This window comes from Hemitrygon akajei, chromosome 7, assembly GCF_048418815.1.
Source record: "Hemitrygon akajei chromosome 7, sHemAka1.3, whole genome shotgun sequence".
Taxonomy (NCBI): Eukaryota; Metazoa; Chordata; class Chondrichthyes; order Myliobatiformes; family Dasyatidae; genus Hemitrygon; species Hemitrygon akajei.
The window spans coordinates 84,352,167-84,424,255 of record NC_133130.1 but is presented as its reverse complement, the minus strand read 5'-3'; the positions used below and the strand labels follow the sequence as shown (position 1 = coordinate 84,424,255).

The 72,089-nt window shown below is 40.4% G+C and overlaps 1 long non-coding RNA gene across 1 annotated transcript; it reads left to right on the top strand.

Annotated features, from left to right (window-relative positions):
- Nucleotides 1–36,357: 36,357 nt before the first annotated feature.
- Nucleotides 36,358–42,087, top strand: LOC140730014 (uncharacterized). The gene is made up of 3 exons (XR_012099479.1): nt 36,358–36,524; nt 36,668–36,806; nt 41,972–42,087. It is a non-coding gene; the product is annotated as an uncharacterized lncRNA (long non-coding RNA).
- The last annotated feature ends 30,002 nt before the right edge of the window (nt 42,088–72,089 follow it).

Here is a 72,089-nt window from a genome sequence, read left to right as displayed (position 1 = left end):
ATCAAAAAGCAACGATTTAAATGACATTTGGACAGGTACATGAATAGAAGGATTCAGAGGGAAAGATATGGTTAATTGCAGCATTGTATGAAACTGTAGAGAGTAGTGGACTCAACCCAGTATGTCACTGGTACAGTATATCCCTCCCCTTCATTGATAGTTTCAATATGAACCATTGCCTCAAGAAGGCATTATCCATCAACAAAGATCTCCAGACTGGGCATTCTTCTCACAACTGCCAGTGGGAAGGAAGTACAGAATGGTAGAGTCCAACACCACCAGGTTCAAGAACAGCTACTTACCTTCAACCATTCATTTCTTGAACCAACCTGTACAACCCTATCACTTCAATGAATTGGACCTGACACATTAACCAGAGTCATGTAGTCCTAGAATCATTCAGTGATAAAGTCATACAGCGTGAAAACAGTCACTTCAACCCAACTTATCCATGCCATCCAAAATGTCCACCCAACCCCTACCATTTCAAAAGCAAGACATAGTCTAGTTTATCGTCACTTGCACAAGAAGGTATGTGCACAGATGCATGAAGAACTAACTTACAGCAGCAGCACAGGTACATAAGATAGATAGATAGATACTTTATTCATCCCCATGGGGAAATTCAACTTTTTTCCAATGTCCCATACACTTGTTGTAGCAAAACTAATTACATACAATACTTAACTCAGTAAAAAAATATGATATGCATCTAAATCACTATCTCAAAAAGCATTAATAATAGCTTTTAAAAAGTTCTTAAGTCCTGGCGGTAGAATTGTAAAGCCTAATGGCATTGGGGAGTATTGACCTCTTCATCCTGTCTGAGGAGTATTGCATCGATAGTAATCTGTCGCTGAAACTGCTTCTCTGTCTCTGGATGGTGCTATGTAGAGGATGTTCAGAGTTATCCATAATTGACCGTAGCCTACTCAGCGCCCTTCGCTCAGCTACCGATGTTAAACTCTCCAGTACTTTGCCCACGACAGAGCCCGCCTTCCTTACCAGCTTATTAAGACGTGAGGCGTCCCTCTTCTTAATGCTTCCTCCCCAACACGCCACCACAAAGAAGAGAGCGCTCTCCACAACTGACCTATAGAACATCTTCAGCATCTCACTACAGACATTGAATGATGCCAACCTTCTAAGGAAGTACAGTCGACTCTGTGCCTTCCTGCACAAGGCATCTGTGTTGGCAGTCCAGTCTAACTTCTCGTCTAACTGTACTCCCAGATACTTGTAGGTCTTAACCTGCTCCACACATTCTCCATTAATGATCACTGGCTCCATATGAGGCCTATATAAGCATGTGGAATAAAACATTTACAAGAAAAACTAACTCAAGTCATACAAGAAAGAACACAGTTCAAAAAAAAGAAACAAGTCCATTGGTATGCAAAGTGATTATAGCGTTACTACCTGAGGAAGTGATTAGGGTTGTGCAAGTTGGTTAAAGAATCAATGGTTGAAGGAAAACTGCTGTTATTGAAGCTGGTGGTGTGTGACTTCAGGGTTCTGAACCCCCTGCCTAATGGTCGCTGTGAGAAGATGATGTGGTGGGGATTTTCAATGACAGATGTTGCCTTGTTGAAGCAGTACCTCGTGGATCATTTTTAATGGTGGGACGGGATATGCCCATGTTGCCTTGGGCTGAGTCCACTACTATGCAGCTTGCTTTCCTCTATTTGACTTGCCTTCTTCTAAAATGTTCCTATTTGTGCATTTATCTGTCTAAATGCCTTTTAAATGACTGTAAAATTGATATTAGGATACCTCCGCAGTACTCCGTAAATATGCTGGACATGTAACAGTTTAGATAGCTGGTGAGTATTGGGGCTGGGGCTGAGTCACATCAGCTTTTGAATCCATTTAGGAGTCGAGCCGGCCACCTGCAGTCAGTAGGATCCCATGCTGCACTGACCTCTGTTGGGCTTACCACCAGCTAGGAGATTGGGCTAAGGGTAAGTTAGGATGGACACCATCCATGCAAACTATGAGCACCTTAACAATCAATAGGACATCTTTCCCGTTACTTCTGTCAAGACTTTTTGGTTCAAATCTCATTCCATAGACTTCAGCCTGATTTTCCAAGGTGCCCCCTGAGGGTGTGCCATCTTTCAGATGAGGTATTAAAGCAAGGTCCTTTCTGTTCACTCATGTTAACTTTAATAGGGGTAGTATTTTAAGAAAATTGCGGTGAAGTTATACTCATCTCCCAGAAAATATTATATCTCACTTCACAAAATCACTACAGAGCCTCTCATAATTTTAAAAGCCGCTATCAAGTCTCCCCTCAGTGTTCAATGCTCTAGGGAAAACAACCTGTTTATTCAAACTTTCTTTGTAGCTCATAACCTTCAATCCAGGTTACAACCTAGTAAACCTCTTCTGCACCCTCTCCACATACTTCCTGTAATGGGGCAGCCAGAGCTGCACACAATGATTCAAGTGTGGTCAGGCCTCTCCATTTCTTTTACCCCTCCTATCACATATAAGAAAATCAAACCCAGCAGTGCTAAGTCTTGGTCCGAAACGTCGACAGTGCTTCTCCCTATAGACGCTGCCTGGCCTGCTGCGTTCCACCAGCATTTTGTGTGGGAGTGCTAAGTCTTGTCACTCAAACATCCAGGTCTCTGTAATGGCAACAACATTGTACTGGTCCCACCTGCTCTGGAAAAGGGCCCAATGATCCAGAAATCTGAAGTCATTCTCCCTGCACTAGATTCTTAACTGTGGATTGATTTGCACTTTGTATCCATTTCTCAGCTCACTAGCACATGCCATGGGTAGTAATCCTGAGATTGCAATCCTGAAAGTCCCGATTTTTATCTTGCTATGTTGCTGTCTAAAAATCGCTTTGCAGGACCTTATCCCACTTCCTGCCTAGGGAGGCAACACATCATCCTGGAGTCACAATCTGCACCCCCTTACTATCAAATTCCCTATCAACATCCCTCTGCCTAATTTCACCCTTCACCTCTTTGCCTCAGAGCAAGGTACAGTGCCAACTATTGGTGCTGGCCTGTCAAAAGTCATCCCCACCCCCCTCAATAGTATCCAAAAGAATATACTGGTTACCGAGGGTATTGCTCACCTTTTGTAACTGGGAAATGGTGCACACTCAAGAAAATTAGAGAGGATCCAATTGCAATAATCCTTGAGAAAGAAGACAAGTTTATTTGCATGAACTACAGAGCTGTCTCCCTGTTGCTTGCCTCTGGGGAAACCCATTGCTGGAGTCCTCCTCAACCATAGGTGTCTCAAAGTTTACCTGCAAGTTGATATGGGGGTTAAGAACACATATGTTGTGTTTTAACCTTCATTAGTCTGGGGATGGAGTTCAAGAACTACAAGATAATGTTGCAGCACCATAAAACTTTGGTCAGAACACATATGGAGTATCGAGTTCAGTTCTGGTCACCTCATTACAGGAAGGATGTGGGAGCTTTAGAGAAGGTGCAAAGGAGATTTACCAGGATGCTGCCTAGACTAGGAAAACGTGTTTTATGTAGAAAAGTTGAGCAAGCTAGGACTTTTCAAATTTCAAAATACATTTATTATCAAAGTATGTATGATGTACATTATACAGCCTTAAGATTCACCTCCTTACAGGCAGACACAAAACAAGAAACCCAAAACAACCCATTAAAAATTCCAACAAACACCCGAAGAGCAAAGAGAGAGAAAACAAAACAACAAATGCAAGCAAATGACATTCAGAATGAAAATGAGTCCAGGCTTCATGTCTATGGACTCACTTTCATTCTGAATGCTTTTGAGTCCATAGACTTGATGCTTGGATTCACTTTCATTCTGAATGCTACTTGCTTCCTTTTATTGTTTGCACAACTTATTTTTTTTCCCTCTCTGCACATTGTGTGTTCATTGGATTGATTTTTGGGTTTGTTTTGAATGCTGGTCACCTCATTATAGGAAAGATGTGGAAGCTCTAGAGAACGCACAGAGGAAATTTCCCCTCCTTCCCTTTCTCCCATTGTCCATTCTCTTCTTCTATCAGATTGTTTCTTCTCCGGCCCTTGACCTTTCCCACCCACTTGGCTTCACCCATCACCTTCCAGCCAGCCTCTTTATAACTTCCCCCTTCCTTCTCAGCTTGAAGAAGGGTCACGGCCCAAAACATCGACTGCTTACTCTTTTCCATAGATGCTGCCTGACCTGCAGAGTTCCTACAGCATTTTGTGTGTACTTTGGATTTCCAGCATCTGCACACTTTCCTCGTGTTTGAGATTTACCAGGATGCTGCCTAAATCAGGAAAATGTGTTTTATGTGGAAACATTGAGGAAGCTAGGACTTCTCTTCCTTGTTCACCCTCTCATACTAACCATACAGCTGTTGCATGGATTTGTCTATCCAGATCATAAAAATAATGTGATTATTACTACATCAACTGCAAGATAAAAGCATGGAGCAGCAATATTACTACAGGTGGTCTTTATGGACCTCACAAAAGCTTATGGCTCGATTATTTAAGATGACAATGGAGAATCCTTCTCGAATTTGGCTTCAAATTCATCTCCAGCCATTGCCCTCTGCACTATGAAATACAAACTGTGATCCAGATGTTCTGATGAGGGATCTTGGACATGAAACTTTAACTCTTTCTCTTTTCACAGATGCTGACTGACCTGCTGGGTACTTCCAGCATTTCCTGATTTTAAAATCAGGTGCACAACATACCCAATATCAATGTATATTCACATCAACCAAGCCTGCATCATGTTCCAAACAGTTTGTGTAAGTAGCATTATCTATGCTGAAACAGCTTGGTTAAAGACATGATTAGACCTAGTGTATAGCTCTGCAGTAATACAGGTGGGTTGTTCTCTGGGTCCTTAATCTTTGTTGTATCCAATGGTCACAACCATTTGAATTGAATTGAATTGGCTTGATTTCTTACATCATTCACATACGTGAGGAGTAAAAATCTTTACGTTATGTTGCTGACTGAATGTACAATTTGTAATACATAGTATGTACAGTAAGATATACAACAGAGCAGTCAATATAGTTTAGAAATACAATTGTCTCAGTGTGAATTAATCAGTCTGATGGCCGGATGGAAGAAGTTGTCCTGGAGCCTGTTGGTCCTGACTTTAATGCTATGGTACTGTTTCCTAGATGGTAGCAGCTGGAACAGTTTGTGGTTGGAGTGACTCGGGTCCCCAATGATCCTTCGGGCCCTTTTTACACACTTGTTGCTGTAAATGTCCTGAATAGTGGGAAGTTCACAATTACAGATGTGCTGGGCTGTCCGCACCACTCTCTGCAGAGTCCTATGATTGAGGAAGTACAGTTCCCATACCAGGCAGTGATGTAGCCAGTCAGGATGCTCTCAATCGTGTCCCTGTAGAAAGTCCTTAGGATTTGGAGACTCATACCGAAATTCTTCAACCATCTGAGGTAAAAGAGGTGCTGTTGTGCTTTTTTCACCACACAGTCAGTATGTACAAACCAAATGAGATCCTTGATGATGTGTATACTGGGGTTCACCCTGTCAACCCCAGATCCATTAATGTTAATAGGGGCTAGCCTGTCTCTGTTCCTCCTGTAGTCCACAACCAGGTCCTTTGTTTTTATAACATTGAGGGAGAGGTTGTTTTCTTGACGCCACTGTGTCAGGGTGATGACTTCATCTCTGTAGGGGGCCTCATTATTATTTGAGATTAGGCCAATCAGTGGAGTGTCATCAGCAAATTTAATTAGCAGATTGGAGCTATGGGTGGTGACGCAGTCACGGGTATACAGAGAGTAAAGGAGGGGGCTTAGGACAGAGCCCAGCGGGGGGTTTCTCATTTTCATATTGTAATAAACCAAATTAGCTGAAATAAGGTTTCTGAAATAATGGGAATCTCAGAAGTAGTGATGGATCATCTCCTCAACATTTCCAGCTGGGTATAGTTAGAAATTTTCAACACATTTGTTTTAAGTTTTGAATATGCTTGTGTGCTGCTCCTGGCACACTCTTCTACCTTGAAGACAGAACCAGGTTTGATCCTTTGGCTTGATTGTAAAAGTAGAGTGAGGTTATAAATTGTGATGCTTTCCCTTTCAGCTGCCACTGCTCACGGTACACGTTGTCTCATTAATATGAAGCCTGGAGCTGTCACGTCCATTTTCAGTCTATTCTGTTTAACATAATACTTTGATTAATGCCTTAGTGTGAAGATGGGCTTGTCTCCACAAGGATTGTGTGGTTATCATTCCTGCCTACGCCATCACGTATAGATGCATTGTAATGGGTAACTTGCCGAGATGAGGTCAAGCCAGCTTATTCCTCATGCTGGTCCACTCACAACCAGCTATGCAGTCATGTCCTTCAGGATATGACAGTTCAGTCACTGAAGAGCCATTCTTGGTGAAGGAGTTCATTATCCCCCAGAGTAAATTATGTATCCCTGCTACCTTCAAGTGAAATCACCAAATGAGGGCAGATAGGAGGACGAAATCAAAAAGAGGTTTGCATGCCAGCATTTGACCTGATGAGGAGGAACTTCATTGGACTCCGAGTTAATGTTGAGGGCCTTCCCACTTTGAAACCACAGTGTGGTCACCTCTCATGGAGAAGTTCAGCTGGTCAAATAGATGAGCACATTTCCTTGTCTGAAGAACACTGATGAACCAGGAACATGAGCTTCTGCAGATACTGGCAATCCAGAGTAACCCACAAACACAAAATGCTGGAGGAACTCAGCAGGCCAGGCAGCACCTATGGGGAGGATTAAACAGATGCTCTTTTGTACTGATCTGTCCTGATGAAGGGTCTCAGCCCAATATTTCAACTGTTTATTTCTCTCCATAGTTGCTGCCTGACCTGCTGAGTTCCTCCAGCATTTTATTGACAAACCAGTGCTATTTATAGGTCACATTAATAGTTTAATTGTACTGGGACTAGTTGTTTTAAAAGCTAGGTTATTTAAAGATCTAAACCTTAATTTTCCAGGTGCAGCTGTGAGCACATTTTTGGCTTGCTTCTCCTGATTGCTTCATTGCCCTGCTGCTAATATAGCAACTGCACCATCACCCTTTCCTGTGAGATAAAGAGAACCATTCTATTCACCTCCTTGCATTTTTCTATTATAGTTACTTCTTGCATATTTTGTATGGGGCTTCCAAAATTGCTTTGGCGTTCATTTTTCCTTGAGGAAAACAGATTTTCTTTCTGGATCTCACACTTCCTCATGTAGCATTCCATACCTGTCTGAAGTGCTTCTATTCAAAAGTTTTCTGGCTTTGTAGCACAGTACACAATTTCAAAATATGGTACCCTGGGTTTAACCTCTGATGTTTCTGACCAAACTTTTGTGCATTTTAACAGCTATTTAAAAGGCCTTCCTGGATGTACATACACACAATTAAACAGTAATTGGTGGTCTAGCTCGACAGCAATCAAATTCTTGTATTACAGACAGTATTTTTCAAAATGGTTCTCTTCGTCCAAATGAAATTCTTCATGGAGCTACCAAAAACAGTGGTGGCTTTTCACTTGCATGTTCTATCTATCTAAGGGAATGTTGTAACAACGATGTAGGATTACAACATGTTTTGCCAAAGATCCATAATTTTGCAGGCTTGAAGATCAGCGCAAATGAGTCCCAAGTGTTGATCCCTGGCATTCACTTCCTGTTGGCAGGAATTTCCTAAAATAAGCAGTCACTCAAGTCAGTTGGTTTCATTTAGTACAATACAGATTTGTAAAGAAACTCCACTTTGAAAATACTTGGCTACTTCTAAAGAAGATTGCATTGAAAAGGTAGGGTGGTGGTCCCCTCCAGTCATAATCTGTTTTTATTTTTGAGCTGTGCTTAGACTTCCTGATGGAAGTCTGGGCACAGCTTCGATTTAAATCTAAATTTAAATCCTGATTTAAATCGCAGCAAGAGGCGGAGAGGGAAGAGGTAAAAGGAGCTCGGAGAGAAGCTGTTTTTTTTAAACTGATCGCAGCACAGAGGCGAGACTGTGCAGGTGCGTGACGTAACGTGCCAAAGGTTTAAAAAGAAAGACCGCCATATACAGCGGCCATCATCGGGATGGACTGAGGCAGATTGGGGCGGCTTTGGCTCAATCAGGCTTCGGCGAGAACAGGCAGAGGCGAGGTTTGAACGGGGCACAACTGCGCAAGCGCGTGAAAGTCGGCCTCTGAGATCAGCGGGGCAATTTAAAAAGTGAGCAGAGGCTGAGGACGAGCTTCACTCCGGGTGAGGCAAGGCCGGGTAAGCTCCTTTAATTAATCTAATTAGATTAGGAGTAGGTAATGGAGGCAGCAGTTAGGGCAGTTGAGTGCTCCGTTTGCAGTACGTGGGAAGTCAGGGCGAGCACTCTGTTCCTGATGACTACACCTGCAAAAGGTGCATCCAGCTGCAGCTCCTGACAAACCGTGTTAGGGAACTGGAGCTGGAGCTGGATGAACTTTGGATCATTCGGGACGCAGAAGCAGAACTAGACGGGAGTTTCAGGGAGATAGTTACCCCTCTAGGAGTCAGGAAGCTGGGTGACTGTCAGGAGAGGGAAGGGGAATAAACAGGAAGAGCAGAGCACCCCTGTGGCCATTCCCATCAACAATAAGTATACCGTTTTGGATACTGTTGGTGGGGACGACCTACCAGGGACAAGTTACACTGGTTGCGTCTCTGGCACCGAGACTGGACCCTCAGCACAGAAGGGAAGGAGGGAAAAGAGGAGAGCAGTAGTGATAGGGAATTCGATAGGGGGACAGATAAGAGGTTCTGTGGAAGAGATCGAGAATCCCGGATGGTCTGTTGCCTCCCTGGTGCCAGGGTCCACGAGATCTCGGATCGAGTTCTCAGTATTCTCAGAGGGAGGGTGAGCAGCTGGATGTCGTGGTCCATGTAGGGATCAATGACGTGCGTAGGAAGAGTGAGGAAGTCCTGAAAGGTGAGTTTAGGGAGCTAGGTGCCAAGTTAAAGGACGGGACAGGACCTCCAGGATAGCAATCTCAGGATTGCTACCAGTGCCACGTGCAGGTGGGTTTAGAAATAGTAAGATAGTGCAGATCAACACGTGGCTGAAGACATGGTGCAGGAGGGAGGGCTTCAAATTTATAGATAATTGGGCAGTTTTCCAGGGAAGGTGGGACCTGTTCCAGTGGGATGGTTTACATCTGAACTGGAGGGAGACAAATATTCTTGCAGGTAGGTTTGCTAGAGAGGCTCCAGTGGATTTAAACTAGATATGAGGGGGGAGGGGAACCAGAGTGTAGGAACAGATGTATGGGAGAAGGAAGAAAAAGACAGTAAAGTTCTTTGTACTGTTAGAGATAATCAGAGAGGAAGAGGTGGAGAATATCCTAAATGCATTTATTTTAATGCTAGGAGCATTGTAAGAAAGGTGGATGAGCTTAGAGCATGGATTGATACCTGGAAATATGATGTTCTAGCTATTAGTGAAACATGGTTGCAGGAGGGATGTGATTGGCAACTAAATATTCCTGGATTTTGTTGCTTCAGGTGTGATAGAATTGGAGGGACAAGAAGGGGAGGTGTTGCATTGCTTGTCAGAGAAAATATTACAGCGGTGCTCTGGCAGGATAGATTAGAGGGCTCGTCTAGGGAGACTATTTGGGTGGAATTGAGGAATGGAAAAGGTGTTGTAACACTTATAGGGGTGTATTATAGACCACCTCATGGGGAGCGAGAATTGGAGGAGCAGATTTGCAAGGAGATAGCAGATATTTGTAGTAAGCATAGGGCTGTGATTGTGGGAGATTTTAATTTTCCACACATAGACTGGGAAGCCCATATTGTAAAAGGGATGGATGGTTTGGAGTTTGTAAAATGTGTGCAGGATAGTTTTTTTGCAGCAATACATAGAGGAACCAACTAGAGAAGGGGCAGTGTTGGATCTTCTGTTAGGGAATGAAATAGGACAGGTGACGGAGGTATGTGTTGGGGAGCACTTCAGGTCCAGTGATCACTATGCCATTAGTTTCAATATAATTATGGAGAAGGATAGGACTGGACCCAGGGTTGAGATTTTTGATTGGAGAAAGGCCAACTTTGAGGAGATGTGAAAGGATTTAAAAGGAGTGGATTAGGACAATTTGTTTTATGGGAAGGATGTAATAGAGAAATGGCAGTCATTTAAAAGGTGAAATTTTGAGGGTACAGAATCTTTGTGTTCCTGTTAGGTTGAAAGGAAAGGTTAAAAGTTTGAGAGAGCCATGGTTTTCAAGGGATATTGGAAACTTGGTTAGGAAAAAAAAAGAGATATCTACAATAAATATAGGCAACATGGAGTAAATGAGGTGCTTGAGGAATATAAAGAATGTAAGAAGAATCTTAAGAAAGAAATTAGAAAAGCTAAAAGATGATGAGGTTGCTTTGGCAAGTAAGGTGAAAATAAATCCAAAGGGTTTCTACAGTTATATTAATAGCAAAAGGATAGTGAGGGATAAAATTGGTCCCTTAGAGAATCAGAGTGGACAGCTATGTGTGGAACCAAAAGAGATAGGGGAGATTTTGAACAATTTCTTTTCTTCGGTATTCACTAAGGAGAAGGATATTGAATTGTGTAAGGTAAGGGAAATAAGTAGGGAAGTTATGGAAACTATGATGATTAAAGAGGAGGAAGTACTAGCGCTTTTAAGGAATATAAAAGTGGATAAATATCCGGGTCCTGACAGGATATTCCCTAGGACCTTGAGGGAGGTTAGTGTAGAAATAGCAGGGGCTCTGACAGAAATATTTCAAATGTCATTAGAAACGGGGATGGTGCCTGAGGATTGGCGCATTGCTCATGTGGTTCCATTGTTTAAAAAGGGTTCTAAGAGTAAACCTAGCAATTATAGGCCTGTCAGTTTGACGTCAGTGGTGGGTAAATTAATGGAAAGTATTCTTAGAGATCGTATATATAATTACCTGGATATACAGGGTCCGATTAGAAACAGTCAACATGGATTTGTGCATGGAAGGTCATGTTTGACAAATCTTATTGAATTTTTTGAAGAGGTTACTAGGAAAGTTGATGAGGGTAAAGCAGTGGATGTTGTCTATATGGACTTCAGTAAAGCCTTTGACAAGGTTCCACACAGAAGGTTAGTTAGGAAGGTTCAATCGTTAGGTATTAATATTGAAGTAGTAAAATGGATTCAACAGTGGCTGGATGGGAGATGCCAGAGAGTATTGGTGGATAACTGTTTGTCAGGTTGGAGGCCAGTGACTCGTGGTGTGCCTCGGGGATCCGTACTGGGTTCAATGTTGTTTGTCATATACATTAATGATCTGGATGATGGGATGGTTAATTGGATTAGTAAGTATGCAGATGATACTAAGGTAGGTGATGTTGTGGATAATGAAGTAGGTTTTCAAAGCTTGCAGAGAGATTTAGGCCAGTTAGAAGAGTGGGCTGAATGATGGCAGATGGAGTTTAATGCTGATAAGTGTGAGGTGCTACATTTTGGTAGGAATAATCCAAATAGGACATACATGGTAAATGGTAGGGCATTGAAGAATGCAGTAGAACAGAGTGATCTAGGAATAAAGGTGCATAGTTCCCTGAAGGTGGAATCTCATGTGGATAGGGTGGTGAAGAAAGCTTTTGATATGTTGGCCTTTATAAATCAGAGCATTGAGTATAGGAGTTAGGATGTAATGTTAAAATTGTACAAGGCATTAGTAAGGCCGAATTTGGAGTATTGTGTACAGTTCTGGTCACCGAATTATAGGAAAGATGTCAACAAAATAGGGAAAGTACAGAGAAGATTTATTAGAATGTTACCTGGGTTTCAGCACCTAAGTTACAGGGAAAAATTGAACAAGTTAGGTCTTTATTCTTTGGAGCATAGAAGGTTGAGGGGGAACTTGATAGAGGTATTTAAAATTATGAGGGAGATAGATAGAGTTGATGTGGATAGGCTTTTTCCATTGAGAGTAGGGGAGATTCAAACAAGAGGACATGAGTTGAGAGTTAGGGGGCAAAAGTTTAAGGGTAACACGAGGGGGAATTTCTTTATTCAGTGAGTGGTAGCTGTGTGGAACGAGCTTCCAGTAGAAGTGGTAGAGGCAGGTTCGGTATTGTCATTTAAAATAAAATTGGATAGGTATATGGACAGGAAAGGAATGGAGGGTTATGGGCTGAGTGCAGGTCAGTGGGACTAGGTGAGAGTAAGCATTCGGCATGGACTAGAAGGGCTGAGATGGCCTGTTTCCATGCTGTAATTGTTATATGGTTATACAGTTATATGGAACACTTGGAAGGAATTGCTGGAGATCAGCATCCAGGGTAGGAATCACATCATGAAGATAAATTGTCTTGATCTGTTCTTACATAGCATTCCATGGACCAGTGCTATATATTTTTGGAAATTTTTCCACATTTTTGTATGTGGTTTACTATCTTTTTAAAACAAGTTTTGAGGTAATTTTAGTATCTGTGTTTCAATCAGCTACACACATTAGTGTATATTCTTTCATCTTTCACACATTGCCATAACCAGGTGGAACCTTTCTTATAGGACTGGCACGTATTATATTATGCCTTAGGGCTAAATGTTCTTTTCCCAATACTCTAAAGTTTTTGAGATGTAGTGAGTGGCCTTAGAGCACTGGTGGGGTGTGAAGTTAATTTTGGGGAAGGTTTCCCTGTTTAACAATTAAAAATGAACTATTTGTCACAAGTACATCAAAATATACAGTGAGATGTATTGTTTGCATCAAAACAAATTAGTGAGGATCATGTTGGGCAGCCCGCAAATGTCCCCATGCTTCTAGCGGCAACATAGCATGTCCACAACACAGTAACCTGCTCCGTACATCTTCGGAATGTGGGAGAAAGCAGGAGCCCCCAGAGGAAACCCAAGCAGACATGGTAAGATCATACAAACTGTATACAGACAGCAGTGGGTATCAAACCCCGATCCTACAGCTAACACTGTAAAGCTGTATGCTAAACTCTACACTAATGTGCTTGGCTTTTTAATATTATTCCTCAACCTTTAACAGGTCCTATTTCCTAGAATACCAGAATGCTTAGCATTGAAACTTGTTTTCTCAGAATGCTTTCCTGGGTTGGGCAATAGAACAAGGATGATGTGGCATAGTACCTCTCATGTCTCTCAAATAATATTGATGCACTCCCAATCTTTCAAAAGCATCATTTCACAACCTATTTGTGGCTCATTAAATTCAAAGCATAAAATAGTCTCAGTACTTATATATAAAAAAGATAAGTCACACCACTCTTAGGACACAACCTGTTCAAAGACACTTGACTGCCCATTAAAAAAAAAACCAAAGGAATGTTATTAGGAGAAGGCATGGTTGAAGAGATGGGCTGGCAGGATGGGTGATGGAGTTTTATATAGTAAGAGAGGAAATAATGAAGCAGTTACATAAGATCATTCTAAAATGTTTTAAAGAACAATGGTTTCTTTTACTTGAACAAATCAGCAAGAAAAATATAAAGCCCACTGGGACAGAGAAACATCCAAACATTTATTGTTGACTTCCCCCACTAGAATGTCAATGATTTGATGCATGCACTCCTAATTACTATGCCATAGAAAGGCTAACTCAACAGAGGGTGATGTAATCACTTAAACCTGTACACTACAAATGCAATATTGCTCATGCCGATTGTAAACATGAAAAAAAGTGACCTGAATTGTTTCCATTCAGATAAATTTCCCAAGTAAATGAAGATGGCCAAATCTGGATATAATTTGTTTGTTATGTGCTATGTCACATGACATGGGCAATCGTGGTCTTTCCATGGTCATGCTTGTTCTTGTCAAATTTTTCTACAGAAGTGACTTGCTATCGCCTTCTTTGGGGCAGTGTCTTTACGAGATGGGTGACCCTAGTCATTATCAGTATTCTTCAGAGATCATCTCCCTGGCATCAGAGGTCATATAACCAGGGATTGTGATATGCACCAGCTACTTCAGTATTCATTCAACACCTGATCAGAGGGCTAAGCAGATGCTACATCTTGCCCAAGGGTGACCTGCAGCTAGCAGAGGGAAAGAGTGCCTCATACCTCCTTTATTAGAGACACATCTCCACCCGGAATACATTATTCTTTTTAAAATAAAATCATATTCTTGGCCACATACCCAGTGTCCTTCTATTCTGCAGTTACTAAGAGGAATTTTTCTTGGAGATTCACGTTGTCTACTTCCACTACTTCCACTATTCTGATATTAGCCAATCAAGGTCTCTAACAACAAGCGATACTTCAAAAAAAAGTAAATGGATGGTTAAAAAAAAATCCTGTCTAAATATGTAGAATCTGATCTTTTTTGGAATGAAAACATTCCTACTTCGTGTGTTCTGTGGAACTCACCATTGAATGTATTTGGTTTGATGAGCCCAAGGTTTCTGGGTAAGTTTGCATTCTGAGGAGAGCCTGTAAAGGTTTGAGATGAATGAGATCTTTGACTTCCTCATATGGTTTACTCTTTACTGTGTTATTTTCATTCAGCCATCAGCATTAATCTTTCAGATAGTTTTTAATCCCAGTCACCAAATGTTCTGACAAGAGATACACAATGATCCACTCAATAGGTAAAACCATGGTTTGGAGTTGGTGAGCTGGTTGTCCACAGAAAGAATAACAATGAACACTTCAATAGAAGCCTTTTTAGAAACTAAGAAACACAGTGGTCTTTCCCTTATTGGTATGGTATTGGGTATGCTGTTAAGTAATATAGAATTATATTTTATAATAGGAATAAATCCAAATTTGACTGTTGTTATTTACTTGGGAAAAAAATCTAAATAGCAAAAATTCAGGTCACTCAATAAGAGCAATATTACATTTATAGAGTATAATTTTCTGTGATTACACAATTCTATGCTTGGGTAGTCTTTCTATAATACAAGTATGAAGAGTAGGCATGTCACATCATTGACATTCTGCTTGGGAAGCCATCAAAGGTTTATTTGTGTTTTTTAAAATACCAATGGGATTAAAACTTCTTTCTGCTGATCCAGACCAGAACAAAAAGAGCCATTGTTCCCTAAGCAACATACACACACACACACACACACACACACACGTTTCTCAAGACATTTCATTATTCTTTAAGACACTTCAGAATAGTCTTCATCTCTCTTCCTCACATGTTAATTGTCAATCCTTTCTGAATTTGAATTCTAATTTATACAGAATTTTGCACACATGTTGTTCGTTTTATATATTGAGGAACAGCAATTAGTAACCATTTGAGCATGCTGGTAATAGATCCACTTTTCGATAAGGACTGATAATGCTTCAATTGCTTTTAGTTAGTTGTGCATCCTTTAACCTCCTGGTGATCAGACAAAATCTTAATATCAAGCTTGATCAGGGCTGAAGGAGAGTTCTAGACTGCTGTGACCATTCTCTGCACAAAGCAGGGCTATGTATGCAAATGTGATACCAAATTCAATACTTTACTGTTGTGTTACTATCTTTGGACTTCTTGGCATTAAGCACAACATGTCCATTCTTAGAGATCAGCATTTACCAACTGTGAGTAAAACTCTTCCAGCCACTGGGGAGTATTTCTACTGAATGAATAGGTGCTACATTGCTGGCATGGAGGGTGGGGGAGCCAAGTGTTCCTTCAGGAAGCGGGGTTGCAAAGGGATGTGGACAGGCTGGAGTGAAACAGTACGTGTCGGAGACATGTTCTTTATGCACGGAGATCCTCCGAACTATAGCCAGGCATCCTTGGTATGTGATTGGCAGTGAGGTGTCTGTACAGATATGAGTGCACTATAGTGAAGGCTGTAATGCTGGAGAAAGCCCGTGGCCATTCTGCCAGCTGCTGTGGGCTGGAGGAAAAGTCAATCAAGTCTCCTGCCACTGAGTAGGGAGTGTGAGTGACCTCTAAAGTAGCAGGCATCAACAAACCGTGGGATGCAGCAGATACCAGAAACAGCAGTCTGAAATGGTTCTGAGGCTGTGAACCTGAACTTCATGGACCAAGCAGTCAAGACACAACTTTGAGGTTGCACTTGAGTTTGCAGAAGGTCGGAGATCTTAGAAAGGACAATAAATATAATTTCAGCATTGGCCTTTCAAATAGCCAAGTTTCCAAGGGTACAGTGAATGAAACATGGTTTTTCAGTGAGTATGCAAGATTTATTAAGTCCATAACCTTACTGCAAATGAATGTTGCATTATCGCTAATGTCACTTTATAGCAGAAAATGAGAACTTGGGAAAACAAAATTCCTGCCCAAATATGAGGAGATAAATTTACTGGAATGTGCTAAGATGCTTGAATTTGCAAAAAGGTTGCTGTTCCTGGGTTTAAACTGATTTTCAACAATTCAATACCATTAATTTCATATTAAAGAAGAGTTTCTAGCAAACTCTTTTTCTCCTCTTCCAAAGTGGCTGCTTGACCTGTTGAATATTTTCAAAAATTTCTATTTTTATCTTGGATTTCCAGCTTCCACAATATTTTATTTTGTTTTAAAATATCTTCTTCTAAAAAGTGAGGGATCTTTAATTTAACAAAGCAAAACTAATAAGAATGAATGCTTGGCAAAAGACAAACTGCTATATACCAGCAGCAGTACAGATTTAGATATTGAGATCACGTGAATTCAGACAAATTTCTCCCTTAATCTTAAAACTGAGCAAAATTTAGTGTAACCATTACTACAGAGTTACAGATAAGTAGCTATTAGTTTACAGCTAGAAATGGAACTTAAGGACTAAGAGTATTTCCTGTCCCATATCCCACAATGTAAATTCTATGTAATTGCAGTGTTATAATTTTATGATAGCTCTCCAAATATATTCATTGCTTTTGAGTGTCTTTTCAGAGATTTTGGCGTGCTTTCCAAGATGAGATGTTAACCAAACAGTTCAATTGAATGGGAAGAACTTACTGAGAAACATATTTACTGCAATAGGAAAGTCATTGCAGTAGGAAACATCTCTTTTATGATCATAGCCATTTACTTAAAAATAGGGAATCAATCAGACACTGTTAATAAGTGCCATGGGAGTGAAATACTCTCTGGTTATTGAACAGCCTGACTAGAGTACAAGAGGGAGCTTTTGATCCTTCCTAATTTTATGCAGGTTTGCAAACCTTTTTTTTTGTCCACACACAGTGTCATTTATGACTTGCACAGGGATTATCAGATATTCACCATTTCTCAATAGCTAACTCACTTCAGTCAATTGAATTATTAGGAAATGATTGGGAACATTTTTGAGTGTATGCAAGACGGGATGAAAATGAGATCTCCCAATAGCTAAACATTTTTAGTTGCTTCCTGGTGTCATGTTAACCTCACTTTCAAGGCCTCTACAAGTCATGTTTTTCAATAGTTATTGCTTATTATTTTGTATTTTTCTCTGTTTGCATTTGCACAGCTCGTTGTCTTCTGTACGTTGGGTTGTCCGTCTTTTGTTGTGTGATTTTTCATTGATTCTATTGTGTTGCTTTGTATTTACTTTGAATGACCACAAGAAAATGAACCTCAGGGGAGTATATGGTGACATCCATGTACCTTGATTATAAATTTACTTTGAACTTCACAGAGAAGATACTAGATCTCATTAAGAGATGCCAAAAGTTGTGACTGCTGCAAGAAATCTATATCAACACCGTTTCGTACATTTGGTTACTTTCCAGTGGCTCACCCTCAACTGTGCAAGTTTATGTTACAGTGAAAACAAGATTAGGCACAGGTTTACACAGGAATAAATTACTCCCACACACTGCATAAGCTGTTGGTTGAAGAAACAATGCGTGGGTGCAGAACTAAGAAGCTTTAGAACAGTTCAAGGTTTTGAGAGAGGACCAAAGAAGTTAAGAAGAAAGTGAATTATAGGAAAACCCATGCTTTCCCAATGTCTTGGTATGTAACCAATTGAGGAGATTGAGTGAATGCCATTCATTAAGTGCTAAATTTGAAACACACATCTTGCATTAGGTCAAAGCATTGCAATGGATTTTAGAGATGTGATAGGGCAATTACTGGGGATCCCACTACTGATTGAAAGCCATTCTGTTGATCCTGACGTTAAACCGAGTCCACCAGCAGTACTATTTAATGGAAAAATCACTGTTGTTTTCAGCATGAAAGGAAGAACTTATGGCCAAGTGGTCCCTGAAATAATGGATTGGCAAAGGGAGGTTGAGCTGCTTAGAAATCCAAAAAAGCAAGTTTCCTGAGTTCACTACAGGACCGGATTTTGTTTTTTTTTTGTTGAAAATGAGTTCTTATACAGTAGGATAATGACCCAAGACTGTAGAGGCACCATAGATGGTTGTAGATGCACCACAGAAAGCATCTTATCTGGTTGTATCATAGCCTAGTACAGCAACTGCTCTGCCCAAGATCATAATGAACTGCAGCAGCTTTTCGTGATGTGCTAAACGCAGCTCAGCACAACATGAAAGCTAACCTCTGGTCCATGGCCTCTTGTCTGCTTCACTGAGGCAGCAACGGACTCAAAGACTTCTCCCAACCTGGATATTCCCTCTTCTCACCTTCCCAAGGAGCACAAGATACAAAAGTCTGAAAGCATATACACCACACTCAAGGAAATCTTTTAACCCACTGTTATGAGACTATTTGTACTTTAACCCAGGCAACCTGTTCATATTCTATACCTTCACAGTATGGTCTGGCCCAAGAATCCCCTCATGACAAGTGTCCATACCAAAATTTGAACTACAGACCTATTTAGAATGTATAAATGGCCTATCTGACATTAATAAATGGGTGATTAATTCTTAATTAATGTTTCAGAGATCTAAAATCTATTTCAATAGATACGGGTCAAATTTGACCCAGAACAGCCTCAATGTACAAAAATTTGTAGCACCTGTACAAAAGTATAAAATTTTAAAAATATTTTCATGTTTGCACATTTTGGTCACTTTAGGTAAAGTCGTCAAATTTCAGCTAAATAAATGGCATTTAGGGTGTTTTTTTACTGCTGTCAAATGTCAAAATGGGTCAAATTTGACCCAAACTGTATGTAAGGATAATGGATGCTTTACATCACAACCTACCTCATCTAGCCTTGTACTTACTGTCTGCCTACATTGCACTTTCTCTGTGACTGTAGCATTACATTCCTTTTCCCTTGTACTACCACAACGCACTGTAAAATGACCTGTATGGATAGAATGTAAAAGAAGTTTTTTTACTCTGTACATTAGTATGTGACAATAAAATACTACTTTTCCAATCTACACATTTCATTCATTCATTCTCCTGGCCTGCAGTTGTTGGGAGCAAATGAAAAGTTAAATTTTGGAAGACAATCTCCTTTAGAATCATCTTCATGATTAATAGCCCTCAATTGAAAGTGTTTTTTTTGTTATCTGTTCTGTAAACTTTTAAATCCCATCCCCCCCCACCCTCTATGTTAACTTCCACCCTGGAGATTGAAGCTGTACCAGCTTTAGTTGGGGAATTCAAAGACTAATCCGACAGTCATGTTTTCTTCTGGAGCAGATCATTAACTTGTCATGTTAAAATCTGTCTCTTTGTTGATCCAGTATTTGCACCATTCATGTTCAGTTCCTGTCAGACAAACCAAGTAAGATCAGCTCTTAATTCTAGATGCTACATTCCTAACAAATATAGTTCTCATCCAGCAAAGCTGTAACTAAACTACATTGTCTGTTTGTTTGAAATTTTACTGCTACTATGCACTTGGATTAGCCACAATAATTTATCACCAGTAAAAAAAAACCAAGAACTTGTTAAGAAAGACATTTCTTTAAAAAAGCATACAAGAATTTCTGCGGATTTTCCATACTAACATCTGCAATGTTAACTTTTATCTCAAGGGGAATAGAATATAAAAGCAAGGAGATAATGCTGAGCCTTTCTAAGGCTGTGGTGAAATACATATACCTGTCTGGACACGCCCCCCCCCCCCCCCCCCCCGCTGACTGCTCCTGTGGCCCCTCCCACTGACCGTGGCTCCTCCCACAGACCCCGGTATAAAGGCGATTGAGGCCTGAGCCCTGCCTTCAGTCTCCAGGATGTAGTATGGTGGTCAACTACTGCTTGTTCTTTCTTCCAGTCAATAATAAAAGCCGATATCTCGCCTCACGTCTCAGAGAGTTATTGATGGTGCATCAAAGACACTAGTCAGGCCGCACTTAGAGCATTGTCAATATCAGAAAGGATGTGTTGTCATTGGAGACAGTCCAGAGGAGGTTCACAAGGGTGATTCTGAAAATGGAAGAGTTAACATATGAGGAGCATTTGGCAGCTTTGGGCCTGTACTCACTGGAATTTAGAAGAATGTGGGCGGAATCTCATTGAAACCTACCGAATGTTGAAAGGACTATATAGGGTGGATGTGGAGAGGATGTTTCCGATAGTGGGGGTATCCAGAACGAGAGGGCACAGCCTCAAAATTGAGAGGTGACCCTTTAGAACATAGGTAAGGAGGAATTTTTTTAGTCAGAGTGGTGACTCTGTGGAATGCTCTGTCACAGACTGCAGTGGAGACCAAGTCCATGGAGAAATTTAAGGCGGAAGTTGATCGTTTCCTGATCAGTCATGGCATCAAAGGATATGGTGAGAAGGGAGGTGTATGGGGTTGAGTGGTATCTGGGATCAGCCATAATAGAACGGCAGAGCAGACTTGATGGGCTGAATAGTCTAATTCTGCCCCTATGACTTTTGGTGCTATATAATACATCTCTCTGAGCTTCTGATATGTGCTCCTTTGCTGTAGGTGACCCTTCCTCCCCGCCCTCCCCCAGAGGTATTTTCTCCAGATCATCTAGCTCATCTCCCTCCTAAGCAATACAACCAAACCACAGATTCACTAGTTATTTATATTTGTGCTATTAAGACAAGCATCAGTATGTCCAAAGTGCTTTGAGAGGCTAGAATTAGCTCAGTCAGCTCTATCATGGGCACTAGCCACCCAGCATTGGGGTCATCTTCAAAAAGCAATGCCTCAAAAGGCAGCATCCATAATTAAGGACCCCCATCTCCCAGGGCATGCCTTCTTCCCATAGCTACAAACAGGGAGGACCCTGCATTATAAGAAACAGCCTCTTCCACTCTGCCATCATATTTTTGAGCAGACATTGAACCAACCAATGAACACTACCTCACTATTTTTGCTCTGTTATGGCACAACTTATTTAATTTAAAATTTTACAATATATTTAATTTATATTTTTAATGTATTGCACTCTACAGCTGTTGCAAAACAACAAATTTCATGACATGCGTCAGTGGTATTAAATCTGATTATGATCTTCAAGAGAAACCTCAATGACTAAAGACTACTGACAAAAGACTCCATCACCAAAGACCCTCAAAATCCAGCACATGCCCTCTTCTAGTTATTATCATGGAGAACGTGCAGGAGTGTGAAGACCCCCATTCAATGTTTTAGGAACAACTTCTCTACCGTCAGATTCCTGAATCCTCAGCAAATTTCACGTTATACAAGACAGTGATAATAATCCTAATTCTGATGAGGGTTCTCTGATATTGTAGCTGTCATCATTCAGATGAAATATTAAATCAACACCCTGCATCAGGACCATATCACAGGACCCAAGGTACTTCCTTGAAGACTAGTAACTATTGTCAACGGTCAGACCAGTATTTATCTCTCTAAAGGGTGAACGATTTAATCATTACATTGCTATATGTGAAAACTTGGCGTGTATAAATAGGTTGCAGCATTTCCTAAACAGAAACAGTTTGAAAGTACTTTATTGTTCCAAAAAACTTTGGGACCATCTGAAAGTGATGATACAGCACTATGAAATGCTAGTAATGCTTCCTTTTCATCATGGACTGTCCAATCTGCTCACATAGATGCCCTATAAAATTTTAACATTTTCCAAATATTTAGGGTGTTTTAAAGAAATATCATTAAGCATTATATAAATGATTACCTCTCACCTTATATTGAATGATTTTGACTTACTTATGACTACAAGATCAGTCATACAATCCAATGTGTGAATATATTGCTCACTATGTCTTAAACCTCAACAAAGCACATGAAGTAATGAAATTTTGTTTCAGATTAAGCTGGAAATACTCTGAGGGTCAAGCAGCACCTACAGAAATAGAGCAGAGTTAATATTTCAGGTCTCTTCATTATGAGTGAAAAATTGATAAAACAAGCATTTTTAAGTTGCATAGAAAGAGAGGTTGAGAGAAGAAAGTCTGTGATTGAATAGAGACCAAGCTTGTCCAGGTGATGCAATTGTTTTTGTTGCTGTCTAAGAGGAGGAAAATTAATGCGTGTTAATCATAACAGTCTGTCCGAAGAGTGTAATTAGAATAAAATGAATGAAAGCTCAAGAAAGGAACAAATAATCATGAATTGCAAGAAGCAGAATTGCACTCCATTCTCTGACTAATATTCAACATTGTTTATTGTCATTTTTCAGCACACGAGAGAGAGGAGAATGAAATGATTGTTACTCTGGCTCAGGTGCAGCACATAAAAAACAATTACAGTAAGATCACAATAAAAAACAATATAAATATAAAAGCAATCTTATAAAACAATATGTAAGTAACTCTGAGTGGTTTATGAAGAGGCTGTCCAGGGACTTGTTTTGTAGTTACTGTAAAGCTCTCCCAGTGCGTCCTTGGCATCCGAGAGACCTGTGGGATGGAATGGCTGATTGCTGCAGGCACCTTCTTCTGTGGGGAATCTCTGGTCCTGGCCGCATTTCCAACCTGTGAATTGTTTGGGGTTATGAACACTTCTCAGGAATGAAACCCTGTTATAACCCAGGGAAGACCAGTGTCCATTTCTTTTCTGTTAAGTTCTTATTAATTCCCCTTTGAAGGCCGTGATTGAATCTGCTTCCACTGTTCTAGCAGGCAGTGCACCCCTAATCTTAAGCATACCCCATACAAAATAAAACCTCCTCATCTTACCTCCTGTGCTTTTGCCAAACACCTTGCAATTCTTCTCTGTAATGAGGTACAAGATGTCTGGCATGAGCATTATCTAGCTGATCAATCCATCAATTGTTAGTTTCAGTTTCTTTTTATTTACTCCATCTGAACTTTATCCAGTGCTCGACAACTCTGCCATTTACTGCTCAAAGGAGAATAATTTCAGCCTGTCTGCATACTTTTGGTTTCTTGTTCCTGATAACTTTGCAAAACAGCTCTCCAAAGCTTACGAGTCATTTCAAGAGTGTTAGCCCAGAACAAAGCACAATGCTCCATCTGGAGCGGAATTCACACCCCCAATTGGCATGATTGGCTTGGCATAATTTCCTATAATTGTCCTCTACAGCTTTGAAATTCCGGCTCACCCAAGGATGTGCAGTAGGGTGCCAAAAGATGTTTGTTTATTTAGAGATGCTGCACAGAACGGTCCTGTCCAGCCCAGTGATCAGCACCACTCAGAATCAGGTTTATTGGTCATGGAAGGTCATAGCATAGGTCATGAAATTTGATGTTTGTGGCAGTAGAACATTGCAATACATAATAATTAGAAAAAAAACTGCAAGTTACTTGGACTTGGTTCCAAAAGGTTATTATAGCTGGGGGTGGTTGTGGGGATAAGCTCCCACTACCTATTAAATGTTCCCAATGGTATGTGTCTCAAATAGCCTCTGACAACCAAGTCCAGCTCTTGGCCTTTAGCTAGCAAGCCAGGCAGAACCATTTCTACTGACAGAAGAAGGGACAAAGGCAGGTTACTAGCACCTTAAAACCAGTCACTTAGAGCAGATGGGGCTTATCAGCTGTGGTTGGCAGCTCATCCAGAAGGAAAACTCTGATCTCAAACCTCCGCTGCCTTGTGGCTACACCCACTTACGGAAAAGGCTTCAGGAGTGAACCCCCAAGGAAATATCCAGACCTGGAGTCCCTAAGGTAGTCCTACGTTGAAGTCAAAGCTGACTGGCAACTCCTACAAATCCGCTGGTGCCAAAACTGTATCGGCCTCTGCCACTCCTTGGGATTCATCTGCAGTGTAGAGAGGGTTAGCCTACTACAATGGCAGCAGCTTGCTCTCCAACTGTACTGCCCTAGCTTGTGTACTGAGTTGCATATCACATTCAGCTGGGATGCAACATCCATGCTCAACTCTGACCAACAGACCACCTCACCCATATATTAAAAAAAATAAATTAAATAAGTAGTGCAGAAAAAGGAGAAAAAATACTGATGTAATATTCAAGCATTCATTGCTTATTCAGAAATCTGATGGTGGAGGGCGAAGTGGTTCCTGAAACGTTGAGTGTGTGTCTTCAGGCTCCTGTATCTGCTCTTTGATCGTGGCAATGAGAAGAGGGCATATCCCGGGTGAGGGGGGGTCCTTAATAATGGATGCCACCTCCTTTCTGAGTCAATGCCTTTTGAAGGTGTCCTTGATGAGGTGTCAGAATTGAGGATGCACCCTGATGCCGAGCTGTAATAACATCGCGCTAACCGCTACGCTACCGTGGTGCCCCTAAAAATGACTCTTGATGATCCTCATGTCCATTATATTAATTTTATTCTTTATTCAGAGATACAGCACAGTAACAGGCCCTTCCAGCCCGACTAGCCTGTGCTGCCCAATTACACCTATGTGTCTATTAACTCGTATATCTTTAGAAAGTGGGAGGAAACTAGAACACCCAGAGGTAACCCATGCAGTTACAGGGAGAATGTACAAACTTATTTTTTTTTTTAAATATACAGACAGTGGTGAGAATTGAATCCTGGTTACTTGACACTAATAATATTGCGCTAACTGCTATACTACTGCAAGACCCATTTCCATTGCCAGACTCCATATGCAGAATAAATACAATTAGATGAGTGTCCTGTATTTTTGGGAATAATTTGTTGTCAGGTGGGATTGGGCCAGGTTCAGGGAGTCAGGTTGATTGGATCCATGCTGGGTCTGGGAGAGGGATGCAGTTGAGAAAAGGGGGGATTGGGACCTTGTATCATTGGTGGGGGAGACCAAAGGAAATTGAACATATCCCCTCCATCGAGGGTTGCCAATAATGATAGTGACAAGAAGAGGACTTCAGATAATGGTAACGATTGACCAAAGGTCAGAATGTCTGTGACAAAACAGTAGGGACAGGGGTAGCATTGATTGAAGAATGAGTCTTGCGTGGGGCTGGGATTCAGTGGTGGGGAGAGGTTGATGCCTGGACGTCGAGCAACTGGAATCATTGGAGAATGGTCGTGGGGCTGAGGCATTGGCCTTGGGGAACAACAGGGTTGGGTGTTCAGGAGTTTGGAATGGTTATAGGATTGTGACCTGGGCCTGTGAGGAGGGAAATGGAGAAGGACAGTTTGGGATTCAAATGCTCTGATATTAAGGGTTAGGAATCCAGAGCTGAAACACAGGAGAAGTCAGCATTATTAGGAATGGGCCAGAAGGATGAAGGACATACCCACACAAAAAAAGGGTTAATAATCTAGCTTCCTCTCATCTGTGTAGCTGCTTGCTCACCATTATGTGCCAAATAGTCCTTTACAAAAAGGCACATGCAAAAATGGACATTTGTAAATTGAAGGTATGGGGAGAAGGGCAATAGAAAACAGAGCTCTTTAAGATAAAAGTAAAATTAATTTAAAACCATTAATTCTCATGGCTTTTGATAAGAGCACAAGACATAGGAACAGAGTTAGTCCATTCAGCCTGTTGAGTCTGACTTATTTTCACTCTCAGCCTGACCAATGCATGATAACACCTCAGCATTGCATCCATATTCTAGTCTTCTCAAAATGAATGCCAGCATTGTATTTGCCATCCTTCTTTTTAACCTTTTAGGGAGTCCTGCACTAGAACTCCCAAGTTCCCCTATACCTCCAATTTCTGAATTCTCTCCCCATGTAGAAAATAATCTATATATTTATTCCTGCTACTAAAGTGTATAACCATACACTTCTCTACACTGTATTCAGTCTGCATCTTTTTTGCCCATTCTCTTAATCTGTCCTTGTCCTTGTTCAAACTCCCTGCTTCTTCAACACTACCTGCTCCTTCACCTATCTAGATACCATCTGCAAACTTGGCCTCAAAGCCATGGATTCAGTCATCCAAATCATTAACATATAATGTTAAAAGTAACAGACCCAACACTGACCTCTGTGGATCACCACTAATCACCAGCAGCCACCCAGAAAATGCCTTTCTTTTTCCACTCTCTGCCTTCTGCCAGTCAGCTATTTTTCTGACTGTGCTAGTACCTTCCCTGTAATACCATGGATATAGCTATTTTACAGAGTTAATTTGTCCTTCATTTTCTATCATCATATTATCACCTTATATAATCCTATTGTTAATTTATTACTATTTATGAAGCTGTACAGCAGGAAAATATTACAATAAAGAGGCCTGGGCCTGGAGCAGAGAGCAAGTTTGAATCCCACCAAGGTGACTGTGGAATTTAATTTCCAGAAATTAAATAACCTGGAAGTCAAAAATTATAAAGAAACCAGATTGTTGTGTAAAAATCTGCTTCACTAATGCCCTTGAGGAAAGAAAAATTGCATCTTTACTCACCACGCTGTCCTGGCCCAACCAGTGTGGTTGTTCCTTAATTCTCCTCTGAAATGGCTTTGCATACCATTTGGGTCTCGGGTCCATTAAGAATGGAAAATGCATGCGGTCTCGCCAGTAATGTCACACATCTTGTCAAGGAACAGGCTATTGATTCCTGTTGAGCAATGCACACTACCAATTGGCCAACATTATCAAAGCAAATGCCAAATGTATCCCAGGCATTTCAAACAGAGTATGTCCCAATATTATGCAATTTTATCATTTATAAATAAAAGCAACATGATGAGATGCTGTTTATGTTGCAGATATTTTATTAGATGTTTTATAAGCTATAGTACACCATGTTGGTAAAAGTACAACCAGAATAAATACTTCTTAAAGTAAAACAGTTTTACGATTATTGATTCCAGCTGACATTCATTGCCTAGAAGCTTTTCCAAGACAATATTGGGACCTGAATTAGCAGATGCAATGCATCTTGTTGCAAATTATACAGAATTAACTGGCTTAACCCAAACATTCTTGACAGATGATCTCATTATTTTCTGTGTTGTTAAACAGACCACTTCACTTGGTATGGTTAACATTTCATATCATATATCATTTAATAAAAATCTACAGTTTAACTTTCTGTGGCATATTTTTCATTGAGTGAAAGGGAACAGGCTGTTTATGGGTTGTAATTATACTGTCTAAAGAAAGAAGCAAAAGCAGCCCTACATATGTCACATCTAACATCTGATTTCAGAAAATTTAAAGGCACAATGCCCTTTTTTGTAATGATCCACCCAGACAAATCAGTTTGAGGAAAAACGTTGTATTGCAAAACTTTGAGCACGCTGCGCTGTTGCTAAGGAAAAATATAATAATATGTTCTATACTTAAAACTGTCATAGTTTTATTTTAGGAATGAGAGTTAATGTTGCTGCCTTGACACCAAATCCCATACCATCAGCATTGTGGTGGTCACCATGAATAGGAATTTACCTGGACCAGTCATATAAATAACATGACTTCTAGTGGATGCTTCATATTACATGGTTCACCTACTTACTCCACAAAAACTTTCCAACACCTGCAGGGCATCAAACAAGAACTTGATGAATCAAAAGGAGATTTGCACTTCCCTTATGAAACAACTCAATGTAATTTTCTCCATATCCAATACCTGGCACCTGGAATTAATAGGTCTCTTCTGTATCTAGAGATAGCAATCGATCAAATTGTCACTGGCAAACAGAACTTGCAAAACCAACAATACCTTGCACCTTGGGACAAGGATGCAAAATGCATGGGAACATCATGACTTCTACGTTCTCCAAAAGTCACACACAGCTCTTCAATGAGATTCTAGGGGCCGTCACAACCCAGGTGGGTTACACCCCATAGGAACAGAACGAGAAGATTTATAAAGTGAGGATATGGAGGCTGGGTGTATAGTTGGTGATTGCTAGTGTTTTTGGAGTATTTAAAACAGCTTGACAGGGGCATAGGAACCTGAGAGAAGCAAAATCAAAATACATGATGTATCCACAATAAGTTGGATGAATAAACACATAACATAAGAACATGATTGGATTATCATTTCAGAAATATGTTATCAGGGCAAGCTAAGCTGGATCTAAACATTCTACACTATTTGACAGTTTGGAAAAGGTAGCGAGGATAGTTTTGTTAATAATGAATGTCATCAGTATGATTAATAAACATGACCGTGGCTTGGCAAAGAATATGTTATGAAAGTAGAATCAATTTGAGTAAAACTAAGAAACAGCAGGAGCCAAAAGATGTTGGTGGGTATTGCTTGTTGCTTCTGACACGTGTTACAAGAAATAGTATAACTGGGGAAATTAAGGCTGTATGTCACATGAATAAATCAATAAATTATGAGGGGCTGTGTCTTTCTTTCAGAACAATTTGCAGCTAACACAATAGAAGCAGACAACTATATATATATATATATATATATATACTTATGTATACTCTGTATATGAGCAGGATTTCCAGGTTAGTATGTTGAGGGGCAGACCAAAAACAAGGCACTTTAAGTTTATTATTATGTGACCTGGAGAGCAGGTTACTAGGTCTGCACATGGGTCCATGGTGCAGAAGGGAAAGAGGGAGAAGAGGAGAGCTGTAGTGATAGGGGACTCAATAGTCAGAGGAGCAGACGGGAGATTCTGTGGACGTGAATGGAAAACCCGAATGATATGTTGCCTCCCAGGTGCCAGGGTCAGAGATGTCTCAGAACACATCCACAGCATTTTTGAGGGGGAGGCAGAGCAGCCAGAAGTTTTGGTACATATTGATACCAATGACATAGGAAGGAAAAGCAATGAGGTCCTGAAGAGAGAATTTAGAGAGCTAGGCAGAAAGCTGAGAAGAAGGACCTCCAGGGTAGTAATTTCTGGATTGCTACCTGTGCCACATGCCAGTGAAGGTAGAAACAGGATGATTTGGTAGCTAAATGTGTGGCTGAGAAGCTGGTGCAGGGAGCAGGGCACAGACTCTCCTCTCTTCTGGGGAAGGTATGACCTGTACCAAAGGGATGGGTTGCACCTAAACCTGAAAGGGATCAATATTCTTGCAGTCAGGTTTGTTCAAGCTGTTGGGGAAGGTTTAAACTAATTTGGCAGGTGATGGGAACTGGAGTGAAGGGACTCAGGATAGGATAGATGGTAAAAAAAAAAGCAAAGATAGAGTGCAGATTGACCATCAGGGAAGTCTGGCAGATGATAGGACAAAATTGCAGCCAGCAGGATAAGTATCAGTGCACTAGGGATGCAGAATCAAAAAGGGTAGCAAATACAGTACTCAAGTTGTTATATCTCAATGCACAGAGTATAAGAAATAAGGTGGATGATCTTGTTGCACTACTACAGATTGTCAGGTATGATGTTGTGGCCATCACTGAATCGTGGCTGAAGGATGATTGTAGTTGGGAGCTGAATGTCCAAGGCTACAAATTGTATCAGAGAGATAGAAAGGTAGGCAGAGGGGGTGGCATGGCTTTGTTGGTAAAGAATAGCATCAAATAATTAAAAAGATGTGACATAAGATCAGAAGATGTTGAATCCTTGTGGGTTGAGTTAAGAAACTGGAAAGGTAAAAGGACCATGATGGCAGTTCTATACAGGCCTCCAAATAGTAGCTGGGATGTCGTCTACAGAATACAACGGGAAATAGAAAAGGCATGTCAAAGGGGCCATGTTATGATAGTCATGGGATATTTTAACATGCAGGTAGATTGGGGAAAGCAGGTTAATAAGAATAGAAAAGGCATGTCAAAAGGGCCATGTTATGATAGTCATGGGAGATTTTAACATGCAGGTAGATTGGGGAAAGCAGGTTAATAAGAATGAATTTGTTGAATGCCTACGAGATGGTTTTATACAGCAGTTTGTCGCTGAGCCTACTAGGGGATCAGCTATACTAGATTGGGTGTTATGAAATGAAGAGGCGATTAGAGAGATTATGGTAAAGGAACACTTACGAGGCAGTGATCACAATATGATTGAGTTCAACTTGAAATCTGATAGGGAAAAAGTAAAATCTGATGTAGCAGTAATTCAGTGGAGTAAAGGAAATTATAGTGGTATGAGAGAGGAGTTGAACGAAGTAATTTGGAAGGGGATGCTGGCAGGGATGACAGCAGAGCAGCAATGGATTGAGTTTCTGAGAAAAATGAATGAGTTGCAGGACATATATATTCCAAAAACAAAGAAAAATTCGAATGGCAAAATAGTACTACAGTGGCTAGCAAGGGAAGTCAAAGCTAATGTAAAAGCAAAAGAGAGGGCATAAAACAGAGCAGGGAAAAGATGAAATTCGAAAGCAAGCTAGCAATTAATATCAAGGTGGATAGAAAAAGCTTTTTCAAGCATTCAAAAAATAAAAGGGAGATGAAAGTGAATAGAGATGCAAAAGGACTTGAGAGTCCTTGTGCAGAACAGCCTAAAGGTTAACTTGCAGGCAGAGCTGGTGGTGAAGAAGGCAAATGCAATGTTAGCATTCATTTCAAGAGGTCTAGAATATAAGAGCAGGGATGTGATGCTGAGGCTTTATAAAGCACTGGTGAGGCCTCACTTTAAGTATTGTGAACAGTTTTGGGCCCCTTATCTAAGAGAACATGTGCTGGCATTGGAGGGGGTTCAGAGGAGGTTCACAATGATGATTCCAGGAATGAAAAGGTTATCATATGAGAAACGTTTGATGGCTCTGGGTCTGTACTCACTGGAATTTAAAGGATGGTGGGGGAGCTCATTAAAACCTTTTGAATGTTGAAAGGCCTAGACAGAGTAGATGCGGAAAGGATGTTTCCCATGGTGGGGGAGTCTAGGACAAGAGGGCACAGCCTCAGGATAGAGGGGCATCCATTTAAAACAGAGATGGGGAGAAATTTCTTTAGCCAGAGGGTGGTGAATTTGTAGAATTTGTTACCACAGGCAGCTGTGGAAGCCAGATCTTTAGGTGTATTTAAGATGAAGATTGATGGGTTCTTAATTGGACATGGCATCAAAGGTTACAGCAAGAAGGCCAGGGAGTGAGGCTGAGGAGGGCAAAAATGATCAGCCATGATTGAATGATGGAGCAAAGGGCCTAATTCTGCTCCTATGTCTTATGGTCTTATGGTTCATGAAAATAGGTTACTTAATAGTCTTCTTGTAAAGAGGCCCCTAGGATAGAATGACTATGGTATGATAGAATTTTGCATTGGATTTGAAAGTGGTGTGGTTAACTCTTAAAATAAAAAGAAACAATTAAGGAATAAAGGGAAGGTTGGCTGTGGATGACTTGACCTAAAACAAATATTTTAGGCAGAAAAACACAAACAAAGTAAGTACTCCAACCATGGATTATAGGATGAATTAAGGACGGCAATAAATCTAAGAAAAAGCTTTTAAAGTTGTCAAGATAAGCAGTATGCTGAGGATTGGGAACATTTAAGAATTCAATAAAAAATGACCAAGAAATTGATAGAAAGAAGGGAAAAAGAATATGAACTTAAAAAGATAAGAAGTATAAAAAACAGACTCTAAGTCCATCCCTCAGTTTATACAAGGGAAAAGCTGGAGTGAGTCAAAATGGATCTCCTGCATATAAGGACATAAGAAATTAAGATGGGGAATAAAGGAATGGCAGATACTAAATACTTGGTGTCCATCTTTATGGAAGAAGACACAATATAGCTGCAAGTAATATTGACAAGAGTCTAGTGCAGTAGAGGAAAATAAATTAATGTTAATAAAATACTAGTTAGTAAGCCTCAAAACTGAAATATCTCAAAGACCTTTTGACCAACATCCAAGAGATTTGAAAAAAGTGGATGCTTTCATTATCATTTTCCGAAATTCCACAGATTCTGGAATAGGTTCTGCAGGTCGGAGAATAGCAAGTTTGACATTACTATTTAAGAAAGGAGTGAAAAAGAAAACTAACCAGGTAGCCTCAAATCAATATTGAGGAAATTGTTGAAAGATAGTTGAAAACTGTATTATGATTCGGCAATGTCAATAATGATTAATGAAAGGGAAATTTTCTTTGACTGATCTATTTGAGTTCTTTAAGGATGAAGATGCATGGATGTGGTGTATTAGGATTTTCAGAGAGCTTTGAAGAAGGTTCCCACATGTTGATCAATCCAGGTTAGGGGATATGGAATTGTGGGTAATACACAGATCAAGGTTACCAGGGAGAAAGCAGAGAGTAAGAATAAATGGACCCTGCTCAGGTTGGGGGGCTATGCCCAGTGTAGCTCTACAGGGCTTGTGCTCAACTATTCAAAACCCATTACAGCTATTTGGTTGAAGGAATCAAATGTAATACTTCCAGGTCTGCTTAAAACATGAAACTAATTAAGAATGTGAATAAGATGCAAAGAGACTTCAAAGAAATACAGAATATTTAAGTGAGCTGGCAGCAATATAACAGATGGCGTAGCATGTGGGAAAATGTAAAGTTATCCTCTGGTAGAATTAACAGAAATGCTGAATATTTTTTTCAAATAGGAAGAAATTGTGCTTTTTTATGTTCAATGAGAATGCATAAGTACACAAGTCAATGAGAATGCATTCGACGTCATTAGGCAATGGTTAGCATTTAAAGAAACGTTACCTAAGTTGCACATCACTTATCTATGCTTAAGTCCCAGTCATTCTGTGACTTGGCTGAGGGGATGCCAGTTATCGAAACAAAGCATGGATTTTGTATATAAAGAAAGACATAAAGGGACTTCAAGAGCAGATAGACAAACTGAGTAAGTGATGAGAACATAGCAGATGAAATAACACATGGAAAAATGTGAGGATTTTCATTTTGGTGCACATAACAGAAGAGTGTTAAATAGTGAGACATTGGATAACATATAAAGGCACCTAGCTCTGCTTCTACAAAGTCATTGAAGGCCAACATGCAGGCGTGGCAGGTGATTTACCTGACCAACTTCTCATAAAGATGGTATGTGATCATGTATTATGAGACATTTTGCATACAGGAGTAGGGGGTTACAATTGTATAGAAACTGCAGCTGGAACATTTTATACAGTTTTGGTCTTCTTAACTGGGGAGATGTGTGCTTTAAGTAGATAGATTGCAGTGAACAGTTACTAGACAGGTTCTAGGAGTGGTGGTATGCCGCATGAGGAAAGAATGAGCAAGCTAGCATTATATTCTCCAGAGTTTAGAAGAGTGAGAAGGTGTCACCAAAATATACAACATTCCTGTAGGGTGTAATAGGCTAGATGCAGGGAAGACAATTCTGCAGGCTGACAAGTCTAGGATCCTAATGCACAGTTTCATGATAAGGAGTATGCCATTTTGGATTACAATGAGCAGACATTTCTTCATTTAGAGATCATGGGGAACCTTTGGAATTCTCTCAAGATTCAAGTTTATTTATCATGTGCACATCCAAACATACAGTGAAATGTGTCATTTGGTGTGCAGGGGGAAACTCGCAAGTGTCATCAAACATTCTGGGGCTAACATAGCATGTCATCTGTACATCAAGTGAAGCTCAGTCATTACCTTCATTGAAAGCAGAAGTCAGCATATTTCTGGACATTAAAGGAATTAAGAGATATTGGAGTAGTGCCTGAGAACAGCACTATGATAGAAGATTTGCCTTTATCTTAATGAATAGGAGACAACTTGAAGGATTCTACAAACTTCTCCTGCTCCCAATTTTTACATTCTTATGAAAACTAGCAAACAGGTGCAACAAGCATTGAGAAGGGCAAATGGAATGCCGGCCTTTACTGCAAGTATGGTTTTCCAACTCAATGGTCTGCACAAAGTTAGGATAGGTAAGTGATCAAGTGGATAAGTCAAACAAAGGAATTTCTCTGTAACGCTGTGGCAGGTAAGGGGCAGTTAACATGAGATTAAGTTTGTTCGTGTGTATAATGTGTTGCTAATTGGAAGACTGCGGACCAGACCATCCAAAAAGAGAACATGAGAAAAAGGAAATGCTAAGTCAAAATGATAGCAGGCAAAAATGGTGAGTTCTCAGTTAAACACAAAGAGTGAGTTATCAAAAGTTGGATATTTTGATATTGAGGATATTTGTCTAATAAAGAAAATCTGGATGGAGAGTAGTTGTAAGAGGTAACAGCAGATCTATCACTAGCATGTACCAACCGAGCAAAAGGGAGTTCTGTGTAAAATCATGCTTTTTGGTAAAAGCCCTATCGGGGGAAATATTTCCCTACTTTCTACCCTAGCGAGTTCACTGATTGAATGTTGCTCGGTTATAAGTTTCCACTGTTCTGTTCTGAGGAAGGAAAGCCTGCTCTGCTGCCTGCCTTGGAGCAACAATCTGCAGTGCTCTCAGCTGCGGCAGAACTGCTCCTGTCTCTTTCTGTCAGTCTGGCACAACGTCAAGAAGTGCTTGCCAGCTTTTAAATGTTGTTCCCTTTAGCTGTCAGCATCAGTCTGTCTAAAAAAAGGAATCGGTGCTGCCAAGTGCCCACCCACCACCTGCAGTAAACCACTTATGCCAGAACCAGTATGCGAGGGGACCATCAGTGTGTACACGTATGAAAGTAGCTGTGTGTGAGGGCTGAACACCGATGTGGTCAGGGGCAAGTTGGGATGAGGGCTGCTCTGGATGCCTTCCCACAGTGAAGCTGGAAAGGGAGCACACAACGTCCACCTGTTGGTTTAGCAGGAAAACCACAGTTTAATTTCTCATCTGAATGGGTGGAGAGGGTGAGCAGCGTCAAATTTCTGGGTGGCAACACCTCAGAGGATCTATCCTGCGCCCAGCACGTAGATGCAAGCACAAAGAAGGTGCATCAGCTTCTCTACTTTCTAAGTAGTTTCAGGACATTGGGCATATCGTCGAAGACTCTGACAAACTTGTATGGGCGTACAGTGGAAAGCATTCTGAATGGCTACACCACAGCCTGGAATAGAAACTCTAATCCACAGGAAGGCAGGAGGCTACAGAGAGTGATGGACTCAGTCAGTTCCTTCACAGGTACAGCACTCCCCACCATTCAGGACATCAACATGAGGTGACGTCTCAAGAAGGCAAAATGTACTATCAAGGATTCACACCATCTGGTCCATGACCTCCTCCTTCTGCTGCCATCAGACAAGATGCACGGGAACCTGATGACCCACAACTCAAAGTTCAACAATAACTTCCTCCCCATAGTTTTTGTGATCTTGAACCAACCTGAAAAATAAACTTGGGCTATAATTCTTTTTCTTTCTCTTAACTCTCTCTAGTGTTCTTACAAGGGGTGATTGATAAAGTTTGTGGCCTAAGGTAGAAGGAGTCAATTTTAGAAAACTTAACACATTTATTTTTCAACATAGTCCCCTCCTACATTTACATACTTAGTCCAGCGGTTGTGGAGCATACGGATCCCTTCTTTGTAGAAGTCGGAGTCTTGGACCTCCAGAAAGTGGTCCGCAGCAGGGGTGATTGATAAGTTTGTGGCCTAAGGTAGAAGGAGATGAGTTATACAGCTCTCGTTAAATGCACGTGCAGCTCAACTCTTTGAATGATTATGCAGAAAGTTTGAAGTTAATAACTTTTGTGGTATTTCTGTTTCAGATAATTGAAAATTGCAAGTAAGCACTGTCTGAGAAAATGGACAACATCGGCATTCATGCTGTCATCCGCTACCTCGGTCTCAAGGGCTTCTCACTAAAGGAGGTCCACGAGGACATGGTGGCAACACTGGGGGGGGGGGGGTGAAAAATAAATGTGCTAGGTTTTCTAAAAATGACTCCTTCTACCTTAGGCCACGATCTTATCAATCACCCCTCATATGTTTATTTTGTCATGCAAGTTATATTTAAACTATGTTGATTAAGTCCATAGGTATATGAGATGAATTAGGCCATTCTGCCCCTTGAATATGTTCTGCTATTCGATCATGGCTGATGTATTTTTCCCTCTCAATCCCATTCTCCTGCCTTTTCTCCTTTTGACACCTTTACAAATCCTATCAACCTCCACTTTACATATGTCCAATGACTTGGGTACATTGCCATTTGTGGTATTAATTTCCACAGATTCACCACCCTCAGGCTAAATAAATTACCCGACTTCTATGTTGTAAAGGAACATCCTTCTATTCTGAGGCTGTGCCCTCTGTTCCTAGATTCTCCCCTTACTGTAAGCATCCTCTCCATGTCCACTCTATCTAGGACTGAAAATATTTGGTAGGTTTCAATGCGATCCCACCCCCCCCCACCCCTATTCTTCAAAACTCCAGTGAGTACAGCTATCAAACACCCTTAAAACCTTTCATTCCTGGGATCAGTCTTGTACTCGGGACCCTCTCCAGAGCCAGAACTTCCTTCCTTAGGTCCAGGACCCAGAACCTCTCTCAGTATTCCAAATCTGGCCTGCCCTACCTCTCACAAAGACTCAACACTACAACCTTGCTTCTGTATTCTAGTCCTCACAAAATGAATGCTAACTTTTCATTTTCCTTTCAAACTACCAACTCAACCCGCAAGGAACTTTTGGGAATCCTGCTCTACAACTCTCGAGTTCCTCTACAAGATGGCATCAGTGATCAATGCAATCAACGGTGATGTCCTGCAGACAGTTCACAGAACTACTTCTTCTTCTTTTAAATGTACTGCTAAACTGCTTGTGACTGGAGCCTGTAATTTACATTTGATGATGTATTTTTGGGCCAGCTCAGCTATCTGGTACTTTTGCTGTCTCCAGGGGACCTCGACGAGTCTGAGAGCGAAGTGTGCGGCCTAATGGCAGAGTGTGAATCCATAATTGGCTCCTTGCTGATCTTGATTGATTAAAGTGTCAAGCAAGATTGAAATCGACAAGGACGGGAGCAGAAGGGGAACAGGTATTTAGTGCCATCTACCTACGTCTCCCTCTCCCTCTTGCCCACTGCTGCTTCTGGAGGAATGTGCAAGAGACTTGGTTCCCATGTTGCAATAACTCTGCACTTCATCTTACATTGGTTTCTGGTTACTCTTTTTTTTGCTATTTTTCATGATTTGATCAGGTACTTCAGCATGTACTGGCTCTGCGGCCTGCAGTCAACACACAACACAGCGCTAAACTGAACTGGATTAAACTGAACATGCCTGGAAAATTTCAAGGACTCTGTGATTTGATGTTTAGTATTCTGTGTGTTATCCACTTACCTTTTGCTGTTTGTGTGATTTGTTCTTTTTTTGTGCATTAGGAATTTGACGTTTTCTTTAAATGGGTTCTTTGCTTTGTGGCTGTCTGTGGGAAGATGAATCCCAGACCAGAGAAGATCTGCAGAGGCTGGAAACCTGAGGAACACACACAAAGTGCAGGAGGAACTCAGCAGGCCAATCTCTGGGTTGTATACTTTGATTCAAGTGTACTTTGAATCTTTGAACCTCCAAATTCTGAATTATCTCCACATTTAGAAATTACTCAAGGCCTTTTATTACTTCCATCTCCCTACTCAGTGTTCCATCTGCCACTTCTTTGACTGTTATCCCAGCTGTACAAGTCCTTGTTCAAACACCCTGCTTCCTTTTCACTACATTTGCCCCCACCTAATTTTGTACCATTGACAAACTGGGCCACATTAATCTGTCATCTCAATCAATAATTTATTGCGAAATGTAGCAGACCCAACACTAACTCCTGGGATACCCTGTTAGTCACTGGCAGACAACCAGTTAAAGCTTCCTTTATTCCCACTTTTTGCTGGTCAGCCAATCCTTTATCCATGCTAGCAACTTCCTTGCAATACCATGGGCTCCTATCTTATTCAACAGCCTTGTACATGACATGTTGTCAAAAACCTGAAAATTCAAGTGAGCAAATTCACTGACTCACTTTTGTCTATCTTGCCTACTATTTCCTCAAAGAATTCCAACAGATTTGTCAGGCCAGATTTCTCCTTAAGGAAATCATGCTGAATTTAGCCTATTTTATTGTATGCTTCCAAGTACCCAGCAAACTCATATGTAGTATCTGATTTTAGCTTCTCCCTCTCAAACTGCAGAGTGAATTCTTTCATTTTATGGTCACTGTCTCCTAAGGTTCCTTTACCATAAGCTCCCTAATCAAAGCTGTTTTACAGCAAAACACTAAATCCAGAATTGTCCTTTCCCTAGAGGGCTCAACCACAAGCTAATCTAAAAAGCCATCTTATAGGTATTCTATGGATTCCGTTGGACCCAGTGCCAACCTGATTTTCATAGCCCACTTACATTCTGAAATCCCCAACACCACTATAATTGTTGTCTTCCTTACATGCCACTTTTATCTCCAGTTGTAATTTGTACCGCACATCCTGGCTACTATTCAGAGGCCTGTATAAACAGCCTTCAGGGCTGTTTTACCCTTGCATTTTCTTAACTTCACCCACAAGGATTCTACATCTTCTGATCCTGTGTTACTTCTTTCTAAGGATTTAATTTCAATTTTACCAACAGAGCCACCAAACCCCCTCTGCCTACCTGCCTGTCCTTTTGAAACAATGTGTATCCTTGGATATTAAGCTCCCAACTGGGATCTTCTTTCAGCCATGGTCAGTGATGTCCATGATGTCATACCTGCCAATTTTTCACTTGCTACAAGACGTCTCCCTTATTTTATATACTGCATGCATTCAAATAAAACACCTTCAGTCCTCTTCTCTAATTTGTCTCTACAATGCCTGAAGTTAAACTCTTAATCTTTTTTAAACTTCCTGTTTTTTTATTCTAGAGACTTCATAACCTTTCCAGCACTCTCCATCCCTTTTACTTTATCTGTATTTTTCCAATCTGTTCAACCCTCCCCCACACTCCTCTGCAACTGCCCACACCCCACCATTTAGTTTCAAAACCCTATCCACGGCCCTAGTTATGTGATTCACCTCAACTCTAGTCTCAGCATGGATCAGGTGAATCCCAGATCATCAAAACAGCTCCCTTCTTCCCCAATACTAGCGGCAATGTCCCCTGAATTCAAAGCCACTTTGCCAACACTAACCTTTGAGCCATGCATTTAACTCTCTAATCTTATTCACCCTGTGCTAATTTTCTCATGGCTCAGGTAGATATTGGGAAATTATTACTTTTTTGTTCCGCTTTTTAATTTAGTCCCTAGCTGCTCAAATTACTTCAGCAGAACCTCTTTTCTTGTTCTACCTCTATTATTGGTACTCACATGGACAACAAAAACTAGATCTTTCTCCTCTCATTCCAACATCCTCTGCAGGACAGATGAGCTGCCCTGAATCTAAGCAGCAGATAGACAACACAGCCTTTGGGACTCTTGATTCTTGCAACAAAGAATTGTGTCTATTTGTCTGACTATTCTATCCCCAGATAACCTGCATTACTCTTCTTCCCCCCCCTTCTTGAATGGCTTTCTGGACCACTGCACCACATTTAGGTTGCTCATTCTTCCTACAGCCCCCATTCTTGTCCACACAGGGCACATGAATCTCAGACCTGTTGGACAAGCTCAAGGGGTAAACCCCTTCCAGTACTACCTACCTGCCTCACTCATAGTCACACCTTTGAAGTAGTTAATCTAAAGAGTGTGATAGTCCCCCTGAAACAAAATTTACAGGTAAGTCTTCCCTTCCCTGATGCATCACAATGTTTGAAGCTCAGATTCTAGGTCTTGACTTTAAGTCTGATTTCCTTGAGCAGCCAACACTTGCTGCAGATGTGGTCACCAGGAACCACACTGGGGTTCATCAGCTCCCACATTATGCAGCTATAACACATCACTTGCTCCTGTATCTCTACTTTAATTAGTTGTAGTTTGTTTTTTTTTGTTTAATTACTATGTTGTCAGTAATGTCGTTTGAGTCTCAGCACAAACAATTAGTCCATTTAAGTAATGTATAAAGAATTTGTATGCTAATTTAAGTTTAATCTCATGCTAACTCCTGTTTGTCATGTGTGTAATGTGCTGTGCTGCTGCTGCAGAAGTCTGAATTTCCATCATTTACACTATGTATGTGGTGAATAAACCTGAACTTGAGTTTTTGTGAAGGACCACCGGGGTAAGCATAAAACTGGAAGAGCAAATAAAGGTGAAAAAAAATAGGGGTTTTGTTTACCCAAAGTGTTCACAAACTCAACAGAACTGTTCTAGAGTCCAAACTTGAATCAGCTAAACAAAACAGAACTTGGTTACAACAACATAATAAATACTCCTCAAACCAAGCACACCACTCATCTCCTGACTGTGGGTTTATATCCGATGCTGGTCAGTCCATAGTAAATTGCAGGGGAGATAAAACATTCCTCTCCTTTAAAAGATACGGCATAAATGAAGCAGCTCCAGAGAACAGCCCTCTGGCTGTAGCAGAATGGCACAATCCAATTACCCAGCCCCATCTACTTAGGCTGGTGTAATGCAACAGCTCCGTCATTTGCTGGATTATCAGGAGGATGGTCGGCTACAGGACACTTTAATATGCCCAGTTGATGGTGTGGCTGGTAATTGCAGCCGCCACAAGTTTGAAGTACACGTAAGCAAGAGAGTACACAATCTGAGACTCTTGACTGGATGAAGTCAACGATGGACGTTGAGTTCTAGGCGGTCTACGTGATACATAAGCCAGAGTAGTAGGATATGGAGACCAAGCTGTTGCCCATGTATCAAGCTTCCCCTCTCCATACAGCTGATGAACCTAAAGGAACGGCAAAGTTCCTTTGGCACTCTGTTGCAATACAACAAACAACAAATATAAGCAATATAGTTGGGCACCTGCTATGCCACAGGAGTTGTCAGTCAAAGTAGGACTGCCTTAGGGACCCCAGCTCCAGATTTTCCCTCGAGGTTGACTCCTGAAGCCTTACCCATGAGGCAGAGGAGGTTAAGACCAAAGACTTCCTTGTCTTAGATGAGCTGATGAGCCCCCTCTACCCGAAGTGACTGGTTTTAAGATACCAGTAACATTCCTTTGCCCCTTCTCCAATCAGTAGAAATGACTCCACTGGGCTTAGTAGTTACGCCACATGTGAAGGCCGGGAGCTGGACTTGGTTGTTGGAGGCTACTTGAGATGCAACCCATTGGGAGCATTTAAAAGGTAGTGGGAGCTTATCCCCACTACCTCCCCCAGCTAAGACAACCTTAAGAAACCTTAAGAATACACTATGAATAGATTACTGGGTGCTGTAGTAGAACAAAGGGGCCTTGGAAGTGTATTGATACATGCTATTAAAGGTAGATGAAGAGGTCAATAAGGTTGTTAAAAAACACACGGAATGCTTTTCTTTATTAGACTGAACATGGAATATGCAGGCACGTAATGCAACAACTATACTCAAAACAAATTACACCACAGGTTGAATATTGTGGTTTTTTTGGAAAGATGTGAGTGCAGTGGAAAGGATGCAAAGGACTTTTATGGAGATTTTGCCAAGACTGGGAAGTTGTAGTTTTAAGATATGGTTGAGCAATGATTTTCTTTGGAACAGAGGAAGATAAGAGGAGACTTAACTGAGGTACATAAAATAACGAAGGGCTCAGAGTAAGTGAACAGTGCACATTTCACCTGGCAGAGTGGTCAAAAATCAAGAAGCATCCATTCAGAGTCATTAGTAGAAGGATCAGAGGGGAGGGATGGAATTTTTCCTGCAGGAATGGAAGGTTTTGGAGCGTATTGTATGAAATAGTGGTACAGGCAGTACTTCTCACCATATTTAAACAATACTTGTATTTGTGCTTGAAGAGATGTGAGCTGGAAGTATGCAGATCTAGCTTTAGAGGATACTATTTGCTTGGACAATTCTTCCATGACCACCACAGATACAAGAGCATCGTGTATTGAGGAGTATCGAACTACTTCAGCATCGTGAATTTTCTGTGATTTCAGTTACCACTGTGCATTCATTTTTGCTTTACATGTCATCCAATTGATAATAATACTTCCTCGGCACAGTGGTGGGTTTTTGTTTTTATTTAAATCTTTTTAATGTTGTGCCCTTAAAGGAGCGTATTAAAAATTAATCAGCAATGATGGGTTCTCTCATTGATACTGAGCTAATCCAATTTTCCTCTTTGATCCTTAGACGAAGGCATGACAAGAGGATTAAATCACATTCTGAGAGAGACTGGCAAGGCAGATGTGAAGATACAAGATGTCAGGATCCTTTGGCTAAGAGGCAAAGTCTCAGAATAAGAGGGTCAATCTTTTAGGGTATTTGTGGGTAGAATTTTTTTTAAATAGCAAAGTTGTTGCAAATGTTTGGAAGTCCCTACCTGAGGGATGCAAATAAATGCTCAGTTGTTAAATATATTCAAGCCTAAATCTGATTAATTTTCACATACTGTGGGAATTAGGGGTTACAGTTATCAAGTTGCAAAGTTGAGTTAGCATAATACGGAATTTATGCAATACCATATCCAATAGCCATGTGAAGTTCTTGTAACCTGGCTAAAGCAAAGCAATAGAAGCACAAGGATCATCCATTTTTGAACTAGGTTTGATGACCCTATCCTTTGTGCTTATCATCCTTAACAAATCCAAAGCTTGTTTTTTACATCTGAAGGCAGCTACAGCCGTTATCGGTAAAACACCAATTACACTGATTAATTTGCTATGGGGAGCATAATTAAGAGGTGCATAATACAAATTGGGTCCATGGACCAGATATTATTAACTTTAGCTCAGGGCCAGTGCTATGGTGACAGTTCAGCTCCACAAAATGGATACTTGACACTTGGCACCTGCCAGAATTCTGTAGAATGAGAAACAGAAGCAGTGGAATTTAAAAAAAACATAGTTGCCAGACACTCCTGAAAAAGGGGACCTATTGTGCCAAGGCTAACAGTATCATATGCTGGCTTGGCACACGCATTCATCCTTATTAAAAATAACAAGCACATTGCAGAACCTTACTATAATGCAATTAAATGATACAATAAATCATCTTCCAGTGCTTAGTATTTTTTATTGACTTGCTATTGCATAAACTTCTTACCATGCAGATACTGGCAGTGTCTAATTACATATCTGGAACTGCAGCTTTACAATAGCTTAGTACATGTGAAGCTTTGAACGCCATACAGTTACTTTTCTTCCTAACACTGCTACTGGTATAATTCAAATTTGGAGATGTACTAGTTTCTAAAGTACCAAGACCACGTATAGGTTGACTGGCCATTAAAAAAAAAGATTTGGCCTAAAGATTCTGTGTTCTAATCTGTGTCCCCAAGTACTTAATCAAAAAATAGTCAAAGGTGAATGTGTTGCCACAAAATCAATCAGAGTCTTCTTCAACCAGAAGCCATGAATGAAGCATGAGATTCACAATCTACTGAGGACCAGATCAGTAATATTCAGGTCTGGTGACCAAGATACACGAGTTCCAGATAAGATCTCCAGAAAACCATCTCACATGCAAAGTGGCCATTCCAGAACAAACTTGAATCACTGAAGAATGCTTGAAGGCTTTGGAAGAGCTTGAATGTTATTACCTCTTACAAAGACAGACCAAGTGACATTGGTGACAACAAGGCTTCACCCCCAGATGAGCTCAATGTCTTCTATGCTCAACTTGGCTATCAAAATATGGAGGAACCTTCATGTACTTCCACAGCCCCTGATGACTCTGTGATTTCATTTTTCGAGGTGGACGCAAGAGCATTCTTCAGGAGGATGAATCCATGAAAGAATCCAGCACAAATAGGGTACCCAGCTGAGGACTAAAGACCTATGCTGATCAATTGGCTGGATTGTTCAATGATATCAGTAACCTCTCACTTCAGCAGTCTGAGGTATCCATCTGCTTTAAGCAGGCTTCAATTAGAACGTGGTTAAGAAGAAGAACGTGGCTACCTACCTCAGTAACTATCATCTAGTTGCGTTTACATCCAATGCGATGAGGCGCTTTGAGAGGTTGGTAATGAAATATATCAACCACTGCCTGAGAAATGACTTGGATCTGCTCCAATTTGCCTACCAGCACAACAGGTCCACAGCAGATGCCATTTATTAGCTCATCCCTCAACCTTGGAACTTCTGGACAGCAAAGATGCATACATCAGGATGCTGTCTATTGACTACAATTCAACATTCAATACCATCATTCCCTCAAAACTAATCATGTCCTTGACCTCAATGTGCACTTGGATCCTGGACTTCCTCATTTGCAGACCCCAGTATGTTGGGATTGACAACAACTCCTCCTCCACAATCTCCATCAGCACAGGTGCACCACAGTCTGTGTGCTTAGCCCCCTGCTCTACTTGCTTTACACTCACAACTGTGTGGCTAAGCACAGCTCCAATGCCACATTCAAGTTTGCTGACAACACCACTATCATTGGCCGAATCAAAGGTGGTGACGAATCAGCATATAGGCAGGAGTTTGAAACTTTGGCTGAGTGGTGCCACAACAACAACCTCTCACTCAATGTTACGAGCTGATTATTGACTTCAGGAAGGAGGAAACTGAGTCCTCATTAGGGCATCAGAGGAGGAGAGAGTCAGCAACTTTAAATTCCTCAGTGTTAGCATTTCAGAGGATCTGCCCTGGGCCCAGCACATAAGTGTAATTACGAAGAAAACACAGCTACACCTCTATTTCCTTTGTTTGGGAAGATTCGGCATGATATCTAAAATTTTGACAAACTTCTATATACGTGTAGTGGAGAGTACATTGGCCTGGCCTGGTTATACCCTGGCCTGGTATGGAAACACCAATGCTCTTGAACAGAAACTCCTACAAAAAGTGGATACAGCCCAGTCCATCATGGGTAAAGCCCTCCCTACCACTGAGCACATCTACACTGAGTATTGTCTCAGGAAAGGAGCATCCATCATCAAGGACCCCCACCACCCAGGCCATGCTCTGTTCTCACTGTTGCCATCAGGAGGAAGGTACAGGATCCTCAGGACCCATGCTACCAGGCTCAGGAACAGTTTTTGCCCCTCAACCATCAGGCTCTTGAACAAGTCACTTGCCTCATCACTGAACTGTTCCCACAACCTATGGACTCACTTTCAAGGAATCTTCATCTCATATTCTCGATCATTTATCACTTACTTATTTATCTATTTATTTGTTTGCTTGTCTATTTATTTATTTATTTATTTATTTATTTATTATTAGTTGCCTTTTGTGTTTGTACAATGTGTTGCCTTTTGCATATTGGTTTGTCTGCTTTGTTGAGTGCAGTCTTTCATTGATTCTATTATGATTCTTGGATTTACTGCGTATGCTCACAAGAAAACAAATCTCAGGGTTGTATACGGTGACATATATGTACCTTTATAATAAATTTACTTGGAACTTTGAAGTAATTCCTGAGAAGAATGTACAGACCAATGTGACACCTTTTTTTCCAATGCTACTTTCTCTTTTGTAGAAGTGTATCTAAACATAAATACAAACATGGTCACCAGCTGATGCCTTCTCTAAACAGCTGTGCTTTATTCTATGTGTTATTGGGCTCTCCAAGCACAAAGACATTCAATAAATTAAAATTTTAAAAATACAGCAGCTGTTGAAAATCTGAAATAAAGTCAGAATAAGCAGGAAACACTCGGCATATCAGAGAGTATCTAAGAAAGGGAAACAAAGTTAATGTTTCAAGTCAAAGACCATCAAAACTGGGAAAGAGAGAAATTAAGTTACTTTTCAGTAAAAGAGGATATAAAGAATAATATAGCCATACCTACTTGTGTCTTTATCCCGTTTGCACCAGCACATTTTTGAGCATAGTGATCAGAAACAGCAAGTTTGCCAGATGTTCTGATACTTCTAGCAAAGAATCCCAAAGCAAATCATGCCAGGCTTTTATTACCCCAGTGCTAATAGCTAAGTCAGCTCATCTATAGAGAAAACATGCAGAATTCTTGGACTGCATGGTTCAGATCTGTGATAGCCAGTGTCCCTACCAATTATCAAGTATGCCAATGTGAGGGTCATCATACATCAATTCAAAGCCATGGCCAATCCCAATGTAAATAGATTGTAAATTTGCATTTTCAAAGATAAGAACCTTGAGTAATCACTCTGGTTATTTTCCTTTTTACATTTGTGAAATGTGACTTGATTCCTGAATAAATTTTTGTTTTGTGATTGCCCACTGATGAATTGAACAACTAAACCATTGTTTTATTAAAGCTTGAGGATAACAGTGCAGCTTGCTGCTAAGTCTCAAAAATTAGGTCCCACTGCTACTTAAGATTGAAAGCAAAATTCTGCGGATAAAGCAGTTCAGATAGAATGTTTCCAACCTGAAACATGTACTGTTTCTCCAGAGATGCTGCCTGGCCTACTGACTATTTGCAGTACAATATCTTCTGTTTCATTTTGTAAGTCTGCTTTGTTGTTTGTGATTGGCTTGTGTCACATACAAGCAACATTTCCATTATTCCTTCAACTATTGTAGTCAGTACTTGAACATATACCAATAGCTGTTATCCATTTAGTTAGTGTAGGCAATCTATATTATTGTGCTAATTCTGTTCTAATTAGATGACAATGATTGGAAATGTTTCTTTTTCCTTTCTCCTTTTTCCTGACCTGCTGAGTATTTCTAATATTTTCAGCTTTTGTTTCAATTTCCAAAATCACCAGTATTTCATTTTTTGTGTTATTGTTTCAACTGATTGAGAGATTTGAGCATTCATCAACTTTTAGAATATTTTGTTGGATTATGTATATATAGGCACCCGTAAGACTCGAGAGACTATGGATTTGCGCCTTGTAAAGTTTCCAGGGCTCAGGCCTGGGCAGGGTTGTATGGGAGACCAGCAGTTGCGCTCTCCACACCATTGATGTTGTCCAAGGGAAGGACAAAGGCTGATTCCACTTGGCACCGGTATTGTCGCAGAGCAATGTGTGGTGAAGTGCCTTGCTCAAGGACACAACTCGCTGCCTTAGCTGAGGCTTGAACTAGCAACCTTCAGATCACTAGACCAATGCCTTAACCACTTGGCCATGTGCCAACCCATGGATTTGTTGGATTAATCACCACAAATAACATTGAATCATCTGTGATTAAGTGACATGTTCAATTATCCATGATTGGCAATTTTGCCTGGAGGTGCCAATAATCAATGGTCTAGAATTCCCTCTCTAAATTGCTTTCCCACCACCTCTCACTTCACTGTTAAGACTCATAAATTGATCTCATAACCAGAGTTTATTTCATCTACCCTAATATGGGACCGATTGTTACAAATACACTCTAATATGAGTCCTGTTAAGCATTTGAAGATACAGTATTATGTTAAAGTTGCTACATAAATGCAGTGATTTATTAGAATGTTAGGAGTCAGCATGGACTGGAGCAAAAGATGTCAAACTGCCAATGATTATTAACTCCTTGAGTGGCAGGGTTTATTCTTGTGAGGTGCCAGAATTATTTTCAAAATTCTTCAGACAATGACAAAATACAGGCTATTAAATTCCACGCTACCACTTAGGAGCTGCAGCTTCTCAGACCTTTTATTTGATACGTCAGTGAGGCAGACAGAACAGGAAGCAAACTTTTCACTTATATATCGGTATTCATGAAATCAGGATGGTTCAAAGTGGGTAAATGAGGTACTTTTAAAATACAATCTCTGTTCCCCCACCCCCTGCCCTGTGTTGGTTTTTTGATGAGATGAGCTGGGGAGGGGGGGCTTCTACCCTTCCCTAAACACTATTACCCTACCTCCCTACCTCCTCATCTCCCCTGGCTCCATCATCATAAGATGCTCTTGCCAAGATGTTGGCTGAGGACAGAATCAGATTTGGCAGTGATGATTCCTACAATTGAATAACCTGTCAACAGAGTCTAGGTTGAATCAGGACAAAAATCTGAGAGACTAAGTGTTGAAAGATCACCGAAAACTATGGAACCAATGGTCCCACAGCTGTAGTCGATCAGAATTCTTTTAGCTGTGGGGACTAACAAAATGCCATTGTATAGTTTTAAGTAGATTGCCACGCAATTAAATTAATCTTTTGCAAGTAGCATAATGCCGGGAACTTCTATGACTTGAACGACACCTGGCACATTTAATTTTGTTTCAGCAAAAGAAGTGGGGCAATTTCCAGCTCGCTCACCTGTGCCAAATGAAATATTCCATGCCAAACCTCTGGGGGAGAAAGAGTGAAAGAACTAAAATGGTATGTTGTCAGTGTGGTTGCCTCGTGTTTGTTGTCAGTGTGGTTGCTTTGTGTGTAGCTGAACAGGAACACCATTATTGTTGAGGTTAGCCTTTATAATTTGTAATGCACCAAGTTGCAGTACGCTGGGAGAGTTTCTACTGTTTGTGATGCTTGGCACGAGAATCAGTCTAAATGCCTTGTCACTGGAGTAATGGTAAAGGAACATTTTAAGCTACCCATAGTTCAAGCGTACGTCAAAGTATGTGGATTAGACACACATAGGAACATATTTGGATAAAATGGGTGGAGGCCCTATGTCATATGTTAATAATCCAATAAGAGTGAATAAAAACATTATGACTGACATCTATGATCTCATCTAAGACTATGGGCACATATGTGACTTGTGCACTCGCTGCTGAGATCAGCTCTGCTGCAGTTCCTGTTGCCAGGGCAAACTTATAATTCAATGTGGATTTTCTGCACAGGAACGTTTTGACTGTTCAAGGTGGCTAACTATAATTACAGTGCCAGAAACAGATATCCAAATTGGTAGGAGTGTGAGAATTCAAAAATCCAGCATGAAACTGAAATTTTCTTTGAAAAGCTTGTTCTTTGTTTTCAAATATTAAACATTACCCAAAATATTAATTTCGGAAAGGAAGATACATGTGTAACTTGTAAGTACACCATGGAAATATAGTAAATATGATGTTATTTATACCTAATGTGTAACTTGAGGTGACCAGAAAAATATAATGCTATAATCTTTTGAAAAAAGGCGTAATCTTTAATTGTTTGTAGAGATATAGGCAACGATTTTCACCTACTTTTTCCTCTTTTAACGGTTACCAGGATCTATTGATAACAGATATGGAAACCATTCATTGATTAGAAAAGAAAATTTGCTCAGAATATTTTGAAAGAGCAGAGAAAATGGCATTTATTAGCAAAGCTACAGCAACTTCTCCCAATAAAATGGCATTTATTAGCAAAGCTACAGCAACTTCTCCCAATAAAAGCAGGATAATTTCTTGATAAAGACTCTCTGTAAACCCATGACTGTGTCGCCACCCACAGCTCCAATCTGCTAATTAAATTTGCTGAAGATACTACATTGATTGGCTTTATTTCAAATAATAATAAGGCAGTCTACACAGAGGAAGTCATCACCCTGACACAGTGGTGTCAAGAAAACAACCTCTCCCTCCATGTCACAAAAACAAGGAACTGGTTGTGGACTACAGGAGGAATGGAGAGAGGCTAACCCCTATTCACATCAATGGATCTGGGGTTGAGAGGGTGAACACGTTTAGGTTCTCGGTATACATATCACTGAGGGCCTCACGTGATCTGTATTACCAGCTCTGTGATGAAAACAGCGCAACAGTGCCTCTTTCACCTCAGACGGTTAAAGAACTTTGGCATGAGTCCCCAAATCCTAAGGATCTTCCACAGGGGCACAATTGAGAGCATCCTGACTAGCTGCATCACTGCCTTGTATGTGAACTGTAATTCCCTCAATCGCAGGACTCTGCAGAGAGTGGTGCAGACTGCCCAGCACATCTGTAGATGTGGACTTCCCACTATTCAGGACATTTACGGAGACAAGTGCGTAAAAAGAGCCTGATGGATCAGCGGGGACCCGAGTCACCCCAACCACAAATTGTTCCAGCTGCTACCATCTGGGAAACAGTACTGCAGCATTAAAGCCAGGACCAGCAGGCTCCGGGACAGCTTCTTCCACGAGGCCATGAGACTGATTAATTCACGCTGATACAATTGTATTCCTATGCTATATTGACTGTCCTGTTGTACATACTATTTATTACAATGACTATAAATTGCACATTGCACATTTAGACACAGATGTAACATAAGGATTTTTACTCATCATTTATGTGAAGGATGCAAGAAATAAAGTCAATTCAATTCAATATATAAATTAAGTGCATAAAATCAGTTTAATAGCTTACAGCAGTGCAATCATCAGGCTTGATTGAAAAGGGAAATTCTCAGTCAGTTCGTTCTGAGTGAGAAAAGCATAGCCACCATGCGTAGTCTTCTTAAAATATTCCTAATGCCCACTGGCTACCTGACTCATTTTATCATTTTATGTACTGTTCTGTCAATAGTGTGTTTTAGAAAATGGTCTTTATAGCATCAACCCTAAACAAAGTTCAAAACACACACACACACACAAACACACCCACTTCTACATATTGACCTATTTCATTATTTGATTTTTAGCCTTCTGTACCTAAGTGAGTAGAGGTAATTATGACTTTATTGGTTGGGAATCCACCTGGGGATATCTTGTGTTTACAAATATATAGCTAATGTTATTCCATTGTTTTAGGATAGCTGATATTGTTCTGCTGTTTAAGGACAGCTAATGTTGTTTCTTTGTGAAGAAAGACTCTACAATTAAGCCAGGAAATTATAGGCTGGTGATCCTGACATCAGTAATGAGTAAATTATTGGAAGTTATTCTAAGGGACCAGATATATAAATATTTGGATAGACAGAGACTGATTAGGGGCAGTCAACAAGGATTTGTGCATGGTAGTCATGTTTAACCAAACTTATAGAGTTTCTCAAGGAGGTTATTGGGAAAGTTGATGAAGGAAAGACAGTGGATGTTGTCTACATAGACCTTAGTGCAGCCATTGATAAGGTCGCACATGGGAAGCTGGTCAAGAAGGTTCAGTCACTTAACATTCAGGATAAAGTAGTAAATTGGATTTGACATTGGCTTCATGAGAGAAGATAGAGAGTGGTAGTAATGGTTGTTTCTCTGACTGGAATTCTCTAGCAAGTGGTGTGGCACACTCTGGTGCTGGGTCTCTTGTTGTTTATAATCTATAGCATATATGTCAAACTCAAGGCCCGCGGGCCAAATCCGGCCCGCGGTGGAATTATCTTTGGCCCGCGAGATAATATCTAATTACTATTAAAGCTGGCCCCAGTAATCGAAGCGCCTATGGCGTATCATATGGCTAATGCTGAGTTTATTCAGGTACCAGGTTTTCAGGGTTTTTAGTGTTTATTCGGCAGTCTTGCTCGGCAGTCTTCTTCATAAGAAACGGAATTTGTAAAGTGAAACACTTTGTAGTTATAGCAGAGACTGAGACACATGAGAGCAGGCTGAAAAAACGGAGGCAACGAAAGCTGCGTTCGCATACGTCCGACTGATCCAGCCCGCATGAAGCTGCATTTTGCTCAATCCGGCCCGTGACCTAAAATGAGTTTGACACCCTTGAATAGCAACGATCTGGATGATAATTCAGTAAACTGGATCAGCAAATTTCTGGATGACACCAAGATTTTGGTATAGTTGCCAGTGAGGAAGACAATAAAAGCTTGCAGTAGGATCTGAACCAACTGGAATAATGAGCTGAGAAGTGGCAGATGGAGTTTGATGCAGATAAGTGTGAGGTGTTACATTTTGTGAGGTCAAACCAATGTAGCCTTAACATGGTATGCAGTAGGCCACGGAAGAGTGCAGAAGGATAGAGGATTCTATGAATACAGATCCATAATTCATTGAAAGTGTCGACACAGGTAGATTGTGTTGTAAACAGAGCTTTAGGCATGTTGGCCTTCATAAATCAAAGTACTGAGTACAAGAGTTGCGATTTTGTGTTGAAGTTGTATAAGACATTGGTGAGGCCTAATTGGTAATATTGTGTAGAGTTCTGATCACCTACTTGCAGGAAATATATCAATAAGTTTGAAAGAGTACCGAGAAAATTTATAAGCCTGTTGCTAGGAATTGAGGATCTGAGTTGCAGGAAAATGTTGAATAGGTAAAGATTTTATTCCATGGACCATAGGAGAATGAAAGGAGATTTGGTAGAAGCATACAAAATTATAAATGGTATAGACAGGGTAAGGGTATGCAGATTTTACCATCGAGATTGGGTGAGACTAGAATTAGATGTCATGGGTTCAGGGCAAAAGGAGAAATGTTTAAGGGAAACATGAGGGACATCTTCTTCACTCAGATGATGGTGAGAGTGTGGAATGTGGTACATGTGGGTCCGATTTCATTGTTCAAGTGAAGTTTGGGTAAGTACGGAGGGCTATGGTCCAGATGAAGATTGATGAGACTAGGGAGTATAATGGTTTAGATGGGCTGCAGTGTTCTATGACTTTGAAAGACTACCTCTTGCATGGATTGCCTCTGATTGTAGACCTTTTTGCCCTGATGTCTTGCATAACCTTTTTTTTCTTCACTGTCTTGTGTACGTTATGTCAAACTCGTGTTCTATGTTGTCCAAAATTATGTGCCTGTGTTGCAGCTACAAGCAAGTTCTTCATTGTATCTGTATCTCACCATATTTGTGCGTATGACAGTATACATGGCTTGAAAAGTTGTCTGTGTATCAGAGAATATGAGTCTAGATTACTTTCACCCCAGTGAGGTGACGGGAAGGTGCGTAGTTGTCTGAGGCAACTTCATCTTAATTATTTCATTTTGCTGAATTTTGTATAAAAGGTACTTTGTTATCCAAAACTAGGTAAGCCTCTGGAAACAAGTCCCAAAGCAGCTTGAGAAATAAAAGCTAAACTAGAGATGAATTGAGCCCGTGACACAAGAGGAGCTAGCTCTGAGGTCATGGATTGAGAGGGTGAGGTGGGGCAGATGAGTGAAGTCCAATGGCTAGTTGAATCCATGATCTCAAATTCTCATCCTTTTTGCCTGTTTAATCAGTCTGTAAATCAGAGGCATTATCTACCCTTGAACAGATGTAATATTTTTGTTTAATAAAGACCTTTCAACGTATAATGAAGTTTCCAATGAAGGAAGTACAAGGAGGTTGCCAGAACAGCTGTGAAACCTTTGAAAAAACATGGCATGTTAATTAAAGTACAAGTAAATCATCTGTATGCCATGCACACTCCAAATGTTACTGCTCTGACTTGAAGAGCTGGCATTTGTATTTACCACAGCTTTATTCCAATCTAAGTCAAGAAATTCTATTAGTAATTTTGCTACATAAAATAGGCATTTTTCACATTCCGCAAAGATGTACATTTTCTTGAAACATGTTATTGCCTTGATTTGTGTTTCAGATGTGGGCTGAACGCTCAGCTCAAGTTCGGCTTAACCTTGAAACTGTCTGATTGATCCTCCTTGTGTGTCAACCTTCAAGGGTGTCAATCTTCCATTGTTCTGTTTTAAAACTCAAAGTTTCAGCTGTTTAATCTCATGATTATAACTCTATAATGGTAGGTAATGGTTCTCCATAATGGCAAATGCTAAGGAAGGTTCCCATATAATGTCAAGTATTATTACTGCACGGTGCCAGGATGTGCTACCCTTTAATGGCAAGCATCATTATTGCATCAAGCTGAATAATATCATTGTACAATGCAAGAACTGAACAGTGTTACTGTAGTATGACGAACTATAAAGCCCTATAGTGACCAGTAACCTTACATTATGTAGGAAGGTACTCTCACGCAAGAAATGAATTATAGTGCTATCTTATAATTGCAGGTAGTGTTACCCTATAACAGTATGTGTACAGTTTTATCCTACAATGGCAAGGTAGTTTTACCAAAAAACAGGATATACTCTGCACTCCAGGCTAAATATTTAGAGTTATATCTGTTACAGGGACATATCTATTGGCTCTTACTAATACTATTCTTCTGTTGTTGTACATTAAAATGTGGCTTACATTTCACGGTATTATAATTATCATTTTAGTGAAGGTATCTTGCTGTGGAGGATGATAAAAATATGGTCAATTGGACTCAAAGTGAAATTCCCTCCAGGCTATTACCTACTTTCCAACATTATTCAGTTGAAATAGAATACAATTTAGTCTTAAATTCAACTTTACTCTAATGGATACAGAATTTGTTAACTATTTAAATTCATATGCATTGTTGTTCCTTGATTTCCATTTTTATAAGGAGTAATTCTGGCAAGTACAAGGCAATGAGCTATAGAATAACATGACTGTGCCTCATCCTTCTTTCTTGACTACAAGTCCAACACAATCTCTAGCAGATCAGATCTAATTCCTCTATATTTCCCTCATCTCCTGTGCAAGTTCAGTTAATCCATAAGAACACATCCCATTTCCCCATCTTTGTTCCCACTAAAATTCTTACCTCTTTCCTGGCCCTTTCTAACTGATATAAATATTTTTCACTTTTGAGGCCTTCATCTTTAATGTTACCATATTGCTTGTCCACCAGAAATTCATTTTTATTTATTTAGTCCTTACGTTATTGTCTGATCTCCATTTTCCTCTTCTCTTCAACAATATTCAATGAATTGTCCTCCCAGATCCAAAGCGCACTTTTTGAACGTTACAGATCAAGGAGATGAACCATAATTCCAACGTTCCCAAAATTCAGGCTTCTGTTTAATTCCATTTTACATCATTCACTGAGATTTTTAACATTCATACATAGAACATAGAATAATAAACTTTCTTCAACTCACAATAACCTAAATCTACTCAATGATCAACCTAACTCTCCTACGCGGCCCATAACCCTCCATTTTCTTTTTATCTTTGAACCTACTAAAGAGTTTCTACCATCACCCTGGCAGGATGTTCCAAGGACTCAACACTTTCTTTGTAAAGAAACACCTTATCTCTGGCATCTCTCCACTCATCATCTGGTATTGACCATTGCTGCCCTGGGGGAAAAAAGGCACTAAATGCCCACTCTATCTATGCATCACATAATCATATACTGTACACCTCTAAAAAGTTGCCTCTCTTCCTCCTTCAAAGACAAAAGCCCTAACTCACTCAACCTTGCCTCATAACACATAGTGTCTAATCCAAGCAGCATCCTGGTAAATCTCCTGTCACCCTCTCTAGAGCTTCCATGCATGAATTAACTTTTTCTGCTTACATTCTCTGGTGTGGGCATTGCTACCAAGATTGTCATTTTGCCCTTGAAAATGTGGCGGTAGAGCTTTTTGAAGTCTGCAGCTGGTGCAGTGTAGGTGCTGCCATTTTGCTCTGGGGTATTCAATTCCAGCTTTTTGACACAGCAAGAGTGAAGGGGCTGACTGAAATTGGAATGTTTTATGAGAGTTGGAAGTTGTGTTCTACCCTTTATCCGTTGTGTCTTATGGAGATATGGTTTGAGGGTTAAGAAGGTGTTGACTCTGATCAGAAGAACCCTTGACATCTTGCTGATTTCATCTTGGTAAGGCTGAAGATGGTTGAACATCTTCAACCACAGGGGCTTGAAGATGTTCCACAAGATGTCTCCCTTTCTCTTCACCATCTACACCTCAGACTTCAACTACTGCACAGAGTCTTGCCATCTTCAGAAGTTTTCTGATGACTCTGCCATCGTTGGATGCATCAGCAAGGGAGATGAGGCTGAGTACAGGGCTACGATGGGAAACTTTGTCACATGGTGTGAGCAGAATCATCTGCAGCTTAATGTGAAAAAGACTAAGGAGCTGGTGGTGGACCTGAGGAGGCCTAAGGCACTGGTGACACCTGTTTCCATCCAAGTGGTCAGTGTGGACATGGTGGAGGATTACAAATACCTGGGGATATGAATTGACAATAAACTGGACTGGTCAAAGAACACTGAGGCTGTCTACAAGAAGGGTTAGAGCCGTCTCTACTTCCTGAGGAGACTGAGGTCCTTTAAGATCTGCCAGACGATGCTGAGGATGTTCTACGAGTCTGTGGTGGCCAGTGCTATCATGTTTGCTGTTGTGTGCTGGGGCAGTAGGCTGAGGGTAGCAAACACCAACAGAATCAACAAATTCATTCGTAAGGCCAGTGATGTTGTGGGGGTGGAACTGGACTCTCTGACGGTGGTGTCTGAAAAGAGGATGCTGTCCAAGTTGCATACCATCTTGGACAGTGTCTCCCATCCACTCCATAATGTACTGGTTAGGCACAAGAGTACGTTCAGCCAGAGACTCATCCCACCGAGATGCAACACTGAGCGTCATAGGAAGTCATTCTTGCCTGTGGCCATCAAACTTTACAACTCCTCCCTCGGAGTGTCAGACACCTGAGCCAATAGGCTGGGTCCTGGACTTATTTCCACTTGGAATAATTTACTTATTTTTATTTAATTATTTATGGTTTTATATTGCTATATTTCTACACTATTCTTGGTTGGTGCGACTGTAACGAAACCCAATTTCCCTCGGGATCAAGAAAGTATGTCTCTCTGTCTGAACCTAGAACTCCTCTGAATCATTCTAAAATATATGTGTCCCAAAGGACTTCGATTGTGCTGAGACAATTTTCTCCCACATATGTCTCCAGCTACTGGTCTACACCTTCATTCATTTGGCTTAGAGATCTCTCATAACAAAATTGGTCAAATGTTTCCTGAAGATTGACCTTTATATTGTTACTTGGACTAAGCCCATAGAGATTTGTTCTGGTAATTATTGAGGAAGTGGCATTGGACAGTATTGTAGACTACCTCTTCAATCACTTTTTTGAGTGTTATTTTGTTGATAGCATGGTAACTAGTCAGGTTGCATTTGCCCCACCTTTTTAGAGACACCTACCTGGGCAATAGCTCTGCCATGGATGGTCCCAAGCCTGGCTGTGAAAGGAGATGAGTTGAGTATGGGGCCAACTACCCCATCCCATAAAAACTCAGTTCTACAGAAATGCCAACAGAAGCTCCAAGGAGCTTATCCCTGGGAGAGGAAAGATCTTTGAAGAAGCACTACATATGGGGGCAACTTGAAGGACTGGCCCAGAGCAGAGGACTTTGGCGAGTTGCTGTCAGTGGCCTATGTCCCAGTAGGTGTGTTGGGCTAGGAAGGACAACATTGGGTAGATGTCAGTGTTATTACTAAACTTGAGCATTTTCCCCTGGGACAATGCCAGTTCTGAAATGCAGATCTTTTGCACTGAGGACAGCATGTTGTTGGGATCTGTAGTCTTTTCTGCGGTAATTGCACACATTATTATTTGCTATCATGTCAACTGAACTAAAGTGACTGAAAATGAGTATTTATGATTGTAGAAGCTTCTGGATGAGTCTGAAAGAATCATTCTGCATGAATGTCTGGAAAGACTTCAGCTTTATCTACTCATTTAGTTTTTGATGTCATAGAGTCATAGAATAATAGAAAATTTGTGGAGTGTCTCACTTGTTGTCTGATACCACATTGCATTTAGAAAGGCTACAAAATTTTTGTCTATATAGGATAATTCATGATCTCAGGACAACCCAAAGTTCTATGTAACTAATGAAATACTTTTGAGATGCGGTCACTACTGTATAAAATGTGGCAGCCAAACCTCTACAGTCAGAAATGTAGTAATGATCAGCTAATCTCTTCTAGTAATGTTAATTGATGGATGAATTTGGGTCAACACTCCCAAGGTAATTTCCCTTCCTTTTCAGCAGAGTGCCATGGGACCATCTACGTAAGTACATAAGTTGTGATGTAAACTTGGTGTAATATCTCATCTGTACCCTGCTCCTTTAATATCACATTGAAGTGCCAACCTAGATTTATGTCTGGAAAGGGACTTGAACACATAGTACTCTGATTCAGAGACAAGAGGGCTACAACTGAGGGTTTTGATTAGTCATCTGTGGAGCTCTTAGCTCTGTCTACAACTTGCTGCTTCTACATTTCAGCACTTGATATGATTGGCCACACCCTCCTTCTACTTTCTGTTCCACTGACTAGGCCCGTAGATCTTTTCCTTTGTTTGCGTCCAGTATCCAGTCACACTTGACTATCTCCACCAAAAGCACTCCTTCCAACTTTACCTTTTTACCTTAGGACTCACTCCAGAAACAATCCTTGTCACTTATCCATTTGTTTACCCTTCATAAGACAGGCCTGCTTTGAAATGTACATAGCTAGCAGCCTGCTCTGCCTTTTCATACCCTATTCTGTCTCTGCATTGAAAATACAAAGTCTCCTCAGGTTATCAATATGCTGACTTACAAAATCTGATTAATTCTCCTATACACTTTCAAAGCATTTTCAAGCCAGGAATAATAATAAAAAAAATTCCTGGTATTCATTAATAACTAGTATAGTGTGTATTGCATTAGTTTAATTATGGGTAGTGTTAGGGTGATTATTAAATTAAATTAAATAACCAAATTATAGCAAGTGTATGTAGAGCAATAAAATATAGTTTCTACAGAAAATGAACATCTGTCATGTATCAAAAAATCGACCTATGGGCATTTCTTTGTAACTGAGCCTTCAGTAACCCGGGGACTGCCTAACTGTCAAACATACAACATTAGGTGCACTGTGTTTTCCTCCAGACTTATATTCATGCAAATGACCAACACTGCATATTTTGTATTTTCAGCACCATCTTCATTCATATCCTGGCTATTGTCCGTAGCTGTATGCAGACTGATCATACCCCTCAGCATTGAATTGAGCTTCCTGTTCAATAAACCATCACTTTGCACTTGTGTGGCTTCTCCAGCTTCCCATTACCATGCGGCGCCATGGTGGTGTAGTGATTAGCATGATGTTCTTACAGCTGGGGGTATCGGAGATCATCTCTGGCACTGTCTGTAAGGTGTACACTCTCCCCCCGTGACCATGTGTGTTTCCTCTGGATGCTCCAGATTCCTTCCTCAGTTGAAAGATGTTCCGGTTCGTAGGTTAACTGATTGTTGTAAAATGTCCTGTGATTAGGCTAGCGTTAAATAGGGTGGGTTGCTGGGCTCATTGGGCCAGAAGGGCCTGTTCCTCACTATTTCTAAATTTAAAAAAAGATTACATCAATCCTTTGTCACATTATCAGGTGTAACTACTTCAATTTCCTACCAACCAACCCTATATCCTTTGTCCTCCTAGAACTTCACCTGTGCAGACCGTGGCTGACTGGAGTCACATTACCCTGACTCCTGTGACTTCAGTAGCTCCCAATGCATCAAATTCTCATTTTTATCTTTTGTGTTTGAATCTGTCCCTGTCCTTGCACCAGTGCTTTATTTGTGACTTCTTCAATATTGCAAAAGATCTTTGAACTCCCCCTAATTTTTGTTCATCCATCCTATCTTAACTGGCCTTCTATCGCCCAGCTCAGCCATCCTAAGGTTCCTCTTTCAAATTACTCTGACACTTCACCTCTTTTTCATTGAAACTCTCCTTAAAATGCATTGCTTCAGCTACATCATTGCTGACTATTCTTAATCTGTGTGGTTCTGTTTTGGCTTTTTTTTTACCTTGGACTTCTGAAGCAGCCTGGGACTTCTTTCTACATTAATAGTATCGCTTAAGTGCAGATTGCTGTTGTTAATTTTAGTTAAAGCAGTAAGGCTCTCCCTGATTATTCATGCTTCACTGAGTGCTCCAGAATTAGTGATTTCAGATTAATCACTGCTTGCAGTTATCTTCCAAATTCCTCAATTTTAAATCTGTGTTGAATTAATGTAGTTATGAAACTAGTTTGGGAATTAGTGGCATTACTGCAGTGAGTACATTAGTATTAGTCAGCTTTTGTTGGAAAATTGCCCTGACAATGTCCATTACCTTGGCCCAAGACTGGACTATCTACAACAGTGACATTTTCTTCCAACTCAACTCCTTTTAGTTCAGGACCTATAAAAGAGAGCTCAACACCAAGACTTCCACTGAAAACATCTGGAGCCATTATGAGTTTTAACTCTGAGTATTTCCTATCAGTTGGACTTAACAAGCTATAGTACTTCAAAAAGCTGAAATGAATTGAGAATCATTCCTAACACGTGAAGTCTAGCATCTTTCCTCGCAATTAAAATGTGACACCTGAGGCTGACATCTAGGAAAGTCCTAACTGCATCACTATATATTACCGACCATTGCCAGAATGAATATCGCACTGTCACACTGTTGATCAATTTCCGGGCAGGCAAGAGTGATGACAATAATAATAATAACTTCATTTATATAGTATCTTTCATACATTAAGATACAGGCTCAAAGTGCTTAACATAGATTGTAAAGATAAATCAATTTAATCATTAAAAATTAAAAAAATTAAAAATCATAAGTAAAGACTTGCATAATATAAATAAAATAAAATTGAACAAATCAATTTATATAAGCGTAATCAGCGTCAACAGGCATCAATAGGCATTAAGTAATCCTATAAGTAAACCAAATTTTAAAAAATAGGTTTTTAGAAGTGTTTTGAAATATTCCACAGTACTAGCCTTGGCATATCTTAGTTGGTACAGTTTTCCAGATTTTTGGTGCTTAATAGCAAACGGTTGCATCACCAGTTCTTACATGTTTGACTCTAAGCAAACCAGTATTTGTGGATCTAAGATTTTGATCAGGTATGTAAGGTGATAGACTCTGTAAAATATATGGAGGAGCTAGGTTATTCAGGGCCTTTCTGAGTCGGTCCTCAGAAGAGTGCATTACAGTAGTCTAATTGGCTAAAAATAAAAGTGTACGTCAATGCAACACACGCAAAATGCTGGAGTAACTCAGCAGGCCAGGCAGCATCAAGTGAAAAGAATAAACAGTCAACGTTTCAGGCTGAGACCCTTCTTCAGGACTCAGAAGAGTCTCGGCCCGAAGCGTAAACTATTGACTCTTTTCCAGAGACGCTGCCTGACCTGCTTAGTTCCTCCAGCAATTTGTGTGTGAGTTGTTTTGGATTTCCAGTATCTGCAGACTTTTTCATGTTTGTAGTGTGTATTAATTTTTCTGCATCTTGAGATGTTATGAGAAATTGAACTCTTGCAATGTTCCTTAAATGAAAGAAAGCAGGCTCAGTAATATGGCTAATATGTGATTTAAAATTCAACTCAGAGTCAATAATAAAGCCGAAGTTCTTTACTTCTGGTTTGATTTGTAAGGCTAGGTGATCAAGTTTATAGGAAATTTGTCCTATCCATTCTGTAAGGCTAGTAAGACACCTGACCAGAGGGTTTAGAGGCTCAGTGTCATCTGGTGTAATAGACAAATACGGCCGTCTGTCGCCTGTATAGCTGTGGTAATTCGCCTTGTGTTTTTAAATAACCTGTCCTAATGGAAGCATGTGGAGTGAGAACAACAATGGGACAAGAATTGATCCTTGCAGTACACCAAACACAATGTCATCAGTTCTGGATGCACAATCACCACAGCTAATAAAGAATTTTCTTTCTGTTATATAAGATTGGAACCAGTACCACAAAGACCTACCCATTGACCAGGATTGTTTATGAGAATGCTGTAATCTATGGTATTAAATGCAGCGCTCAAATCTAAGAGAACAAGAACTGACCTGTTACCTGTGTTGGCATTAAGTCTTAAGTCATTAACTACCTTAAGCAATGCAGTTTCTGTACTATGATTTGATCTAAAACCCAATTGATACTTGTCAAGAATAGAACTTTTATTCAAATAATCACTTAATTGTCAAAATATGACTTTGTATAAAATTTTACTTAGAGAAGGCAGGTTAGAAAATCGTCCTAAACAGAGCAGCCGAGATTATGTTTCTTAAGCAGGGGCTTATCATCTGCAGTTTTTAAGGAATCTGGAAAAATGCCAGAAACTAGTGAGCAATTAACTATGATGAGTAAACTGTGATTCGTACGTCAGAAACTTCGTTACAATGTGGGAATAGGATCAAGGACACAAGTGGATGGTTTTAGCTGAGTAATTATTTCTCAGAGTTCAGGTAAACTTATTTTAGTAAGGGAGTTTAGTTAACAGAGGTTCAACAAGGTTTATTCTTGAGGTCTGTATTATAATACATCTTACATTATTTATTTTTTCCTATAAAAATGCAGCAAAACTTACACTTTTAGCTTTAGATGGTTTCAGCAACCATTCCATCAATGGAGCTGGTTTAAGAGACGATCAATAGCTGAAAATAATGTTCTTGGATTACCTGCACTGCCATTAATAAAGAGTGGAGGAGTAAAGCACAGGATATTAATTTTGATCAGTAGCCTATGTTGGACAGAATGTTTTATTGAAATCTCCATTGACAGTAAGGAGATAAGCATATAGGTATTTGTAACAGAATTTCCAGCACATGAGAATCTATCCTTTGACTAGAATGATATGCACACTTGGAATTTAACCCCACCTCTCCACCACCCCACCAGTATATTAAACAGGTTATATAGCAGCAGCTGCATGTTGTATTTTGCCTCTGAAATTCATTCCAATGAAGCTAATGAAATGAGTTTTGGTGTCAGAATACAAATGCACTGATGTTACCATTTAGAATGTGTACTACAGAAATCAGGTGTGTTTCAAGGTAATCATGTGCTTTATGAAGTTAGGTGTTGAATGAAAAGGAATATAAATAACCATTCATTGTTATTAATGTTTTATGTTTTATTTCTGTCAACTGAAAGCCTTTGTCAGTAAAGAGAGTGGGTAAACAAAATATTGACTATTTTCATATTTATTGCTCCTAGCCTGATCCACCCCTAACTTCCTTGTCCACTCCCCTATTTAAGTCTGCTCCATCATTTCATCATGGCTGATCCATTTTTCCCCTCGGCCCCAGTCCCCTGCCTTCCCCCTCTATCCCTTCACGTCCTGACCAATCAAGAATCTATCAACCTCTGCCTTAAATATACATAAAGACTTGGTCCCCACATCTGCCTGTGACAACTAATTCCACAGATTCACCACTCTCTGGCTAAAGAAATTCTTCCTCCTTTCCATTCTAAAAGGACACCCTCTATTTTGAGGTTGTGTCCTCGCATCTTAGACACTCCCACCATAGGAAACATCCTCCCCACATCCACTCTATTAAGGTCTTTCCCCATGTGGTAGGTTTCAATTAGATCAGCCTTCATTCTTCTAAATTCCAATGTATACAGGCCTAGAACCATCGAAAGCTCTTCATATGACAAGCCATTCAATCCTGGAATCATTTTTCTGAAGCTACTTTGAACCCTCTCCAGTTTCAACTCATCCTTTCTAAGATAAAGGGCCCCAACTGCTCATAATACTCCAAGTGAGGCCTCACTAGTGCTTTATAAAGTATCAACATTACATCCTTGCTTTTATGTTCTAGTCCTCTTGAAATGAATGCTAATATCGCACTTGCCTTCCTCACCAAAGACACAACCTTCAAATTAACCTTGGGGAATCCTGCACAAGGACTCCCAAATCCCCTTGTACTTCAGAGTTGTGTATTTTCTCTCCATTTAGAGAATAGTCAACCCTTTTATTTCTTCCACCAAAATGAATGACCATACACTTCCCAACACTGTATTCTATCTGCCATTTCTTTACCATTCTCCTACTCTAAGTCCTTCTGTAGTCTCTCCACTTCCTTAAAATTACCTGCCCCTCCACCGTTCTTTGTATCATCTGCAAACTTTGCAACAAAGCCATCAATTTCATCATCCAAGTCATTGACATATAACGCAAAAGAAATCACGAGGAAGCAAACCTTAAAAGTCCATGTTTTGTATCACCTCAGATTTGTTTGTTTTACTACTAAATGAGGCAGAGGAGGAAGTTTTGGCAGTTTCTTCATTTTGTTCTCCCCATTTTGGATAATGTGTTGCTGAGAGTTTGAAATGGACCAGTGATGACAACCATGCTACATTAAGGAAGGGAAGAAAACTCAACTTTTCAGTCCTCTCTGTCTGGAAATTCTGAGAAGCAAATGAAAGGGGTGAGTTTAAAGCAAACGTTGCCAGCTTTAGGTTTGGACTAACAGATTCTACTTTACTGAGCTTGTGTCCATGGGTCAGCAGGGCAAAGGAAAAATATGTCAAACGTAAATAAATGTGGATGCCATTGATTTAATGGGCTTAGATGTTTTTGCAAAGCGTTCTTCATTTTCCCCCACTATCTTGTTGTATGCTTCCTTGTTCTTTGTTGTATTTTTGCTATAATGTCTTTGATCTCAATATTCCTGACCCTGCACTATCTCTTGCCTTGATCTCTCTATCCCCTGTTTGGTCTTTGTGATCTTTTGGCTGTCTAATTCCATCACCCGATTCTATGAATACAATCCCCAGGCGTTATTCAAAAAATCTCCCAGTCCTAGATCTGCTCAGTTAGGTACATGAATGATTATTACTGCCTTTGTTTTAATATCTATTAATACCTTGGATTGTTGCTATTTCTCTTAATCTTTATCTAATTTTGTTTGAAATGCCTGCAAAAGACTATCATTAAATACAATCAATTAAATTTACCAATTATTCTGAAAATGTTATGTGTGCAAATTTTGAACTACTTTTTGAAAAAATTATAGGAAAAATCACACACAGATAATGGTTCAGTAAAATGCAATTTTTAAAAATAATATTTTAAGCCTGCTAATTTTATTGAGTTGCTGGACCTTGCATCCATGATGATCCAGATTCACCTGTGACTAAATTGGATGGGAAATCGTTTTTAATAAACCTCCTTTCCAAATGCGGGTTTCACTTGCTGTTGTCAAGAGGTTGATATACCTTACCTCATATAGTTGTATTGGTTTCTTGACCTCAGGTCACTTCAAGGACCTTTAAGCAGGAGCAACCAACATGGGCAAAATTCACTCTTGGATCAGAAATGCTAAGTATGCAAAATAGTATTTGGAAATTGTACTCCCATTTCAAAATGTAGTCCCATTGACTTCTGTGGATAGCAGTTAGTTGTACATTTAGTTTTGCTGATCTCTGGATAAATGCCTTGTTGAATGAATTGCCTTCCATGTTTGTCCACCGTTATCAGCAAGGTTTATTTGTATAGGCTCTGTGGTTCTGCTCCACGTGATGCTCACCCAGGCATTTCATGGTCCTAGCATAGTTTTTAACTGGTCCAACAGAGTCCCACTAGAAATAATTGTGGGAAGTGTCTGCCAGTATGGGAATCCATTAAAGAGGGTGAATAATTTCAAACTAGTGCTAGATCTTACACACTGAGACTTCCTAGCTTCCATTCCACTGTTGTGTTTGGTTAGTTGACTTCATCCAATGCTGACAGATGTTTCCCAGGAAGATTTTCTACTTGGTTAGAAATTAGGAATTGCAGAAATCATCTGAGAATCAATTTCTTGGCATCCCCTATCCTTGTTTTGATTGCAGCTTGAATAAAGTATTGTCTGCACGCTTAACAGACACTGTCAATTTCATGACCCTTCTTCCAGATTGAGTTTACTTCGTAATTGCTTATGGTGATCCAGCATGTGAGTCTTCATAAATGAAGCAGGATTTCATAAGGGTGATCAAGAAACAGGAACCCTGCTTGACTTTTTACTCCCATTTGTGCTGCTAGGGAAATTTAAAATCAGTAGGATGCTTTACAGCAACCCAAGCTCGTACCTCAATACATTTAGGTTATGTTCAATCAGCACCTCATTCCGCTTTCCTGCTTGTGCTCTATTGATATAGAGCTTCTCTGTATTGTTCAAAAGGATTGGATCTAATCTTAAAACAATATCCCTTTCTTCTTAATCCTGGAGGTTTCTTTCACTCATAACCCAGCAAAGACCTAACTGAAGCAATAAACTGCCCTTAACACAAAATAAAGCAAGTTAGTTTTATATTGGGTTTTGATTATGCAAATTTTCCAAGTTGTTGCTTCCTATTGATGCAGTGAATAAGGTGGTCATGCTCCACTCCTCGGTCTAAATACACCTCCATACAGTTGGGTGCAGGACTTCCTAACCAATAGACCCAAGATAGTCAGGATGTACAACTGCTTCTCCCTCTCCATCATCCTCTACATGGGTGCCCCCCCCCCAGGGGTGTGTGCTGAACCCACTGTTGTACACTCTGCTCACACACGATTGCACAGCCAAACACCTGAGCAATCACATTGTCAGGTTTGCTGATGTCATGACAGTGGTGGGGCTCCTCACCAACAACAATGAGACAGCCTACAGAGAGGAGGTGGAAGAGCTCGAGGCCTGGTGCCAGTCAAATAACCTCTCCCGTAATGTCAACAGGACAAAGAAGATTGTTATTGACTTCAGGGGAACTCGCACCACCGACACACCTCTTTATATCAACATCACAGCAGTGGAAACTGTGAGCGGTTTCAAACTCCTGGGAATGCACATCTCACACAACCTCTCATTGTACCAGAACACATCCTACACAATCAAAAGAAAACTCACTAGTGCCTAAAATAAAAACACAAAATGCTGGCAGAACTCAGCAGGCCAGACAGCATCTATGGGAGGACTATGCACATCGGTATTCACGACTTCCTACAGATTTGAAGAAGTGTGCATCCTAACATGCTCCATCACTGCGTGGTACAGAAGCTTCACTACAGTGGATAGGAAGGCTCTACGACGGCTAGTCAAAACTTCCCACACACCACTGGCACCAGCCTACACCATCAAGAACATACTGTATATACAGAAGGTGCTGGGAAAAGTCCAGCAATATCCTGAAGGAACCCATCCACCCTGCTCATGGACTGTTTGTCCCAATCCCATCAGGGAGGAGGTTATGTAGCATCCTTTCCAGGACCATCAGACACATAAACAGTTACTTTCCCCAAGCAATAAGGCTGATCAACACCTCCACCAATCTATCACCACTACTTTATCATTTCCTGTCAAAGTCACCCTATATACAGACACTTCTGTACCTAGAATCACTTTATGTATATACAATCAAATATGTATATAAGCTGTCTTAGGTATTTATATGATTGTATTTCTTAATTCTTTTTTGTGCTGCATCAGATCTGGAGTAACAATTATTTCATCCTCCTTTACACTTGTGTACTGGAAATAACATTAAATAATCTTGAATTTTGAAGGTGGTGGTTTTGAAGGGGTGTGTGTGTGTGTGTGTGTGTGTGTGTGTGTGTGTGTGTGTGTGTGTGTGTGTGTGTGTGTGTGTGTGTGTGTGTGTGTGTGTGTGTGTGTGTGTGTGTGTGTGTGTGTGAGAGAGAGAGAGAGAGAGAGAGAGAGAGAGAGAGAGAAAGCAACACTCAAACTGAGAGGAAAATTGTCAGTGGGATGGGAAGCATTTGCCTTTCCAGAGATTATACATTTTAATGGCAGTGAACAGCCGGGGATCAAGACTAACCAAAGCCTGTGAGTTCTCAGTTGTTGCCTAATCCCACTAGATCATCCTGACTCTTTCAGGTCACGCTGACATCAACTGAAAATCAGTGCACTTGGAATAGGTCTCTTCTTAAAGGTAACTTTTACTCAATCCAAACATTCTTGCCTAACAAGATAAGAAGCTTTTTGAAAACTTCTGGTGGAGTTTGAACCTTTGTTTGTCAAATCTAAGTTCATTCACCAAATATTCTTCTCAGTAAACATGATATTGGCCTGTCAAACTCAGACAGAATCCTGATTTCTATTTTTCCTGGTGACCATAACTGCAGAAATACAGGCATTGGTGCTCACTTGGTCAGAATGCTACCTGGTCAGCATACAGTACATTCCTCTGTCTATTAAATCAATTCAAGAGATGACTTGTCATTTTTCATTGATGTTATTGTATTCAGACCAATTCAAAACAGATTCTAGAATATATTTATCGGCAAAGTCAGAGGGGAATGAGGTTACCGTTTCCTGTAAGCTGCCCTCTGAAGTGCATAGAGCTCTAATTCAGAAATCAGATAGATAGATAGATAGATAGATAGATACTTTATTCATCCCCATGGGGAAATTCAACATTTTTTCCAATGTCCCATACACTTATTGTAGCAAAACTAATTACATACAATACTTAACTCAGTATAAATATGATATGCATCTAAAATCACCCTCTCAAAAAGCATTAATAAATAGCTTTTAAAAAGTTCTTAAATAGTTTACTAAAATACATTGAATAGATTACGGTATTGCTTTGCACTGTTGGAACTATATGTTAAATTATGTGGTTTTTGTCAGTCTTTTATCAATTATGGTATTGTCTGCACTGTTGCAACTAAATGTTAACTATAACTATATGGTTTTGTGTAGGTTTTTGGCTCATTGGGTGGTAGTGCTGGTCTCTTGACTTGGTGTGTCTGGGTAGTCTTGTTTTGTCTGATGGGTTTGGAGTTCCTTTCCGGGGAACGTGCTAAGACGGTAGCGCGATATTGATACGCAGCAGCCTCTCCGGACTCTGGATTGGGGATTACCAAACGTTATGTGGTTTTTCCTGTGTGGTCTGTTTTGTCGTGTGCTTTTTTTTGTGATATCATTCTGGAGAACGTTGTCTCATTTTTTAACCGCATTGCATTTGTGGTTTCTAAATGACAATAAACTGAATCTGAATCTGAAATATCTGCTATTTTTCTCCAATACTGGGCTAACATCATTGATCTCTCAACATACATGCATTGCGTGTAAAACTTCATCAAATATCTGTTGCGGTTCAAGGAGTTGGCTTGAACTGCAATAGATATTTGCGGAGATTAGACCATAAGACCATAAGATAAAGGGGTAGAATTGGGCCATTCAGCACATTGAGTCTGCTCCATCATTCAATCATGGCTGATTAATTTTCCCTCTTAAATCCGTTCTTCTACCTTCTCCACATAACCTTTGAACGCCCTTACAAATCAAAAATCTAACAACCATTGCTTTAAATATCCTCAATGACTCAGCAGAGGTAGGCCATTTAGTTAAAACTTTATTTAATTATCCATAAATATTTTAATTTCTCTGGTTATTTCATGACCCAGACCCCGCCATGGTTGGATGCATCAGCAAGGGAGATGAGGCTGAGTACAGGGCTACAGTGGGAAACTTTGTCACATGGTGCGAGCAGAATCACCTACAACTAAATGTGAAAAAGACTAAGGAGCTGGTGGTGGACCTGAGGAGGGCTAAGGCACCGGTGACCCCTGTTTCCATCCAAGTGGTCAATGTGGACATGGTGGAGGATTACAAATACCTGGGGATACAAATTGACAATAAACTGGACTGGTCAAAGAACACTGAGGCAGTCTACAAGAAGGGGCAGAGCCATCTCTATTTCCTGAGGAGACTGAGGTCCTTTAGCATTTGCCGGACGATGCTGAGGATGTTCTACGAGTCTGTGGTGGCCAGTGCTATCATGTTTGCTGTTGTGTGCTGGGGCAGCAGGCTGAGGGTAGCAGACACCAACAGAATCAACAAACTCATTTGTAAGCCCAGTGATGTTGTGGGGGTAGAACTGGACTCTCTGATGGTGGTGTCTGAAAAGAGGATGCTGTCCAAGTTGCATGCCATCTTGGACAATGACTCCCATCCACTCCATAATGTACTGTTTAGGCATAGGACTACATTCAGCCAGAGACTCATTCCACCGAGATGTAACACTGAGCGGCATAGGAAGTCATTCCTGCCTGTGGCCATCAAACTTCACAACTCCTCCCTTGGAGTGTCAGACACCCTGAGCCAATAGGCTGGTCCTGGACTTATTTCCACTTGGCATGATTAACTTATTATTATTTAATTATCTATGGTTTTATATTGCTATATTTCTTCACTATTCTTGGTGCGGCTGTAATGAAACCCAATTTCCCTAGGGATCAATAAAGTATGTCTGTTTGTCTGTCTGTCTGTTTCCTTTTACTGTCTCAGAAGGTTGGTTGACTAATTTTAATTCTCTGATATTAGTTGCAAAATTACACTTTGAATTTAATTTGCCTTGTTCTGCCCTTAAAGCTTGATAAATAGATGACCGTTCACATTCTCTTGACTATTTTACACAATGGTAGGAATTAACTATTGATGCCCATGGGACATTTATATCACTTGTGAGTGATCCATATTTGAAATTTACCCACATACTACAACTCCAAATCAGTACCTCCCTGGCATCTGATTTCTAGGTTAAATTCCTCCACTCATTCTCCACAGAAAGCCTAGGGGCTGAATGTGAAGGAAGAATTCTTCATGGAAATCACACATGGATTAATTTTGTGCTTCTTTTGTTTAAAAAAAACCTTTAATAATGCAATAAACATGCTTGTTATTGAGAAGCCTGGCATTTATTTGTTACTGCCTGTTACACTGCTGGTGCTTAGGGCAGCAATGAAAGTCCTCCATCTCCGTCTGTCATTGACTATTTTATGTATTGTGCCCCAGGTGTGGTTCAGGGTCCTCATTTCTGCCTCTACTGTACTGTGCCATGTTGACTTTGGTCTCTTGCTTTTCCTTCATCCTTCAGGGGTCCAATGGAATGCTGTCTTGATGATTGAGTTGGCCTCTCTTCTCATCACGTGCCCAATCCATCTCCAACATTTCCTCATGATGATGCTAGCCATGTCCTCTTGTTGTCACTAAAGGAGAATGGCATGTATTGTCCATTCTTAATTGTTCTTGAAAATGTGAAAAGCCACCTTGAAGAATTCTGCAATGTATTGCTTTATTGAGATACAGCGCAGAGCAGACCTTTCTGGCCCCTCCCATGCCACCCAGAGATCCCCCGATTTACCCATAGCCTCTTCATAGGACAATTTACAATTAACCTACCAATCAGTACATCTTTGGACTGTGGGAGGCAACTGGAGACCCAGAGGAAACCCTCGCGGTCACAGGGAGAACAAACAAACTCCTTGCAGGCAGTAGCAGCAATTGGTGGAGGTGCTCCCATTGACCTGTTAGAAACTCTGGGATTTCTGACGATGAGGGAAAGTTAATATACTAACTTCCATCACTCCTTCACTGGTTCAATACTTTTCATCAATATGACATCCAAAATGGTTAAAACTTGCATCAGACTACCATTTATTAATTATAACTTGTGGTTTGATGCCATCATTCCCTCAGTACTAATATCTAAGCTTCAAAACCTATGCCCCTGTACCTTCTTCTATAAATGGATCGTCGATTTCTTCACTGTGAGACCACGGTCAGTGTGGTTCGGTAAAAAGATCCCTGCCTTGCTGTGTATCTTCACAGGTGTACTCTCAAGAATGCATGCTTAGCCTATTGTTCTACTCTCTCTACACTCATCACTGTGTGGCTAAGCACAGCTCAAATGCTATCAAAAAATTTGCTGATGACACCACGAATGTTGGTAGGATCTCAACCAGCCTACCAACTGCTGTTGGTAAGCTGGTTGAGTGGTGTGGTGTTAGCAAGCTCGCACTCAATGTTAGCAAGACCAAAGCACAGACTGTAGACTTCAGGTAGTGGAAATTAAGTGGTCACTCATCAGTTCTCATTGACGGGTCATTGATGGAATGGGTGAGCATCTTCAAGTTCCTGGGTTCAGAGTATCTATCCTGGGCCCAACGTATCCATGCAATCATAAAGAAGGCATGCCAGTGGCCCGACTTTATTAAGAGTTTGAGGAGATTTAGTATGTCACTAAAGATTGTAGCAAATTTCTAAAGAAGTCCTGTGGAGAGCATTCTAACTGGTTGCATATGGAGTCTCCATTACACAGGAACTCAAGAAGCTACAGAGGGTTATAGACTCACTCAAGCCCATCTTGGACAAAGCTCTCCCCACTATTGGAGACACCTTCAAAAGGTGGTACCTTAAGAAGGAAGCATCTATTATTAAGAACCCTCACCATCCAGGATATGCCCTTTTCTCATTACTACCATCAGGGAAGAAGGACAGGAACTTGAAGACTCTTTCTCAATGATTTAAGAACAGCTTCTTCCCCTCCACCTTCAGATTTCAGAACAGTCCATAAACATATGAACACTGCCTTGTTATTCCTTTTATTGCACTATTTTGTACTTTATCGATTTGCTATGTACAGCTGTCACAAAACAACAAATTTCACATCATATGTCAATGATAATAAATCTGATTCTGATTCTATCCAAATATTTTAGGGCTCTCATGCCTTTTCAAACTGCATGAGCTGACTGTTCTATTTTGTACAGGATTTTGTCCTCGTGAACTTGTGCTACAGTCTGCTTTCAGTCAGGTGACACATTGCTTGAGTGTCAGTTTTCATGTAACGCACACTACATGCAAATCGGGTGATGGGCTATTTGTGGAAGATCTTTAAAGGTAGCAAAAAGTAGTGGCTGCTTATAGTTCCCTGTTAAACAGTTGCACATGCGAAAATAAATAGCTAATAGAACCTTTTAGGAGACAAATTCTAATCAAGCCGATCAGTATAAAACTTTAGATGTTGAAACTGAACATGTTGCCTGTCATATGCAACTTGATGAATCTGGACATTTTACTTCTGAAATTGTTATGTCAGACTAAAAGAACCACTACCATTGATCAGAAGGGATATGGATGCCTTTTGCT